The following is a 68230-nucleotide window of genomic DNA, read 5'->3' as shown; positions in this document are numbered from 1 at the left end:
TACTGTGGATAAATATGTTGATATTGATTAGAAAGATTAGTCAGATACCGTACTTTGTGGATAAATATATTAATATTGTTTCGAAAGATCGGTCAGATATCGTACTCTGTGAATAAATATAATGATATTGATTAGAAAGGTTAGTCAGATATCGTACTCTGTGTATAAATATATTGATATTGTTTCGAAATATCAGTCAGATATCGTAATCCAAGAATAAATTTATTGTATGGAGTAAAAAAATCAGTCAGGTGTCATATTTGAAGGATAAATTTATTGGTATTGATTATGAAGTTCAATCAGATGTCGTACTTCATGGATAAATATTGACATCGGCATAAGACGATTCCATTGAATATCTCACTCCACTGTTAAATGCACAAGTATGCATGAAAACGTTTAATACATTACCTCATCTCATATGGTATTCATACCTACCTGCATGCTTAAATAATCTGGTATGGGTGAGAATGATCAGTCAGATATCTTACTTCATGGAGTAATATAATTACATAAGACGATTCCATTGAATAACTTACTACATGGTTTGAAATATTCCTTTGCACTGCTAGTGCACATAGATTTTTTCATGGTATAAATATATTGGCATTGGGCGATTTCCTTCAATTTTTCACTTTATGGTTTAATATATCGGTTTGGATGATAAATATTCATCTTATCTAATTATATTAATACACGTTTAAGCATATCACCTTGAAGACATTCAATGCACTATTCGGGGGATAACCCAAAAGATCTCCCTGATAACTGAATATATTTGTTTGCATACTTAGCATTGTAAATCAGTGGTTTGTTTACTTGCAAAAATGGACTGGCAATGGCACTATACATCTGTGGGTTGTTTGGATACCATATTGGGAGGGCATTATCACTGAACCCATCGGTTTGATACCCAACAATAATAGTCTGACAACGGTATTGCAAATCAGTATGTTGTTTTATTTACGCAATGGACAGACTTTCTACTTTCTTTTTATGATGGGCTCTATGAATCTGTATTTTTGCTACCATAATGGACTAGCAATGACACTGTACATCAGTATTTTTTTCCTATCATAATATACTAGCACTGGCACAGAAAAATGGTAGTTTGTTTGCTTACCAAAATAGGCTGGCGATGACACTGTACATCAAGGGGTTTGTTTGCTTACCAAAATTGGCTGGCGATGACACTGTACATCAAGGGGTTTGTTTGCTTACCAAAATTGGCTGGCGATGACACTGTACATCAAGGGGTTTGTTTGCTTACCAAAATAGGCTGGCGATGACACTGTACATCAAGGGGTTTGTTTGCTTACCAAAATAGGCTGGCGATGACAGTGTACATCAAGGGGTTTGTTTGCTTACCAAAATAGGCTGGCGATGACAGTGTACATCAAGGGGTTTGTTTGCTTACCAAAATAGGCTGGCGATGACACTGTACATCAAGGGGTTTGTTTGCTTACCAAAATAGGCTGGCGATGACACTGTACATCAAGGGCTTTGATTGCTTATCAAAATAGGCTGGCGATGACACTGTACATCAAGGGGTTTGTTTGCTGACCAAAATAGGCTGGCGATGACACTGTACATCAAGGGGTTTGTTTGCTTACCAAAATAGGCTGGTGATGACACTGTACATCAAGGGGTTTGTTTGTTTATCAAAATAGGCTGGCGATGACACTGTACATCAAGGGGTTTGTTTGCTTACCAAAATAGGCTGGCGATGACACTGTACATCAAGGGGTTTGTTTGCTTACCAAAGTAGGCCGCTATGTACACTGTAAATCTGCAGTGGTTTGTTGTTCTTGGTATAATGATCTAGCATTGGCACTGCCACTGTAAATTAGTGGTTTGTTTTACCACCATAGTTTACTTGCATTGCCAATGCACACGTACTTTGTTTTGATGCATTAATGCCATACCACAAAAAGGTTGCCAAGTGCCATAAACAGTTTGTTTCAGTGTCATAATGGGTTGCCAATGTCAACACATTGGCACTGTGCATGAATGTGTGTTAATCCTACTATATTAGCCAGTAATGGCACTGTACTTTAGTGGTTTGTTCCCTAACCATAATACGCGGGAATTGGCACCGCTTGTCACAATCCACTGATTTTTAGTGCCAACAATATCCAATTGTGATATCAAAACAATTTAATCGCTACCATGATAGTATGCCAATGGTACTCTAAGTCAGTGGTTTGTTTGGAAAATATACTGTACTGGTGACGGTAATATCAATTAGTGGTTTGCTATTCGACCAAAATGAGCTGGTAATGGCACTGTATATCAGTAATTTGTTTACTTACCATATAGACTGACATTCAGCATTGTACTGTCGTGGAATGTTATTCTGAATAGTCACAAAATATCACTGTACATTAGAATGGGCGTTGGTTTTGAAAATGAAATTCCGTGGTTCTTTTCCCTTTTATAATGAACTTGCCTTTGCACTGTACATTATCTTTGTTTACCTGGAATAATTCACTGGTATTGCCACTGTCATATTGTTTACAATGCTACTGTAATGGGACAAATGATTCAGTTCAAATGACAAAATCAGCTTGTTTCCCTATGGTGGGTTGTTATCAACACTGCATATCCGTGGTGTGTTTCCCCCTCATAATAGGCTGCAATTGGCGCTGTAAAGCAGTAGTTGGTTTCCCCATCATAATGCGCAGGAAATGGCTCTATACGTACGTGATTTCTTTTGCTACCATATGTTGACTTTAATTGGCATTGTACATCAGTGTATTTTCCTACTATAATATACTTGCACTGTAACTTAGTAGTTTTCGTTACTACTATAATGGACAGTATTGGCACAGTGTATTAGTAGCTCGGTTCACTTCCATGATCAACTGGTATTTGCACAATAAATCAGTGAATTGTTTGGCTATCTCAGTCCCTGGAACGATCCATGGCAATGTATGGTATTGGCAATGTATCTCCTTGGTTGTTTTCCCTGTCATATTATTCTGGAAATGGCACAGTGCGTCTGTGTATTTTACCTACCATATTGGTCTGGTATTGGAAATGTATCTCCGTGGTTGCTTTCCCTGTTATAATATTCTGGAAATGGCACAGAGCGTCTGGGTTGTTTACCTACCATATTGGTCTAGTATTGGAAATGTTTCCCCGTTGTTGCTTTCCCTGTCATATTATTCTGGCAATGGCACAGTGCGTCTGTGTATTTTACCTACCATATTGGTCTGGTATTGGAAATGTATCTCCGTGGTTGCTTTCCCTGTTATAATATTCTGGCAATGGCACAGTGCGTCTGGGTTTTTTACCTACCATATTGGTCTGGTATTGGAAATGTATCTCCGTGGTTGCTTTCCCTGTTATAATATTCTGGCAATGGCACAGAGCGTCTGTGTTTTTTACCTACCATATTGGTCTGGTATTGGAAATGTATCTCCGTGGTTGCTTTCCCTGTTATAATATTCTGGCAATGGCACAGTGCGTCTGTGTATTTTACCTACCATATTGGTCTGGTATTGGAAATGTATCTCGGTGGTTGCTTTCCCTGTTATAATATTCTGGCAATGGCACAGAGCGTCTGTGTTTTTTACCTACCATATTGGTCTGGTATTGGAAATGTATCTCCGTGGTTGCTTTCCCTGTTATAATATTCTGGCAATGGCACAGTGCGTCTGTGTATTTTACCTACCATATTGGTCTGGTATTGGAAATGTATCTCCGTGGTTGCTTTCCCTGTTATAATATTCTGACAATGGCACAGAGCGTCTGTGTTTTTTACCTACCATATTGGTCTGGTATTGGCAATGTATCTCCGTGGTTGCTTTCCCTGTTATAATATTCTGGCAATGGCACAGTGCGTCTGTGTATTTTACCTACCATATTGGTCTGGTATTGGAAATGTATCTCCGTGGTTGCTTTCCCTGTTATAATATTCTGGCAATGGCACAGTGCGTCTGGGTTTTTTACCTACCATATTGGTCTAGTATTGGAAATGTTTCCCCGTTGTTGCTTTCCCTGTCACATTATTCTGGCAACACCACAGAGCGTCTGGGTTTTTTACCTACCATATTGGTCTGGTATTGGAAATGTATCTCCGTGGTTGCTTTCCCTGTTATAATATTCTGGAAATGGCACAGTGCGTCTGTGTTTTTTACCTACCATATTGGTCTGGTATGGCAATGTATCTCCGTGGTTGCTTTCCCTGTTATAATATTCTGGCAATGGCACAGTGCGTCTGGGTTTTTTACCTACCATATTGGTCTGGTATTGGAAATGTATCTCCGTGGTTGCTTTCCCTGTTATAATATTCTGGCAATGGCACAGAGCGTCTGTGTTTTTTACCTACCATATTGGTCTGGTATTGGAAATGTATCTCCGTGGTTGCTTTCCCTGTTATAATATTCTGGCAATGGCACAGTGCGTCTGTGTATTTTACCTACCATATTGGTCTGGTATTGGAAATGTATCTCGGTGGTTGCTTTCCCTGTTATAATATTCTGGCAATGGCACAGAGCGTCTGTGTTTTTTACCTACCATATTGGTCTGGTATTGGAAATGTATCTCCGTGGTTGCTTTCCCTGTTATAATATTCTGGCAATGGCACAGTGCGTCTGTGTATTTTACCTACCATATTGGTCTGGTATTGGAAATGTATCTCCGTGGTTGCTTTCCCTGTTATAATATTCTGACAATGGCACAGAGCGTCTGTGTTTTTTACCTACCATATTGGTCTGGTATTGGCAATGTATCTCCGTGGTTGCTTTCCCTGTTATAATATTCTGGCAATGGCACAGTGCGTCTGAGTATTTTACCTACCATATTGGTCTGGTATTGGAAATGTATCTCCGTGGTTGCTTTCCCTGTTATAATATTCTGGCAATGGCACAGTGTGTCTGGGTTTTTTACCTACCATATTGGTCTAGTATTGGAAATGTTTCCCCGTTGTTGCTTTCCCTGTCACATTATTCTGGCAACACCACAGAGCGTCTGGGTTTTTTACCTACCATATTGGTCTGGTATTGGAAATGTATCTCCGTGGTTGCTTTCCCTGTTATAATATTCTGGAAATGGCACAGTGCGTCTGTGTTTTTTACCTACCATATTGGTCTGGTATGGCAATGTATCTCCGTGGTTGCTTTCCCTGTCATATTATTTTGGCAATGCCACAGAGCGTCTGGGTTTTTTACCTACCATATTGGTCTGGTATTGGAAATGTATCTCCGTGGTTGCTTTCCCTGTCATATTATTCTGGCAATGGCACAGAGCGTCTGGGTTTTTTACCTACCATATTGGTCTGGTATTGGAAATGTATCTCCGTGGTTGCTTTCCCTGTTATAATATTCTGGAAATGGCACAGTGCGTCTGGGTTTTTTACCTACCATATCGGTCTGGTATTGGAAATGTATCTCCGTGGTTGCTTTCCCTGTCATAATATTCTGGCAACACCACAGTGCGTCTGTGTTTTTTACCTACCATATTGGTCGGATATTGGCAATGTATCTCAGTGGTTGCTTTCCCTGTCATATTATTCTGGCAATGGCACAGTGCGTCTGGGGTTTTTACCTACCATATTGGTCGGGTATGGCAATGTATCTCCGTGGTTGCTTTCCCTGTCATAATATTCTGGCAATGGCACAGTGCGTCTGTGTTTTTTACCTACCATATTGGTCGGATATTGGCAATGTATCTCAGTGGTTGCTTTCCCTGTCATATTATTCTGGCAATGGCACAGTGCGTCTGGGGTTTTTACCTACCATATTGGTCTGGTATTGGAAATGTTTCCCCGTTGTTGCTTTCCCTGTTATAATATTCTGGCAACACCACAGTGCGTCTGTGTTTTTTACCTACCATATTGGTCGGATATTGGCAATGTATCTCAGTGGTTGCTTTCCCTGTCATATTATTCTGGCAATGGCACAGTGCGTCTGGGGTTTTTACCTACCATATTGGTCGGGTATTGGCAATGTATCTCCGTGGTTGCTTTCCCTGTCATAATATTCTGGCAATGACACAGTGCGTCTGGGTTGTTTACCTACCATATTGGTCTAGTATTGGAAATGTTTCCCCGTTGTTGCTTTCCCTGTCATATTATTCTGGCAATGGCACAGTGCGTCTGTGTATTTTACCTACCATATTGGTCTGGTATTGGAAATGTATCTCCGTGGTTGCTTTCCCTGTTATAATATTCTGGCAATGGCACAGAGCGTCTGTGTTTTTTACCTACCATATTGGTCTGGTATTGGAAATGTATCTCCGTGGTTGCTTTCCCTGTTATAATATTCTGGCAATGGCACAGAGCGTCTGTGTTTTTTACCTACCATATTGGTCTGGTATTGGCAATGTATCTCCGTGGTTGCTTTCCCTGTCATAATATTCTGGCAATGGCACAGTGCGTCTGGGTTTTTTACCTACCATATTGGTCTAGTACTGGAAATGTTTCCCCGTTGTTGCTTTCCCTGTCACATTATTCTGGCAACACCACAGAGCGTCTGGGTTTTTTACCTACCATATTGGTCTGGTATTGGAAATGTATCTCCGTGGTTGCTTTCCCTGTTATAATATTCTGGAAATGGCACAGTGCGTCTGTGTTTTTTACCTACCATATTGGTCTGGTATGGCAATGTATCTCCGTGGTTGCTTTCCCTGTCATATTATTCTGGCAATGGCACAGAGCGTCTGGGTTTTTTACCTACCATATTGGTCTGGTATTGGAAATGTATCTCCGTGGTTGCTTTCCCTGTCATATTATTCTGGCAATGGCACAGAGCGTCTGGGTTTTTTACCTACCATATTGGTCTGGTATTGGAAATGTATCTCCGTGGTTGCTTTCCCTGTTATAATATTCTGGAAATGGCACAGTGCGTCTGGGTTTTTTACCTACCATATTGGTCTGGTATTGGAAATGTATCTCCGTGGTTGCTTTCCCTGTTATAATATTCTGGAAATGGCACAGTGCGTCTGGGTTTTTTACCTACCATATTGGTCTAGTATTGGAAATGTTTCCCCGTTGTTGCTTTCCCTGTCATAATATTCTGGCAACACCACAGTGCGTCTGTGTTTTTTACCTACCATATTGGTCGGATATTGGCAATGTATCTCAGTGGTTGCTTTCCCTGTCATATTATTCTGGCAATGGCACAGTGCGTCTGGGTTTTTTACCTACCATATTGGTCGGGTATTGGCAATGTATCTCCGTGGTTGCTTTCCCTGTCATAATATTCTGGCAATGGCACAGTGCGTCTGGGTTTTTTACCTACCATATTGGTCTGGTATTGGAAATGTATCTCCGTGGTTGCTTTCCCTGTCATAATATTCTGGCAATGGCACAGTGCGTCTGTGTTTTTTACCTACCATATTGGTCGGGTATTGGCAATGTATCTCCGTGGTTGCTTTCCCTGTCATAATATTCTGGCAATGGCACAGTGCGTCTGTGTTTTTTTTCCTACCATATTGGTCTGCCAATGGCAACGTATCTCCGTGATTGTTTCTCCTGTCAAAACTAAATAGTAGTTTAAATTCGTGGTTTATTTTACCACCTCAAAGGCATTGGTACTATACATGATTGGTTTATTTCTCTCCCAAGTCAGTGGTATGTTTTACCAATCTTGATTAGCTATCAAGTTTGTACATTGTAGCATAAGACTGACAAATCTCACGTTTTTTTCACAATTTTATAGGGACCGGTATCTAATCAGTATGTGGTATTGATTTGATTTTTCTGATTATGTCTATTATATTCAAGTTGCTAGTATGGAAGTTGTGTGGGCTTGAAGTACTACTCAACAGTGGGCGTCTCAAACACTCTGTGTTACACACGGGAGAAGTTCATAACACAGAAAAGGATAAAGTTTAAACCTCAAAATGAATCTGAAAATATTGTTTTGGTTTGAAAGTGAAAGAAACGTAATTTGCCAGTATGTATCGTACACATTGATAAGTTCTTAATAAAAAGAAAAAAAACGAAAAAGATTAGTTTAACCCCAAAATGTGTCTGAACAAATTGGTGCTGGTTTTAAACGTGAAAGAAATGTTTTTTCTATCGTATTCCCCGGAATAATGGTAACAAGATTGCCCAATGAGAGCACGTAAAAGGGTGTTAGTTTTATGCACTAAAAAGTGATATGTGGCTGTGGTGATAGCAACGGCGCTTCCACTGTGTGTAACAAATGGCTGCGCGTGCGCTGTGCTTTTAAACATTCATCATTATGTAGAGCCGGACGCATTCATCATCTATATACGCATTGAAATTCAAACTCAAAATGATTCAGCGGTTTGAGTCGGCGCATGCGCATAGCGTTTTCCCTGCAGGTGCATGATATCTTGATGACGATACCTCCACGCAGGGAGTAGGAATGGCGCCTTGCTCGCAGCGCACCAAGTTATATTTTTCATCTTCACATCTCTGATTGGTTGCTTTTGTGAATACATGTATGTTTTGAATAATTCTCTCCATTTGTTACTTTCACACCGCGTTAAATAAAGCCATTGTCCTACTAACAAGACAGTCTAAACGATACGCTGCTTCCCGCATATTATAATTACATTTTTAGCCCATTAAAACCTATTTTGATATGAATACTTTATCTTGCTCAGCCCCATCCTATATAAACTGGACAATGGCTTATTCTGTCATACATATCCTATTTGCCTGACGTCCACTGACCCGACATCATGAGCCATACAACTTTTCAGGGCGATGTCCACGGCACCAAACTCTACATCACTCCAGAAGTTTTACGAAATGTACTTTACGGTAGATGGTGCGATATTTTTGGAGTTCCTACGGCACGTGTCACTGAGCGTTTACCGTCTTCTAAAAGTTCTGGTCTGTTAACACGGGGTAAGTTGACGTAATAGAACTATTTCATGATCCGATGTGTCGCACTTATTTCTTTTCACATCACTGTCCTGTTATGTATTTCCTGGCTGTGAATTGTAACATGGAGCGAAACAAAATACTTACCAAAATATAATAATTATTTGCTAAAACTTTACCATCGTATTACTTCGCCCACATCCGTAGCGAAATATCATTTCCACATACACAAGGAACTACATGTTGCTCAAAACAGACCACTTCCATTTAAAACGTCATCGATTACGATCTACACAGTTCTGCAATGCATTGTTTTCAAGTCGTATTTTATCACGTTAAAAGCTTACGATTACGTGTACTATGCTTGCACTGATTGGATAGACGTGTCCTCACAATAGACTACTCATATACATCGTGCACGATGGATCCAAGCGTCGGTCTCATCTCCGTTCATTTCGTCCTGGTATTTTAGTTGTTTTTTCCGATTACATTCTTAACAAACATAGTTTCGGTAATATTTATATCAATAATCATATATTAGAATAAAGCATGATTTGATTTTAAACGATGTTTTTTTTTTCAATGTGAACAAAATATTCGGACGTGACGGATCATATTTATGTCACTGAATATCCGAAAAAATTTTCGACTGTTTTGGGGAAAGTGTAAAACCGCATATGGGAATTCCGATTTTTTGAGTTATACAATTTTCCCACTTTCGTTAAAAAAGGATTTGTTATATAATCTAATTTACTGTACAGCAAAAAAATCCAAAATATATCTGTACTGAAAATTGCACAATTTCGAAAAGTATTACTCTTTTACAAACAAAAATAATGAAACTTATCTCCGGAAGACAGCAAGTTTTCATTGAACACGTAGCAATGAATTGTATTCTCCAGACATGGACTCGTGGCAGTCCATATAATGTACCGGTGAACGTACGTCAACGATTAAATCACGCGTTGCCATGGTAAAGACGATCTGGCATATGAATATCAATAATCCCAAAAGTATTCTCAATCTGACGTTATCAATTTGTTGAAACGTGGACAACTTTTAAAATAAAATATTAATTAATTTCAGATAAAGTTGAAATCTAGTTATTGCAATATCGCAAATGAAGACGGTTATCATTCGCGTAAATACGGTACTATATAAAGTCAGCCAACACCGTCGTTTGAGCGACTCGTATGGTTCTTGTGCTAAATGTTATTCATGTTGTTGTAGTGCATGCATGTTACGCTGAAATGGACAAGGGGTTGTACATGGCCTAATGGAGGCTTTTGACATTGACACAGTGCATTCATTTATCACGGAACAAAACTTATCTGTTTCCACAATCGACTCCATCTATTGAACGATGAGTTGTAAACCCAGCAGTGGGCTGAAACTGCCATGCAGAGAGCCCTGCTCATTTGTAAAGAAACTCGTTAAATATAAGGCGCTCTATCTCTAACAAAGCGCAAATGTTATCAGAACTTAGCGGAAAATAAGTTTAAGCGAATAAAAACGTGTTGATCAATATGCCTGCAATCTCCTTGATTGTAAGATATAGACAGTATAGAGAAATCCATTATGCAGATAGATGGATCGAGTACATACGGTTTGTATAAACGGACAATTCATTGCATCTTAGCATGTGGCTGTTGAGCATGGAGTACAAGAGAGTCGTTGTTTGTGCAAATAGCGGGATGTGTGTATGAGAACTAGGCAACGGGCGCTCTTAATGATCAGCCGCCCGGCTCACAGGGGATTCATTTAGCTCGGATGAGATCATATCTACGAAGCGTGGATATTAAACATATTCAATTCAAATTAATAAATTATTAAATCATTTGATAAGTATCTAGTATCTAATAAATTATTCAAACCTTTAACTATTTACGGCTCATTTGATTGCGATTTAAATAAAGCTAAGTAACTTTCCTGTGAGCTTAATTACAGTATCCGCGTTATACGGCTCTGCATCACTGACTGTTATACATGTTACTAGTGTATGCATCGTTGTCTGTCGTACATGTTAGTCAGCACTGCGTCCCAGACTGTCGTACATGTTAGCCAGCACTGCGTCCCAGACTGTCGTACATGTTAGCCAGCACTGTGTCCCAGACTGTCGTACATGTTAGTCAGCACTTCGTCCCAGATTATCGTGCATGTTAGCCTGCACTGCGTCCCAGACTGTCGTACATGTTAGTCAGCACTGCGTCCCAGACTGTCGTACATGTTAGTCAGCACTGCGTCCCAGACTGTCGTACATGTTAGTCAGCACTGCGTCCCAGACTGTCGTACATGTTAGCCAGCACTGTGTCCCAGACTGTCGTACATGTTAGTCAGCACTTCGTCCCAGATTATCGTGCATGTTAGCCTGCACTGCGTCCCAGACTGTCGTACATGTTAGTCAGCACTGCGTCCCAGACTGTCGTACATGTTAGTCAGCACTGCGTCCCAGACTGTCGTACATGTTAGTCAGCACTGCGTCCCAGACTGTCGTACACGTTAGCTAGCACTGTGTACCAGACTGTCGTACATGTTAGCTAGCACTGCGTACCAGACTGTCGTACATGTTAGCTAGCACTGCGTACCAGACTGTCGTACATGTTAGCCAGCACTGTGTCCTAGAATGTCGTACATGTTAGCCAGCACTGCGTACCAGACTATCGTACATGTTAGCCAGCACTGCGTACCAGACTATCGTACATGTTAGCTAGCACTGCGTCCCAGACTGTCGTACATGTTAGCTAGCACTGCGTACCAGACTGTCGTACATGTTAGCCAACACTGCGTACCAGACTGTCGTACATGTTAGCCAACACTGCGTCCCAGACTGACGTACATGTTAGCCAACACTGCGTCCCAGACTGTCGTACATGTTAGCCAGCGCTGCGTACCAGACTGTCGTACATGTTAGCCAACACTGCGTCCCAGACTGACGTACATGTTAGCCAACACTGCGTACCAGACTGTCGTACATGTTAGCCAACACTGCGTCCCAGACTGACGTACATGTTAGCCAACACTGCGTCCCAGACTGACGTACATGTTAGCCAACACTGCGTCCCAGACTGACGTACATGTTAGCCAACACTGCGTCCCAGACTGACGTACATGTTAGCCAGCGCTGCGTCAGAGAAAGTCATACAAGTTAGCAACACTGAATCACAGTCTTAGCCAGCCTTGACATCACTGATTCCTACACAAGTTAACCAGCGCAGCATCAGTGAGAGTTTATCTCTTCCTGTATGCATAAATTTCAAATTTAGCCTAGTCGAGACACCCCGGGGCCGCTCTATGTAATATGGAACTATGGCAAAACGTGGAAAAAGTTTTTCAAGTAAACATGGGAGGGAGAGTTCTTTCACGCTGCATATTGTGACATTGTCTATGCTTCTCTGTACACTCCTTGCTTGATAGCTAGATAGGCGGTTCAAAGTGGACGGGAGCTGAACTAACAACGCATCATTGACTTTCTGATTCGACTTCTTAGTATAAAAAACACATGACGGGACGTAAGGATGCGAAGAATGGAAAATACCTGACCGGAAAGATTGTGTCATGCACTTGAAGTAGGACCCTTCGAAGTGTGACAGAATTGAATGAAAGACTGTTTCACGGCTGACTGCATATTAAAGCGATGCAAAGCGCCCATGTGTACGACGAGCACGGGTGAGCCAGGCACAGATCAGTGCACGACTCGATAATAGGCACTATGTCCAAAAGCAATGAATATAAACCTTATCTAAGACAATGCGAATGCATAGGGAACCATGCCAGTGATTTCCAAGCAAGGAGTGTGTGTATACATACGATAATGATCAAATTAGGTTCACAATTTTAGTTAACCATTTACTTATCTAAACCTGTTTTACTCGCACTTATGTTTAACAAAATAAAACAAACACCATTTAAGGTGATTGAAATAATGTTTATTAATAATAATAAAAATAAAAGAAAAAATACAAAACTTCAATGTTTTTATGACTATACCGTCGTAACAATTAATAATTAACTGATTTCTTCCCAATTTTTGGCGACCTCGTTGTTTTTACTGTTCAATGCCGCGTCTACTTGCATTGGTCGATACATCTCGGGCGACGAGGCACTTCCGTTCGAATGACTCGTGCTAACAGTTTTTAAAGTGTGTCGAAGTAACCGGCGTTGACAGTGACCATGTGCCAATCCCCCACACTATAGGTTCAAATGAGTTATAGGCCATTAATTACGGGCTTGACACAAAATACAATTATTTTTATTTAACACTTAATATAGAGATAGGTTAGTGCACCAGTCAAAGACAATACATTCGTCGAACTAAGCACAGAGCTTGTTCCCAGCGCTACTGTTCACCATACGAACTCACTGATGGCATAATTACGGTTCCGTTTGTTGCACGCCATATATCAAGGGATTGGGTCTACATTTGGCAACGCATACAAATTTCGGGTCATTGATGACGAGCCAGTAGCAAATTTTCTCACGCAATTGATGGTGATGGTGTAATCACATTGTTATCCTTATTTTCCCCATCTGTTGGTACTGAACAATTTGCACGCTATTCCACTTTCACTAACAAATAGATAGTTTTACTGAATAAACTTTTTCTTAAAAATCGAAATCATGCTGGACCTATAGAATAGAAGAAAAAAATGCGTTATTAAATAAATGTATGGGGAGAGTGTACTGATGTAATACAAGGTAACCAGACACGTCCATTGTGCTTTCCATGACATGGTGTACAATATTCTACAATGCTATCTGACATACTATATCAATTTAGACAATATTAACCCACTTACCAGCACTCATTACCCAAGTCACGGTGGAACACTACACATAGTTACATATGACTCGTGATTACCTAAGTCACTGTGGAACATTACACATAGTTACATAGGACCCGTGATTACCTAAGTCACGGTGGAACACTACACATAGTTACATAGGACCCGTGATTACCTAAGTCATGGTGGAACACTACACATAGTTACATAGGACCCGTGATTACCTAAGTCACGGTGGAACACTACAAATAGTTACATAGGACCCGTGATTACCTAAGTCACGGTGGAACACTACACATAGTTACATATGACTCGTGATTACCTAAGTCACTGTGGAACATTACACATAGTTACATAGGACCCGTGATTACCTAAGTCACGGTGGAACACTACACATAGTTACATAGGACCCGTGATTACCTAAATCACGGTGGAACACTACACATAGTTACATAGGACCCGTGATTACCTAAGTCATGGTGGAACACTACACATAGTTACATAGGACCCGTGATTACCTAAATCACGGTGGAACACTACACATAGTTACATAGGACCCGTGATTACCTAAGTCACGGTGAAACACTACACATAGTTACATAGGACCCGTGATTACCTAAGTCACGGTGGAACACTACACATAGTTACATAGGACACGTGATTACCTAAGTCACGGTGGAACACTACACATAGTTACATAGGACCCGTGATTACCTAAGTCACGGTGGAACACTACACATAGTTACATAGGACCCGTGATTACCTAAGTCACGGTGGAACACTACACATAGTTACATATGACCCGTGATTACCTAAGTCACGGTGGAACACTACACATAGTTACATATGACCCGTGATTACCTAAGTCACGGTGGAACACTACACATAGTTACATATGACCCGTGATTACCTAAGTCACGGTGGAATACTATACATAGTTACATATGACCCGTGATTACATAAGTCACGGTGGAACACTACACATAGTTACATATGACCCGTGATTACCTAAGTCATGGTGGAACACTACACATAATTACATATGACCCGTGATTACCTAAGTCACGGTGGAACACTACACATAGTTACATATGACCCGTGATTACCTAAGTCACGGTGGAACACTACAAATTGTTACATAGGACCCGTGATTACCTATGTCACGGTGGAACACTACACATAGTTACATAGGACCCGTGATTACCTAAGTCATGGTGGAACACTACACATAGTTACATAGGACCCGTGATTACGTAAGTCATGGTGGAACACTACAAATTGTTACATAGGACCCGTGATTACCTAAGTCACGGTGGAACACTACACATAGTTACATAGGACCCGTGATTACCTAAGTCATGGTGGAACACTACACATAGTTACATAGGACCCGTGATTACCTAAGTCATGGTGGAACACTACACATAGTTACATAGGACCCGTGATTACCTAAGTCACGGTGGAACACTACAAATAGTTACATAGGACCCGTGATTACCTAAGTCATGGTGGAACACTACACATAGTTACATAGGACCCGTGATTACCTAAGTCATGGTGGAACACTACACATAGTTACATAGGACCCGTGATTACCTAAGTCATGGTGGAACACTACAAATTGTTACATAGGACCCGTGATTACCTAAGTCACGGTGGAACACTACACATAGTTACATAGGACCCGTGATTACCTAAGTCATGGTGGAACACTACACATAGTTACATAGGACCCGTGATTACCTAAGTCATGGTGGAACACTACACATAGTTACATAGGACCCGTGATTACCTAAGTCACGGTGGAACACTACACATAGTTACATAGGACCCGTGATTACCTAAGTCACGGTGGAACACTACAAATAGTTACATAGGACTCGTGATTACCTAAGTCACGGTGGAACACTACACATAGTTACATAGGACCCGTGATTACCTAAGTCATGGTGGAACACTACACATAGTTACATAGGACCCGTGATTACCTAAGTCACGGTGGAACACTACACATAGTTACATAGGACCCGTGATTACCTAAGTCACGGTGGAACACTACACATAGTTACATAGGACCCGTGATTACCTAAGTCACGGTGGAACACTACACATAGTTACATAGGACCCGTGATTACCTAAGTCACGGTGGAACACTACAAATAGTTACATAGGACCCGTGATTACCTAAGTCACGGTGGAACACTACAAATAGTTACATAGGACCCGTGATTACCTAAGTCACGGTGGAACATTACACATAGTTACATAGGACCCGTGATTACCTAAGTCGCTGTGGAACATTACACATAGTTACATAGGACCCGTGATTACCTAAGTCACGGTGGAACACTACACATAGTTACATAGGACCCGTGATTACCTAAGTCACGGTGGAACACTACACATAGTTACATATGACCCGTGATTACATAAGTCACGGTGGAACACTACACATAGTTACATATGACCCGTGATTACCTAAGTCACGGTGGAACACTACACATAGTTACATAGGACCCGTGATTACCTAAGTCACGGTGGAACACTACAAATAGTTACATAGGACCCGTGATTACCTAAGTCACGGTGGAACACTACACATAGTTACATAGGACCCGTGATTACCTAAGTCACGGTGAAACACTACACATAGTTACATAGGAACCGTGATTACCTAAGTCACGGTGAAACACCGCACATATTGAAGTATGTCTAGTTCTTGAAGGCAAAAAAAAATACATTTTGATGAAGTGTAACAATCTTTTGAAACTTTTTACCGAATTCACAAAATAAACTCGATATTTTACCTCAGTGGCAATATCTACAATGTGAATGTAACCCATTGTATTCCTCACTATTAGATGGATATTTCTAATCAAATGGTAGAAATAATACATTGTGAGATCACCAATATCCCCAGGCGTGTTTTCCCTCTATCGCTGCACCTGCACTATCCTAACCAATGCGAAAACATAACTCTCGCTACTTGCTTTGTGTTGAATATTCATGAAGCTCAGCTTTGGAAACTCTGAAATAGTTTGACGATTTGATTTACCTAAAGATGAACGATATCATTGTACAAATCATATGCGCTCCCAAATGTTATTCAGTAAATTGAAACGACGTGTATAGAGACAGACACTCATCAGTAAACTGGATTTATCATGGAGATATCGGGAGACTTGTGAGTTGCAATGTGTTTGTTGTTTGGGGGAATCAACGTTTTTTTCTATTGGTTAGATAAACGGGGATATACAGTCAGGCTTTTAAAGAAAGATTATTTGAGCATTCATTTATCATTAGTCAGTGTGAGTTCGGTGCCCTGTACACACGCCGGGCCTTTTTGATGCATGTACTACCGTGTGTACCGAACGTACTCTGACATTATTCTAAATCAGAAACGTCGAGGGTACATGTAGTCTGGTTGGTACAGTCTATAAGCAAGTATGTTATTTGTTGGCTAACATGTATTTCTTATTACATAAAAGTACTGAAGGAGGGAAAAATCAGACAGTTGGCAACTGTTATTCCTCAGTGTGTTCATTCTGTCTCTATAGTGACGTTAATGGTGCTACACTGTTGCTGGGTAACTAAAAGTGCAAGTTTCATAACGCATATTAATTCCTCTTTTCACAGCACTGTGGAAGCAATGAAGCAACTTCTATCTTAAAAAAATTGTAAATTTTGCAAAACAATTCGATTGCCGCCATCTCTGCAGCCTATGTCATATAGCAATGGAACCCCCTTATTTGGGGGAATGTATAATTATTGTACTGGTATTACAAAAAGCCCTACAGCAAACATTCCCAGAATGAAATTATACATTGTCAGGTACATACATATGTATGTATCATTTGTTTTACAATTTTTTGCAATTAAGGATATAATAATAAAACAAGTAAAAATATAATATAAAAATAAAGTGCAGTATTTTGTCTATTCCGAATTACAGGGGAACGGCAAAGTGGAGTTTGGTCGATTGAGCCAACCACGGCAACCAGACCTACTGTTGTGAGCCAATTAAAATAACGACCTACAGGTTATAGCCCTGTTTAGCAGACACAATTAAAGTTACAAACATAATGAATTCCTATCAGCGTGTATGCAGGGCAGTTCTCTCAGCGTGTATGCAGGGCACTTCTCTCAGCGTGTATGCAGGGCAGTTCTCTCAGCGTGTATGCAGGGCACTTCTCTCAGCGTGTATACAGGGCACTTCTGTCAGCGTGTATACAGGGCACTTCTCTCAGCGTGTATGCAGGGCACTTCTCTCAGCGTGTATGCAGGGCACTTCTGTCTGCGTGTGTGCAGGGCACTTCTCTCAGCGTGTATGCAGGGCACTTCTGTCAGCGTGTATGCAGGACACTTCTGTCTGCGTGTATGCAGTGCACTTCTGTCAGCCTGTATGCAGGGCACTTCTGTCAAAATGTATGCAGGGCACTTCTATCAGAATATATGCAGGGCACTTCTGTCTGTGTGTATGCAGAGTCCTTCTGTCAGCCAGTATGCAGAGCACTTCTTTCTGCGTGTATGCAGGGCACTTATGTCAGCCTGTATGCAGGGCACTTCTGTCAGAATGTATGCCGGGCATTTTTATCAGAATGTGTGCAGGGCACTTTTATCAGAATGTATGCAGGGCACTTTTATCAGAATGTATGCAAGGCACCTATATCAGAATGTATGCAGGGCACTTCTATCAGAATGTATGCAGGGCACTTTTATCAGCGTGTATGATGCATGGCACTACTTTGTCAGCGTGTATGCAGGGCACTTTTGTCAGCGTGCATGCAGGGCACTTCTGTCAGAATGTATGCAGGGCACTTCTGTAAGCGTGTATGCAGGGCACTTCTGTCAGAATGTATGCGGGGCACTTTTATCAGCGTGTATGCAGGGCACTTCTGTCTGCGTGTATGCAGGGCACTACTTTATCAGCGTGTATGCAGAGCACTTCTGTAAGCGTGTATGCAGGGCACTACTTTATCAGCGTGTATGCAGGGCACTTCTGTAAGCGTGTATGCAGGGCACTTCTGTCAGAATGTATGCTGGGCACTTTTATCAGCGTGTATGCAGGGCACTTCTGTCTGCGTGTATGCAGGGCACTACTTTGTCAGCGTGTATGCAGGGCACTTCTGTCAGAATGTATGCAGGGCACTTTTTTTCAGCGTGTATGCAGGCACTTTTTTCAACGTGTATGCAGGGCACTTTTTTCAGCGTGTATGCAGGGCACTTCTGTCTGCGTGTATGCAAGGCACTTCTTTGTCAGTGTGTATGCAGGGCACTACTTTGTCAGCGTGCACAGAAGGCGTCTCTATAAACGTGTATGCAGTACATCCCTGTCAGTGTGCACGGAGGACATCTCTGTCGGCGAGGGCACCCCACTAAACCGAGATTAATTTACGATGGATTTTATGAATGTTTAACCAGAAATTATTAACACGTGTGCTGGGCGATGCATAGAGTGGAGAAAGATGGACAAGCGCATTGATGAATGCAGGATAAACAATTCTCTACCAAACATCACAATTCAATTATCTGATTCAGTGCGTCCACATGTCACGTGACTTGATGACTTATCCTATGCTGGTGTGTCTACGACCAGCTAGAACGACCCGCACTAACACGCTCGTCCTTGCACATACAAAAAGTGAGAATCAGAGTTTTCACATTGTGTTACGATCTAGTGGTGAGAGAAATGACTGGCACGTACGCTGAATAGCTCTTTCTTTGTTCAAAAAGAGCTTGGTATCGTGATGGGCAAACGGGCGAGCACAAAAGATTGTTCAGCCTTGAAGCCATGGACGCTGGAAAACCAGACTTTTGTCAATCCAATCAGAGTGCCTTAACCTCCACTTCCGGGATCACTTAAATCCGTATCCAAAGGAGGTACTTTTCTACACCGTGGCACAAACCCTCATAAAGAAATAATAATGAAGAAAACAATTGAGCAGCGAGGTCGGAAGCCCATGGTGGACGGTCTCGTCGACACGCATACGACGAGCCTTGGCTGGTCTCTCCTAAACGTCATACTTTCCACTGAATTTAATGTAAAGCATAGAGAGTAAATTGCTATTGTATTCTACTCTCCCCCACAATGTCAAATATAAAAGCCTTTTCCCGCACGGAGTAGCAAATGTCACGTGCATCAATCATGTAAGTGACGCCACGTGGAAGGGTGTGTTAATTTGTATGTATGAGAAATTAGACCGCACATCAAACAAACAAACAAACAAACAAACAAACACACACATAATACAATAATAACGTTATTAGATGGTCCATGTATTGTGACTAAGCAGTTGCTTGTAATAAACCGTCCTCGGAATCGCATCACGGAATCATTGTTTTTTTTTTAACAATATGAATTTGCCTTTATTGCCGTTGTCATTCATAGCAGGTATATGTGTTGTCGAGAGTTGCAGTCCCAATAACATGTGTTTGCATATGTGTATATTTAGAAAGTCGGACAAACAATTGAACCATATTAAGAACAATTCATTATCTGGAAAAATACAAACAAGGGTGTATAGTAATAAATGAAAAGTATAATTTGGTTTTAAAAAATAGTTCCACGTTGTCCATGTAATTCACTATTATTGAAGGTTTCAATAGTCGGATTCTTTAGTCGGTTATTACAAGTGTATAGTGGAAAGTTTGTTTGCAAATTATCATTCTCCCAACTTGTGTTTTACAGTTAGCCATGTAAGTTGACACTCAAAAAAGTTGTTTCTATGCAATATTATTGTCTTGCCTATTAACAAAGCATCTGGAATTGTTAACTGTATTTTGTTCTCTTTGTGACAGTGTATCAAACAAGGGTGTTAACTACATAACTAACCCTACTCAAGTATTTCACATTTCTAGCATCATTCTGTGAGAAAATGAAAATATCTGCAGTTTTTTTTCTGAATAAACAGGATGCTTGTATGGCGTGAAAATGGAAAATCATATCGTTAAAAAAACTCTGTTTGCTAATTATGATTGAAACTCGCCCAACAACTGGAAAACCGAAACGCAGAAAATACCTATTTTAATGTACACCTTAGAGTTTTGAAATTTCCAAATATTTTTTTTTAAAATAGTGTGAAACGTCAAATCAAATCAACAAAAAAACGATTGGAGCTAATTATGTTTGAAACTCCCTTACCGACTGAACAACCAAAACGCAGAAAATACTAATTTTTAAATATAACTTAGAGTTTTAATATTTTCAAATGTAGTTTTTTAATGTTCCACACTGTACAGACAACACTATATAACATAAAACAGACCATCACGCACAGTTTGGGCTCATCGAACATTCATTTATGCCTTGAAGTATATATTTGTTGTGAGATTTGTTTACTTAACTTGAAGCCATGTTCCCTTTTTTTAGAATGAAACTTACTAGTATGTTCAGTTACATGGTTACCACAGAATTGCATATCGTCATAAGGCTGAAAAAAAATATCTATGTTTCTCGTTTCCGCGCGCATTATTTTGAACTATGCGCCTCGGACGTTTTTTTCTATCTTAAGCATTCCAAAATGCGCTTGTACTCGCACTTGTCTCAAATCTCCCCCATTTTAGCTCAGTATTCAAAAAAAAAAAAAATCGTCTCGCCGCCTCAATTTGAAATTTACATGAAACGAGAAACAGATAATTTTTTTCCTGGCCTAAACCATATAATTTTGTGGTATATGTTGGTTACTTTATGACACTTATTTCGCGATACATCGTCGTAAAGTATCCCCACTTTGCGATACTTGATGGTCATCACATGTTATCGTCGTAAAATACAAGGCGAGACAGCGTGAAGTACAACTATTTTGCGATAAATTGTCGTAAACTATGTGCACTTTGTAATACCATATGGTTAATACAAGACATTGTCGTAAATTACATATATTTTTTTCCATTTTTTTCTATTTTTATTCTCACTTTAATTGTTTGTTTGTCTTTATTCACATCTGTATTGCATTTTATTCAAAATCCTAATAGGGATACGAACGCAATACAGATAATTATTATTATTATACTTCATAAATTACCCCTTTGCGATACATTATGGTTACTAGTAATACAATACATCGCCGTAACAACGCCGTGCTGTGATATCTGATGGTTACTACTACGAGTCACATGGCTGGGAAAGTACTATATTTGTTACCGTAACGATACCCCATCCACATCTTTACATCTGGTGCCTTCCCACCACTGTCCCAGAATCGGCTTTGTCGTCATCAACTCACACAGTGTTGAAGTGTCCTTCGGCGTTCACGATGAATTGAGACGCCTAATCAGTGTTCATCAAGTCAACAAAAAGGTCACTATTTGTCACGAACAAGCAATACGTTGTCAGGTTGAAGGACGGCGGGCGTGGCACTAAACAAAAGAACATCTGACTATACATATACTATATAGTGACGTATATTCAAAGAAATGTGTGTGGTAATGAAATACTAATCACGTGATACTAATCAAATGTTACATCCGCTTGTACACATTCGTTTATAACAACATCTCGCTTCATGGTTTGTTTATTATCACGAGAAGTAGGGAATTTGTGACAGCTCCAGGCGTGCTTCCGTCGTAGAGCGCCGCCAGCAGTCTATTAACACTATTAAAGCCAGTACTTAATTTAATAATGCCGGTTTGTATATATCAAATAAATCACTTCTTTAACCCACTTTCCGGTTACTTTTTGACATACAGGGATTCCTGTAGGGGTATCTACGCCAGAGCAAGTTGTATTATCGCAGTCATCAGTGCCAGGTGCGCATGTCGGGGTGTTCTCGTCGACGTGGATAAAAGAAGGCACAGAAATGGGACCTTACACCGGGAAAATAATAAAACAAAGAGATGTGAATCCAGATAAAGATAATCCGCTAATGTGGGAGGTAAGAGACTGTGTATTAGCAAACACTTTTTTTTCCAATTTTTCAGCGTTTCGTCGTTTTTTTTTCGGCAAGGAAAGCAAACACTTGGCACAGTTGTTAATATATGTAAGGGTACGAGCGGTATACAAACTATTGATGCAGACATTTTTAGAAAGGTTATTCCTATTATTATTTTAAAGTACGAAGAACCAGTTTTAAAAATATGAACCTCTGTTTTTGAATTTTCAATTCAAATAGAGAAAGGTTTAACACTTCGGGGAAAATCACCAAGCCCTTGTTTTAATTAAAAAAAATGTCCACTCTATTGGAAGAAACTTTTCGTGCAGTAAAGTATCCCGAATGTGTGTTTATTGAGTGTCGTCGATAACAATGAGTACACAGAAAGATCGAATTGTTTACTGCATAAAATGATGGACACATGAGAGATATAAGAAAAAGGAAACAAAAACCACCGAACGAGGGCGCTCGCCTTAACAAAAATCACGATTATTTCAGAATAGCGAAATAGCAAATAATGTAGGCGAATAACATCGTTTTCAAATTAGTAGCTGGGAAATAATAAACCTTGGTGAGATTCAACATATCTGATCGATATTAATTCTGATATCACCACTAAATTACGAGAATAGTGAAGTTCTCAACAATATCGCCGAGAACTTGAATGTATATCGATTTTTATCAACTGCGAAAAATATGTTTTTCTTCTATAATGATGACGAATAAGCCTGAAGTAACACGAAAGGCAATAACTTAAAAAGGACACGTGTTTTACAGGTATTTAATAGTAACGGTGACCTGAAACACTTGGTGGATGCTAGCTGTATCCCAGAAGAACACAGAAGTTGGATGAGTTATGTCAACTGTGCCAGAAATGAGGAGGAACAGAACTTAGAGGTTTATCAGCTTGGTGATGATATATATTACAGAGTAACCAAGGTAAGTTGCTATGGTGATAGTAAACGTCCGCCTATTGGTGTTATATTGTTATTGTTTATGTCCATGGAAATGAATATATGGATTCTGCAAATGTTCTCAATTTAATTAGACAGATCATCATCATCATCCGTGACGTTATACATCGTGTTTGTAGACAACAAGTGGGCATACATCATTACTTTATGTTGGCAAACAAGATTTACTTTTTGTAACATTTCTGGTGTTGTCAGTAGTAAAACATGCCAGTAGTAAACATGGTGGCGTTCGCAATTTGATTGGTATTGCCCAGTGTACTTTATGAACGTCTTGAGACGGGGGCGTCGATGTAAAATAATAGTTCAAGTAATTGCCATGATTCGAAAGCAAATGTGTGCGTGGTATAATGTGCGTAAAATACACCGAGTTGAAATACTAATAATAATGACTTTTGTCATTAGTCAATTCCGCCAGATCAGGAGTTATTGGTGTATTATGGAAGCAGTTACAGCATGTTTATGGGCATACCAAACCGACACAATGCGGACACAATGCAGAAGAGACCCACAACAGGTAATTAGCTGCTTTATCACAGCCAACGTGGCTCAAGCATGTCTTCCACCCGACAATACTTGTCTTCCATGAATGGTGCAGATCAAAATATCCAAATTTATAATTATTTGTTCATATTACCTTGAAGGGCGGTAGACGTCGCGCCGCGCATGTGCGATATTTGTTTTGATAAACATTGATTTTCCCAGAATCAAATGCGCTTTTCTAATGAAATCACGAGTACGAGTTTTGCCCTGCGCGCCACTTGCATTAATTACCCCCGATGTCTCCTTCAATACCTTCCAATCACCCCCCAAAAAACTAATTAAAGCTTGGTCACCTCTCAATGTGTACTAGTTGGTGTGCACAACAGTCAAAGTCGCCATCTTTGTTTATGTGAGACCCATATCTCGCGCATGCGCGGCGCGACGAAAACCGCCCTTTAAACCTCAACCACTGTAAATTAAACTTGTTTCGCTTTTGTTTTATTTAGGCGACGTTTCGTGTAATATGGAGCTAGCTACTATGTCACCAAGCAGACTTCGCTGCGTTGTTTGTAGACGAGGTTTCAATTCCAGAAGTAACCTCCGTTCACATATGAGAATTCATACCCTGGAGAAACCATTCGTATGCATGTACTGCCGTCGAAGTTTTAGTCAATCGTCGACTTTGAGAAATCACGTGAGACTTCATACAGGTGAATCATCTATCTTCTTACAAATCATGGACATTTCCACGATAATATGAGGGTTGAACTTGCTCCACGCTATATTAAGATTGTCAATTCAGTTACTTGCAAATGTTTTCACAATACTGAAATCGTCTTACATCATTCTTCTTTTCATTTTCAGGAGAGAAGCCGTATAAATGCCAAGTTTGCCAAAGTGCGTATTCCCAGCTGGCTGGACTGAGGGCGCACCAAAAGAGCGCCCGCCATCGCCCATTGGCGGAGATCACAAGTGTTGCAAGTTCTGTCAAACATGAATAGGAAAAGTTATAGCCATAATTTTAGTGACGGACATAACAATACACCACACAAAGTGTTTGTAATACAATTATTTAGTCTTTTAAAGGCGATATTAAAAATAAACTGACTTATTCAATAAATAATAAATATATTCATACAGACAAGAAGTATTTTGACCAAAATATCAACTGGCAAATAGTTAAATATATTTCAATTACTTTTGAAACAAAGAAAGTTTGTAATCATTTATTGAGCTACATGAATTACATGTGCACGTAGAGGGCGCTATGACACAAATAAGATACTTTGTATAAAGTAGCTCACTGAGCTTATCTCCACACACATTTTAAAATTGGATTTATTGAGAAAAATACACACAGTAGACTAGTATATCTCAGATTAATACATATAATACATTTTATGAATTTTATATACAATAGTCCAGAGATATCTAAGTATAGTATTTACAATAGTCCAGAGATATCTAAGTATAGTATATACAAAATAGTACAGAGATATCTAAGTATAGTATATACAATAGTACAGAGATATCTGAGTATAGTATATACAATAGTACAGAGATATCTGAGTATAGTATATACAATAGTCAAGAGATATCTAAGTATAGTATATGGAATAGTCAAAAGATATTTAAGTATAGTATATAGAATAGTCAAAAGATATCTAAGTATAGTATATACAATAGTTCAGAGATATCTAAGTATAGTATATACAATAGTACAGAGATATCTGAGTATAGTATATACAATAGTTCAGAGATATCTGAGTATGGTATATACAATAGTTCAGAGATATCTAAGCATAGTATATACAATAGTACAGAGATATCTGAGTATAGTATATACAATAGTTCAGAGATATCTAAGCATAGTATATACAATAGTCCAGAGATATCTGAGTATAGTATATACAATAGTCAAGAGATATCTGAGTATAGTATATACACTAGTCAAGAGATATCTAAGTATAGTATATAGAATAGTTCCGAGATATCTAAGTATAGTATATACAATAGTACAGAGATATCTGAGTATAGTATATACAATAGTTCAGAGATATCTAAGCATAGTATATACAATAGTCCAGAGATATCTAAGTATAGTATATAGAATAGTCCAGAGATATCTAAGCAAAGTATATAGAACAGTCAAGAGATATCTAAGTATAGTATATACAATAGTACAGAGATATCTAAGCATAGTATATAGAATAGTACAGAGATATTTAAGTATAGTATACACAATAGTACAAAGATATCTAAGTATAGTATATACAATAATACAGAGATATCTAAGTATAGTATATACAGTAGTACATAGATATCTAAGTATATTATATACAATAGTACAGAGATATCTAAGTATAGTATATACAATAGTACAGAGATATCTAAGTATAGTATATACAATAGTACAGAGATATCTAAGTATAGTATATACAATAGTACAGAGATATCTAAGTATAGTATATACAATAGTACAGAGATATCTAAGTATAGCATATACAATAGTCAAGAGATATCTAAGCATAGTATTGTATATGCAATAGTACGAAGATATCTAAGCATAGTATATACTATAGTACAAATATATATAAGCATAGTATATACAATAGTACAAGATATCTAAGTATAGTATATACAATAGTACATAGATATATAAGTATAGTATATACAGAAGTACAGAGATATCTAAGTATAGTATATACAATAGTACAAAGATATATAAGCATAGTATATACAATAGTACACAGATATATAAGCATAGTATATACTATAGTACAGAAGATATATAAGCATAGTATATACAATAGTACAAGATATCTAAGCATAGTATATAGAATAGTCAAGAGATATCTAAGTATAGTATATACAATAGTACAGAGATATCTAAGCATAGTATATACTACTATAGTACAAAGATATATAAGCATAGTATATACAATAGTACAAGATATCTAAGTATAGTATATACAATAGTACAGAGATATCTAAGTATAGTATATACAATAGTACAGAGATATCTAAGCATAGTATTGTATATGCAATAGTACGAAGATATCTAAGCATAGTATATACTATAGTACAAAGATATATAAGCATAATATATACAATAGTACAAGATATCTAAGTATAGTATATACAATAGTACAGAGATATCTAAGCATAGTATATACAATAGTACAGATATATCTAAGCATAGTATATACTATAGTACAAAGATATATAAGCATAATATATACAATAGTACAAGATATCTAAGTATAGTATATACAATAGTACATAGATATCTAAGTATAGTATATACAAAAGTACAGAGATATCTAAGTATGGTATATACAATAGTCCAGAGATATTTTAGTATGATATATACAATAGTCCAAAAATATCTAAGCATAGGTATATATACAATAGTTCAGAAATATCTAAGTATAGTATATACAATAGTCCAGAGATATCTAAGCATAGTATATACAATAGTACAGAGATATTTAAGCATATTAAATACAAATAGTACAGAGATATCTAAGCACAGTATATACAATAGTACAGAGATATCTAAGCATAGTATATACAATAGTACAAGATATCTAAGTATAGTATATACAATAGTACAGAGATATCTAAGTATAGTATATACAATAGTACAGAGATATCTAAGTATAGTATATACAATAGTCAACAAATACTTAAAATAGTAATTAATATACCATAGTATATTAAAGGAATAGTCCATATAGCGATAGTACAATAATTCTGAGTAGCATAGCGTAGTGCACAGAGATAGTTTAGAGTGCTATGATAAAAACACTTTACTAATTTCGTAAAGTATCACTATAACACACTAGAAAACATAAAGTTCATAAAACAACGATTTTTGTACTATAGTTTATTTTTACTCTCGTCTTCTGGGAACACAAACTGTTGAATACAGAATGCAATAAAGAGTGGTATTTTTATATGTTATCTAATATATGTGTCGATTATTGATTTTCACTTCACGATAGCGAGATATAGTGTCTAAGATGTGTTTGTTTCTAATATCTCGATTAAGTCAAAAAATATAAACAAGGCACAATTTGACGAACCTCGAAAAAAAATTGTAAACAAAGAACCTGCTTTTTCATTGGTCTCGCTCTTAGCTGTCAGGGCTGGATAGCCAATCAGCCACAATTCAAGCAGCTTTCTGATTTGTCTGACTTTTAGGTGTTAGGGTTGAGTTGCCAATCAGACACAATACAAGCTGCTTTCTGGTTTGTCTGACTTTTAGGTGTTAGGGTTGAGTAGCCAATGAACCACAATGCAAGCTGCTTTCTGATTGGTCTGGCTCTTAGGTGTTAGGGTTGAGTTGCCAATCAGCCACAATGCAAGCTGATTTCTGATTGGTCTGGCACTTATTAGGTGTTAGGGTTGGGTAGCTAATCAGCCACAATGCAAGCTACTTTCTGATTGCTCTGGCTCTTAGGTGGTAGGATTGAGTAGCAAATAACCACAATGCAAGCTGCTTTCTGATTGGTCTGGCTCTTAGGTGTTAGGGTTGAGTTGCCAATCAGCCACAATTCAAGCTGCTTTCTGATTTGTCTAACGTTTAGGTGTTAGGGTTGGGTAGCCAATCAGCCATAATGCAAGCTGCTTTCTGATTGGTCTGGCTCTTAGGTGTTATGGTTGAGTACCCAATCAGCAACAATGCAAGCTGATTTCTGATTGGTCTGGCTCTTAGGTGTCATGGTTGAGTTGCCAATCAGCCACAATGCAAAATGCTTTCTGATTGGTCTGGCACTTATGTGTTATGGTTGGGTAGCCATTGAAACACAATGCAAGCTGCTTTCTGATTGGTCTGGCTCTTAGCTGTCAGGGCTGGGTAGCCAATCAGCCACAATTCAAGCAGCTTTCTGATTGGTCTGGCTCTTAGGTGTTAGGGTTGAGTTGCCAATCAGCCACAATTCAAGCTGCTTTCTGATTTGTCTAACGTTTAGGTGTTAGGGTTGGGTAGCCAATCAGCCACAATGCAAACTACTTTCTGATTGGTCTGCAACTTAGGTGTTAGGGATGGGTAGCCAATCAGCCGCAATGCAAGCTACTTTCTGATTTGTCTGGCTCTTAGGTGTTAGGGTTGGGGAGCCAATCAGCCACAATGCAAACTGCTTTCCGATTGGTCTGGCTCTTAGGTGTTAGGGTTGAGTTGCCAATCAGCCATAATGCAAGCTGCTTTCTGATTGGTCTGGCTCTTAGGTGTTATGGTTGGGTAGCCAATCAGCCGCAATACAAGCTACTTTCTGATTGGTTTGGCTATTAGGTGTTAGGGTTGAATAGCCAATGAACCACAATGCAAGCTGCTTTCTGATTGGTCTGGCTTTTAGATGTTAGGGTTGAATCCCCAATCAACCACAATGCAAGCTGCTTTCTGATTGGTCCGGCTTTTACGTGTTAGGGTTGCATACCCAATTAGCCACAATGCAAGCTGATTTCTGATTGGTCTGGCTCTTAGGTGTTATGGTTGAGTACCCAATCAGCCACAATGCAAGCTACTTTCTGATTGGTTTGGCTCTTAGGTGTTAGGGTTGAATAGCCAATGAACCACAATGTAAGCTGCTTTCTGATTGGTCTGGCTTTTAGATGTTAAGGTTGAATACACAATCAACCACAACGCAAGCTCCTTTCTTATTGGTCTGGCTTTTAGGTGTTAGGGTTGAGTACCCAATCAGCAACAATGCAAGCTGATTTCTGATTGGTCTGGCACTTATGTGTTATGGTTGGGTAGCCATTGAAACACAATGCAAGCTGCTTTCTGATTGGTCTGGCTCTTAGCTGTCAGGGCTGGGTAGCCAATCAGCCACAATTCAAGCAGCTTTCTGATTTGTCTGACTTTTAGGTGTTAGGCTTGAGTTGCCAATCAGCCACAATGCAAGATGCTTTCTGATTGGTCTGGCTCTTAGGTGTTATGGTTGGGTAGCCATTGAACCACAATACAAGCTGCTTTCTGATTGATCTAGCTCTTAGGTGTCAGGACTTGGTAGCCAATCAGACACAATACAAGCTGCTTTCTGATTTGTCTGACTTTTAGGTGTTAGGGTTGAGTAGCCAATGAACCACAATGCAAGCTGCTTTCTGATTGGTCAGGCTCTTAGGTGTTAGGGTTGGGTAGCTAATCAGCCACAATGCAAGCTACTTTCTGATTGGTCTGGCTCTTAGGTGTTAGGGTTGAGTAGCCAATGAACCACAATGCAAGCTGATTTCTAATTGGTCTGGCTCTTAGGTGTTAGGGTTGTGTAGCTAATCAGCCACAAAGCAATCAGCCACAATGCAAGCTGCTTTCTGATTGGTCTGGCTCTTGAGTGTTAGATTTGTGTTGCTAATCAGCCACAATGCAAGCTGCTTTCTGATTGGTCTGGCTCTTAGGTGTTAGGGTTGAGTTGCCAATCATCCACAATACAAGCTGCTTTCTGATTGGTCTGGCTTTTAGGTGTTAGGGTTGGGTAGCCAATGAACCACAATGCAACCTGATTTCTGATTGGTCTGGCTCTTAGGTGTTAGGGTTGAGTAGCCAATGAATCACAATGCAAGCTGCTTTTTGAATGGTCTCGCTCTTAGGTGTTAGGGTTGGGTAGCCAATCAGCCACAATGCTTGCTGCTTTCTGATTGGTCTGGCTCTTGGGTGTTAGGGTTGAGTAGCCAATCAGCCACAATGCAAGCTGCTTTCTTACTGGTCTGGCTCCTAGGTGTTAGGGTTGAGTTGCCAATCAGGAACAATGCAAGCTGTTTTCTGATTGGTCTGGCTCTTAGGTGTTAGGGTTGAGTTGCCAATCAGCCACAATGCAAGCTGCTTTCTGATTGGTCTGGCTCTTAGGTGTTAGGGTTGGGTAGCCAATCAGCCACAATGCAAGCTACTTTCTGATTGGTCTCGCTCTTAGGTGTTAGGTTTGGGTAGCCAATCAGCCACAATGCTTGCTGCTTTCTGATTGGTCTGGCTCTTGGGTGTTAGGGTTGAGTAGCCAATCAGCCACAATGCAAGCTGCTTTCTTACTGGTCTGGCTCTTAGATGTTAGGGTTGAGTTGCCAATCAGCGACAATGCAAGCTGCTTTCTGATTGGTCTGTCTCTTGGGTGTTAGGTTTGTGTTTCTAATCAGCCATAATGCAAGCTGCTTTCTGATTGGTCTGGCTCTTAGGTGTTAGGGTTGGGTAGCCAATCAGCCACAATGCAAGTTACTTTCTGATTGGTCTGTCTCTTAGGTGTTAGGGTTGAGTTGCCAATCAGCCACAATGCAAGCTGCTTTCTGATTGGTCGGGCTCTTAGGTGTTAGGGTTTGGTAGCCAATGAACCACAATGCAAGCTGATTTCTGATTAGTCTGGCTCTTAGGTGTTATGGCTGAGTGGCCAGTCAGGCACAATACAGGCTGATTTGTAAAATTCACTGGGGAAACCGTCTGAACCAGGTGTTTTTCCATTGACCATACTTTTTAAAGTATTGGCACATTCTTGTATTGTAAGCTTTCCCTCTAACGAATTTCTTTCCGCCGTTGATAATTTTGGTATATTTGTTTTTAGAAATGAACAATTTTGATCAGAAATATCCCCGACCGTTTGATTGGCAGATTTATACAAGTTTTTGTAAAGTTGTTTCATTTCTTTCAAAATTTTTCCTTGATCTAAAATTTCAGAACCATCTTCTTTAACCAGTTTTCCAATCGTTTTATTTACATACTGTCTTTTTTCCAGTGTACAAAAATATGTAGACGGTTTCTCCCTATAAAGAGAGTCATTTACCTTTGACCTTATCATAGCGCCATTCAACACTTGAGAGCGCATTTGTTCCAGTTCGGGCTGTTTATTTTCCAGTTCTGTCAGTTGTTCCTTTTCAATGTTTTTATTAATTTGTTGTATTTTAAGGTCAATTTCCTGTTCCAATAAATATTGTTTTTTATTATTTTCTCGTTTCTTATGACTGGAATACATTATAGTTTTGCCTCTGATATTTAGTTTTAAAACCTCGAAAAATAACTGGCTGGAAATAGAAAACTCCTCCGTATCTGGAACTTCTGCGCTTTCATCAATTGGACTGTTCACCATATAATCATTTACCGTTTCCTCTATAGTTTTTTTGACAATATTAAACTATTCTTTATCCTTAAGAAGGTCTACATTAAATTTCCAGAAACACTTTCCTCGTTTTTCCCCATTCTGGTTAATAGTAACCGAAATTAAACTATGATCAATCTTGTAGCCTGGTTTTATATCTGCATTTGTAATATTAGATGCAATGTCGGATGTGGTAAGAAAATAATCTAGTCTACTTTGTTTAGGCGGATTCTTTTTTCTCCATGTAAAAGCTCTATCATTTGGGTGCAGTTCTCTCCAAATATCCAAAAGAAAATATTCGTCTGCTATTTTATCAACTTTTTCTTTTGCTAATTGTCATTGTCAAAAAAGTCGGGTGTGTCATCATTGGGTGCATACCGATTTACTAGGCATATACGCTTTTCTCGAATGGTCAAATCAATAATGATGTAACGACCACGTGGATCTGTTATTGTTTTATTCACATTATATTCAAAATTTAGCCTGAATAAAACTGCCACGCCTACACTGTTACTGGAGTATGCAGTAAAGAAAGACATTCCCGACCACTCACATTGCCATCTGTTTACTACTCCTTCTGAGCAATGGGTTTCTTGCAAACAATAAATATCACAGTTCTTATCACATAACCAATTAAATACATCTTTTCTTTTTTTAGTATCCATGAGACCTCGTACATTCATGCTATATATTTTATAACTAGTCATAATATATTTCCAGTTTGGGAATTACCTAATGATATACCGTATTGTAATACTGAATGATCTTAACTACTACTATTTTGACAATAGCACGTCCTTTTCTTTGGATTGGTCTGGCTCTTAGGTGTTAGGGTTGAGTTGCCAAGCAGCCACAATGCAAGCTGCTTTCTGATTGGTCTTGCTCTTAGGTGTTAGGGTTGAGTTGCCAATCAGCCACAATGCAAGCTGCTTTCTGATTGGTCTGGCTCTTAGGTGTTAGGGTTGAGTACCCAATCGACCACAATGCAAGCTGCTTTCTGATTGGTCTGGCTCTTAGGCGTTAGGGTTGAGCAGCCAATCAGGCATACTTTTACATGCAGTGTATTTTACTTTTGTCAGATACTGTCTTGTGTCCCATACATAATCTGCTCATCTAATATTTACGTCATGCAAGATTATTTCCAGCCAATCGCTTATGCGATAATAACGCGTTTTTAACTTGAGTGCTCATAGTTTCCTGGCCATAAGCACCTCAATTTCGCTTTTCAGCCATTTTCCACCGAAATCGAAAGTGTGGTTCGAGTGAAATAACGATTGTTAGGACTAGTTATTTATTGATGCCAGATAGCAAAAAGAGACTGAATAGACTACATGTATTTACATGTCTTGATATAGACAACGTGGATATATATTCATCGATTGGACCAGGACGTAAATAAATATTTTCTATTCATTCTGGCATTTCGTCGTCATTTTTTGTTCCTCAGCGCATACTATTATTGTCCACGTTTTTATTGCTTTAACGTATATGAAAATATTCTCTTGCCCATACCTGAGAAATGAAAGGTACAGACACATGTCACCGGCTTGTTATTTGCTCTACAGAAATCTAAGAGAGAAGAAGTCCAGCATAATACAGTCAAACCATATCAGGTCAATCAATGGTATTGATAAGATGCCAGAAAAAAATCCACATTTTAGAAAAGGAATTTTTACTTAGCAATTGATATGTGTAAGGATTGTGCAGAAGAGTAGTGTGAAGCTAATTCGGGGTGAAATGTTTGAAGGGATATTTTTCTACAATTGTTAGTAACCTTCGAATAACTACAGTTTCATATTACTACTTAAAACGATTATTGTCAAAATAAACAATCCCCCACATCAGCAACACACACACGAAATCTCACACGTCAGCAAAAATTCTATACATCGGCAATTAACGCAAAACATCACTTAACAGCAATTTACCTTAAAAATCCAACACATCAAAATACCATCTAAGAAATCCCACACATGATAATTCACATAAGAAATTCAAAAGTCCGCCTAAGAAATCCTTTACATCAAAAAATTACCTAAGAAATCTTGCAGGCTGCTGATTTATACAATAATAATGAAGGAGAGAGTATACTTGTTGTTCCTTTTATATGTTCAGTTATTAACATCCACTGCCCATTACGCAAATTGTTTGTACACAATTTGGTATATATTTGTCAATTTGAAGTGAGCAATATTATACATGTATTAATAAAAGAGATCCACGATCTAATATCATACAAAACAACTGTTTGTCCTTGTGGTTTGGTGTGGTTGTTTGTCTAGTAAACTTGTTTTGACATTTTTCGCCGACATGACTGGAACATCAGGGCGGGCTTGACATGCTCGCAGCAGATGCCTACCCTGCACGTGCACCTGGCCTGACTCCCTTATGGGGGTTTATGATGTTCCGATTCCATCGATTTTGTCAGTATATTTTTCTTGACTACTGATTGTTTAAGAAAGACTAATTGGTACTTCTATAATTACTAAAGACGTCAGGTTTACGAGACGAACAACTCACTAAAATGCGAGTGTAGATTCGGTTAGCATGGATATATTGCTATCAACTATTGATATAAACTTGGGATGCATATGTGCATTATTTAGTCAATAAAACATCTGTATAGCCATTTAAACTAACATTCTAGCATAAGTATTTAACCAGATATGTGTACATTTACCATTCAGTTACCATATTGGTCGCCATCTTGAATTTGAAGGTGACCGCAATGATTTTTTTTGAGCATACCAAAACAATATTGTTTCTCATAAGACATAGAAGCAAAATAATATAATGAACATAGTTTGTAGGATGGGTACAATGTGACCCAAGATCCAGGCAAGCTATGGGAATCAGACCTTCGCTTATTATGTGTATGCGTATATATTGCAGAGTGATCATAAGTTTCAAATGGTATGAGAGATTTTGAACTGAAAAGTTATATTTACAAAAGAATTATAATGTTAAAATTTTACATCGTTTTCTGATTTATAAACTATTCAAACATGTGTTGGTAGATGTAATGAGTTTGTACATAAATATGATAACACTGAACTTGGGTGCGGGTCACTAATAAATTCAGAAAACTAGCTTTCAATACTTATTATGAGTGACTTAAGTTGAAAAATACTGCGAGAAAAATGCTCCTCGGCTTGATAGATTTTATCGGCAAACTGAAATACGCGGTGCAAAATATATTTAGAATAGAAAACATCGTGTAGACCTGTGTGAATTGTAGATCTGTATGAATTGTAGATCTGTATGAATTGTAGATCTGTGTGAATTGTAGATCTGTGTGAATTGTAGATCTGTGTGAATTGTAGAACTGACAACAGTAGTCTAAACATTCCTTTCTAAACACATGAACATATTATTGACACTCAATAATCACGAACATCTCAGTAATTGAAAACCAAAATCGGCAAATACAAAATAACAAAAATACACATTCAGCTAAACACACTCGGCAAAAGTAAGACAATTCTGAATGCTAATTTTAATGAAAGGATAAACATAATAGCTTACACAGAGGTACTAATAATCAAAAAGTGTATATACAGTTCTTATACAATGTATACAATCTGCCAGTTCTTAAACTAATATTCAGAAAATAGAGTATAGCATAAATTGAATACAACATAAATAGATCGTATAAAAGTGATCCAAGTGAGTCAAAAACAGCTGACATGTACCTCACACAACACAGTCAAATCAGTAAGAGAAATATATAGATGTACTTAAAGGAGTGATCACATTCTGCTCCAAATGTGGCACCCGCCGTATATCATAATCCAATAGTTTTTGTGAGAAATCCAGGATCTATAATACAAGTAATAATAATAATATACAAGTAATAATAATGCCAAGTAACTTTTTCCGTAATTGCAAAATAATACCACATGTGATTCTATACAGCTGCTAACATTGTATAATTTGTGTCATTGGCAATTTCTGTCGTAAGTTGTTCATTTCTGATATTTTTAATGATTTTTTAAAAATAATTTCAAGAACGTCTTCTTGCTGTTTTCAGCCAAATATGATACAGTATCACACCCAATTATTGCATAGAATGGATTTAAAGCTTTATATAATTACATCGTGCACAGAAATATATTTATAAGATTTAGATGTACCTCTCTTTATTCAAAGATGAATTCACATATTCTTAGAATAATATCTGGATCAAGAACTATATTAACTGCAGTGCAGTGGGCACGGTACAAAATTATCCTTGTGTATACTTCTTCGTGTTGAACCTTGTGAATATCCAATTTCAAGTGGACAATTCGTCATCAAATATCTACGAGTATACAAATTTTTGATTGCATGTTTAGCATATTTGAAACCTGTCATATAGAACTTTACAGCTTCTTGGAAAACTGCTCCGTGACTCTCGGTTACGCAATTATATCGTGAAAACAACAACTTTTTATTTGGAGTAAAAAAACTACTGAATATACGTTTGTTTATTGTTTCAGTTACATTCTCCAGTATTCTAAAAATAAAATTGATGAGAAAGAAGGTGGGATATCTATATAATATGTTTTAGTTAATAAACCATCATGTGAAGAATTTTTATATTTTTAAACATATAATGTGTTACAATTTGGGTATGCAACTTTAAATAGATCACCACATGACGGGAAATACCATATATATGATTGACAGCGTACAGTTATTATAACTTTACATATTTAACGACACTTGATTGGTTATGCAAATAATAACTGCAAATTGTTATCTGGATTTTTGATTTTATAAAATGAATGTAAACGTAGAAACTTGTATGTTATTCAAATATCACAGATGTGCACAATGTATGCAAACCATTTATTTTATTCTGCATGTATGTCCGTACCATTCCCAAGTAACATTCGGCAGATGTTAGTGGAATTGTATGCATGTTCACCGGGATGTTCACCCAACTAATGTTTTATTGAAATTTTGAAAGAGTTACTATGGGATAACACAAAGACCTGATTTATGAATTGATAACACAAATACAGTTTCCAGACAAGATAGTCTGTTTTCAATTTTTCAACATAGTCTGGGGATCCACGGCGGGTTCTTCTCTCGTGTAGAAAAACGACGACCACGATATTTTGATTGAGATCTACCCTTGAACATATTCAGGATGTATGTGAGCATCAAAAGTGGTAGCAAAGTTACCAAGCAGGATGTTTGTTCATATTGATCGCGCTTGCAATAAGCATGGATGTACTAAGAATGGATGTACTTAGTACATCCATGCAATAAGTAAAAAAATAAACCAGGACAGAAAGTCACACACTGTCGTATCGTACTGAAACTATTAACTCATTTGCATATACCATCAACAGTGACTTGTCATAAAAAAACTATCGAGACTTTATTCACATATGCGTGCCTTTATTCCGTATATTTTAAAATTGTTTCTTTTAACACATCGAAAATCGAAATTTTAACAACCTAACCAAGTAAGAAAAAACATTCACCCCGAGTGCCAACGAACCTGCAAAGTTGCCAAGCAGGATGTTTGTTCATATTGATCGCGCTTGCAATAAGTAAAAAAATAAACCAGGACAGGAAGTCACACACTGTCGTATCGTACTGAGACTATTAACTCATTTGCATATATCATCAACAGTGACTTGTCATAAAAAAACTATCGGGACTTTATTCACATATGCGTGCCTTTATTCCGTATATTTTAAAATTGTTTCTTTTAACACATCGAAAATCGAAATTTTAACACAACCTAACCAAGACTGCCTGGGTAATCTTGTACTTAGGTTGTCTAATGCTATGATTGTCTTGCAAGACTATGCTTTCTTTAACCCGGTATTAATAAAGAGTTATCGTGAACTACATGTCTGATCATTGGTTGGTTGTTGACTGAAATGGTATTATACTGGCGTCTTCACACTACCCAAATAAGAAGTTTATTACAGCTTACTACATTTATGTGATCCAAGCCATGGCAAATACTAGCTGCAGTCAGCAATATCAGACTGAAGTACAGCATGAAAATTAAGTTAACCTTAACCTTATAGTAGTCTAGTTTTTTTCTGGTGTCTATCATGTGGTGTTTATACCTAGTGTATAGACCCAGTCAAAGGACATCTCAATAGTGTACCTTGAATGATGCAGACATCATCCCGGATGACCTAGGTCACTCATCATTCTTTGACACCACAATCTTGCATATATTTGGGCAAGGTAACGATCAAAGTGAAGACTAACAGATGTTTTGCATTGATTGCTCTCATGGTTTTTCTGCTACCCACTCCATTATTCAGGTAGCTCAGTCAATGTCATCATAGCATAGCATATTTGAGTCAGCCATGTTTGATGCTAGACTACAATATTGTGGCATTGATAGGTAAGCTGCATGTTTTGCAGTATGTGCAACTGCACATCCTTGTGAGAAACACATTCAGCTGGTGGTAGGAATGGTAGTCTAGAAAAAACATGACTTGACCTCCATTTTTATTAGGAATATCGCCATACCTTACTTTCTCTTTAGTAGCTAACAGTAGCCTTTCTATCCTTTTTAAAGCAGCTCATACTCTGTGAAGAAAGCAAGCAAGTGAGCTGGGGGTCTGACTTACTCTCCTTCCCAAACTAAACAGGAGAAGGTTGGCAGCAAAAGGTAACTCCCAAACCTCTGCAAAGCTTTTTGTATCTTTGAGAAGGGAGCCATTGATTGTGAGTAATGTGATCTATGGGGCACCCACATCTCTTGGAATATGGCTTCTACACCGGCCTTCATGATGTTGTCAAAGATGATTTATAGTTTGTACTAAATCATTACATGCTGTCTTACCAACATGATATTTTTATCATGCATATACACTCGTAAAAATAGCAAATCAAGACTTCCATAAAAACAACAACAAATATTGTGATCTGAACACATTGTAGCCGGTCTACATACACACAGGAAAGACATTTGGCATTTGAACACAACAGTGACCAAATCACAGCAATATCCACAAATCATCATTTATTCTGACTCAGTTATTGATTTAAAAACTCATGCATTGATTTACAAAGGTTTTTGATAGCTGGGATGAGGATGTCCTCTTCATAATGTGTAAAATTGATACGAATACAATTTTTGTAACTGCCAGATGCTGAAAATCTAAAATAAAAAAATGGGCATTTATTACTAATAATAAATGTACATAAATATCTGTCCTTTTATAGAAAATGGTACTTAAAACACACTTATTAAATACCAACATTAAGTGTTGACAGCTGAACGTATACAATCAAAATCAGTTGAGCTGCATAAAATGACTGTTCACAACTTTTATTATATTGTTAGTTATAATTGATAAGCGTATTGTATCAACACAATTTCACAATGTCAACCAACTCAGCCGTCTGATACAATAAACACAAATCACATTGTTTAGTCTAAATACACATTTGGTCTGTTTAGTACTGTAAAAGGATTAATTATTCACTGGGTTTTAATTTTGTTTATTTTGCTGACTGGAAAATGCACTAAATTAAAACCAAGTGAATATGTAAAATTGAGCATAGAACACATTATCTGAATGTTAAAACCGTGAATTTAAAACCCACTAAATATGCCTGAAATTGTAAATCAGCGAAATTTAAACCCAGTGAAAATTAGTCATTTTACACTATTAGTTTCAATTCAATAAGTATACTCAAAAAATATATTGAATGTTATCAACAATGGAAGCAAATACATTTTTGGCAGGAGAATATAAGTACTGACAGATTGAAAGTAACATGTGTGCAGATCTAGAGAAGTTGGACACTGTGTTTATGTACTTTGGCATTGTGTACTACATAATCTTTCATTTACGCCAGGTACATTAGCTACTGTAGAAACAGTCCATGTTAGTGGAGATTAATTGAAATATGAAGTGACTTAAACTTACTTGTTACCAACTTGGAATGAGATTTTGTACTTTTTAGAGGCATATGCTTTCAGTTCTGATGCATTAACATCACTTGGAAATTCTAACCACACAAAGTAACCACCCTACAAAAAAAAACTATTATCATACAAAGCATCTAAGTCATACCATAAACAAACAAGTACTACTGGTGTCTGACATGATAACAATTACAGTCTGGTTGCCTGTCGGTTAAATTAAATAAACCACTAACACATCTCCGAGGAATAAGTCAGACATAAGTTCTTGTTTCGAGACTACATTCAATGAAGATGAAACGGCCAATGGCCATAAGTCAGTCATTTTGATTCCATTCACGATAATGACACACGCTTTTGTTGAGTGGTTGCTATGGACATGGTTGCTATCTTTAGAAAGCTTTACCTTGGGTCTGAAGAAATTAATACTGTCTGGCATATCCTTCGCTAGAATCGCTGCAACAGCATCTAGATTTCTCTGAAATAGATATGGTGATAGAATGGATATGCTGGGTTATGCATTATGAAATATTTCTGTAAAATTAATACTGTCTGGCATATCCTTCACTAGAATCGCTGCAACAGCATCTAGATTTCTCTGAAATAGATATGGTGATAGAATGGATATGCTGGGTTATGCATTATGAAATATTTCTGTAAAATTGATTGTGTGAGTTAAGAACTAACAAGCAGTGACACATGGGTGATAGAGTAAGATTAAACATTTGAACACAATATACCAACATTAGAACACAGTATAGCAACTTTAGAACACAATATACCAACTTTAGAACACAATATAGCAACATTAGAACACAGTATAGCAACTTTAGAACACAATATACCAACTTTAGAACACAATATAGCAACATTAGAACACAATATAGCAACTTTAGAACACAATATAGCAACATTAGAACACAGTATAACAACATTAGAACACAGTATAGCAACTTTAGAACACAATATAGCAACTTTAGAACACAGTATAGCAACTTTAGAACACAGTATAGCAACTTTAGAACACAATATAGCAACATTAGAACACAGTATAGCATCTTTAGAACACAGTATAGCAACTTTAGAACACAATATAGCAACATTAGAACACAGTATAGCATCTTTAGAACTCAATATACCAACATTAGAACACAGTATAGCAACTTTAGAACACAATATACCAACATTAGAACACAGTATAGCAACTTTAGAACACAGTATAGCAACTTTAGAACACAATATAGCAACATTAGAACACAGTATAGCATCTTTAGAACTCAATATACCAACATTAGAACACAGTATAGCAACTTTAGAACACAATATACCAACATTAGAATACAGTATAGCAACTTTAGAACACAGTATAGCAACTTTAGAACACAATATAGCAACATTAGAACACAGTATAGCATCTTTAGAACTCAATATACCAACATTAGAACACAGTATAGCAACTTTAGAACACAATATACCAACATTAGAACACAGTATAGCATCTTTAGAACTCAATATACCAACATTAGAACACAGTATAGCAACTTTAGAAGACAATATAGCAACTTTAGAACTCAATATACCAACATTAGAACACAGTATAGCAACTTTAGAACACAATATACCAACATTAGAACACAGTATAGCATCTTTAGAACTCAATATACCAACATTAGAACACAGTATAGCAACTTTAGAACACAATATAGCAACATTAGAACACAGTATAGCATCTTTAGAACTCAATATACCAACATTAGAACACAGTATACCAACATTAGAACACAGTATAGCATCTTTAGAACTCAATATACCAACATTAGAACACAGTATAGCAACTTTAGAACACAATATAGCAACATTAGAACACAGTATAGCAACTTTAGAACACAATATAGCAACATTAGAACACAGTATAGCATCTTTAGAACTCAATATACCAACATTAGAACACAGTATACCAACATTAGAACACAGTATAGCATCTTTAGAACTCAATATACCAACATTAGAACACAGTATAGCAACTTTAGAACACAATATAGCAACATTAGAACACAGTATATCACAATGCCATATAACAATGTTATATCACAATATAGCAAGATTAGAATAACTAATAGCAACATTAGAACAAACAAAAGAATACACTCAATCACACTTATTTAACTTTTTATTTACTCAATTTTTGCTTACTTACTTTTTAGTTAATTCATTATTAACTTTTATTAACATTTTAAACACCAAATTAGAAATGTAAAATTGTTTACATGGTTGTAATAAAGCTGTTATCTATCTATCTATCTATAGCAACATTAGAACAAAATATAGCAACATTAGAACACAGTAAAATGTCAACACAACACCATATACCGTAACTACGTTTGAACACATTATAGCAACATTAGAACACAATATAGCTACATTTGAACACAGTATAGCAACATTTGAACACAGTATAGCAACATTTGAACACAGTATAGCAACATTAAAACACAGTATAACATCAACACAACACCATATAGTAACATTAGAACACAGTATAGCAATATTAGAACACAATATAGCAACATTTGAACACAGTATATCAACTTTAGAACACAATATAGTAACATTAGAACACAGTATAGCAATATTTGAACACAGTATAGCAACATTAGAACACAATATAGCAACATTTGAACACAGTATAGCAACTTTAGAACACAATATAGCAACATTAGAACACAGTATAGCAATATTTGAACATAGTATAGCAACATTAGAACACAATATAGCAACATTTGAACACAGTATAGCATCAAAAACACCATATAACAATGTTAGCAATATTAGAACAACATAAAACACCAGAGCACAATATATCAACATCACAAAACCATGTAGCAAAATTAAAATGCAACATATAGAAATATTCACACACAATATCAGATCATTATATACATTTGTAACAGCAACACAACACTATATAGCATCATCAGCAATATTTAGAGTACAATAACATTATAAGTCAACTTTACTTTGTATTTCTCCTGCAAGTACAATATATGTTGTGACATCATACCAGTTTCCAATACACTTGCTATGATGCCCGAGGTGTAATTATTGAACCCACCACCACCACACATTAAGCCTCTGTGAAACAAAAACATGTTAAATTAAATTTAGATACAGGTCTGTAACCTTACATTTGCCATGCTAATTAAGAGCACACATCTGGAACATATTACAATTTAGTTTCAGAAATCTGTTTGTAGCAACTGATCAAGCAATTATTTGTGGAAATGTGATGAGTGACACAGACTGAAAAAATCTGTGGGTCACCTATAGAATGGCTAATTTATGCAAACTAAGAAATTACTTGTCACTAATAAACCGACTAGAGAAATCTCATCACAAATCAATTGACCAGAGAACTTTCAGGACTAAAGCAACTGATCAGTGAACTCTCATGACTAAAGCAACATGTCGGGTAAATCACATGACTAAAGCAAATGATCGAGGAAATCACATGACTAAAGCAACTTATCAAAAAAATTTCATCACCAAGCAACTGATCAGGGAAATATCATCACTAATTAACTGATCAGGAAAATCTTCAATTAAGCAAATAATCGGGAAATGTTTGTCACTATAAACAATTAATAAGGGAAATCCTATCACTAAGCAACAGATTAAAGAAATCTTATCAATAGGCATCTGATTAGGAAAATGTAACTGACCAGGGATATCTAATCATTAGTAGATAATTCAGGAAAATCTCGTAACTAAGCAACTAATCAGGAAGAATTACATCACTTAACTGAATAAATTCTAAATTTATTGTAAAACCAATATACTCACGAAAATCTGAGAATATTGAGCAATCTTTGTGGAGCTTCAAGCCATCCAATTCTCATTCCTGGTCCCAAAATCTTGGAAAAGGAACAGTTAGACACTACATTGCCTTTATAGTCCACGTCTTGTTTTTTATCGTAAGCAAACAATCGCATTGGTGCTGGTAGAAGATTCTCACCAGGTTTGTCATTAGGTATATATGACAACAAATTATATACATCATCACAGACAACAAAGATATCATGTCTTCTGGCAATTTCAACCAGTTTCTTGCACTTCTCTAATAAAACACATCATTGTCAATTATTTAATCTACTTCTGTATTTGACATGCTCAATTTGACATGCTCAATTTGAAAATTTATGATTCATATTTTTCTTCATATTTTAAAGTTTTGAATATGTTGTATACAGATTTTATCATAAATGTGAAAACTTTGTAACAATTAGAGATTTTATTTTAATTAATGTCAGGTGATACACTTACTATAGGTTTTGAATGGCTACCAGTCAGCCATTTTGAACTTTTCAAACTAAATCTATTTTAATAGAAATACCCGGTACATGTAATATTTCAATAATTAATATTAAATTTTCAGAAACTCCAAGTTGTATCCGTTTAACTCAAATTGTACTGTGATCAAGTATTGAACATCATGTAAAATCAAAATTGAAACAGTCAACATTGTGATAGTTCATAGTTTATGCGGGGGAGTAATAACAATAGGTAAGTGATTTACCTTGCACAATGTGTGAAAGACTTCAAACGTCTGCCACAAAAATCAGATTATTTGATTTTCAGCTTTATTTTCTTTTTTTTATAGTTTAATTTCAGAAAGTAATATTGCATTGAGATAAACTTACTTCTCGAAATTGACTGTAATCAAAGGGGTATAGCACAATATTGAGTTTAAAAATACAAAAAAATGTTTTACATTTGTCAAACCTCAAGAGATGTTTCAATGCCATATGCACATACTGCCACAATGCTATGACCTTTATTTGCCCTGTTTTTATGTTCGATTTCATACGTAACAAAAAATGATCTATTCATAAATGCCATATGCACATACTGCCACAATGCTATGACCTTTATTTGCCCTGTTTTTATGTTCGATTTCATACGTAACAAAAAATGATCTATTCATAAATGTTTGTATATTCACCTCCAGGTAGACATTTCCCCTTTGGATTGTTAAACGTAGGTACAGTATAAAGCATTGTCCAATATGGCTGCTTTTCAGTCACAACGTGTTTCGATTTAAGACGATAATCAGTGAGTAGTTTGTCTAATACTTCCAACTCCAATCCCTCCGAAGTAGTTGGCACTGTACGAAACAATACAATAACATTACAAATTATATAGTTTTTAATAGGTTAATCACACATTCCAATTATACTAAGCGCTAATGTCACATCAACATTTCATTCAGTCAATTGTAGAGTTTGTCTCCAATCTGGCATCCCCCAGCCCAGTCTTTTTCATTACAAAAACATAGAAAACAAATCATTGTCAATGACATATCCTCTGTTGGTATTTGGCTCAATTTAGAGAACAGAATAAAGAGGAATGGCAAGTTTCATAAAAACAAAAGTAAATTTGCATGAATATGAAACACAATATGTCTTGCTGTTGTATCAAAAAAGTCACTCGTAATCACCAATAATCACAGTCACTTCTGTATTTTGAGGTGATTTTTTCACAAAAATGGCTGCCAGTCAGCTCAAGGGTAACATACAAATGACAAATCAATGTTGATATATCATGTAATGTACCAACATTGAAAAAGTCATTGAAGTCATGTCTGAGATACAGTTGAGGAACAAGTGACCTGATGGTCGGTATAACTCCCAACATTGTGGTAGCCAAGTCAAGCCAAATACATCCATAAGACTTCTTCTGGAAAATAGTCAGCTCAAATTGTTACCAAGCAAAGTAATTTTCAAGAAGAAGTCAAAAATAGTAATTTTTACCGAAAATTACAAGAATATTTGCCAAAAATAGAGAACTGAAAATATCGTCACAAAATGAACACATCTAACAGAGGCCCATCCAAAGTACCATACCAAGTATCAAAGCAACTGAGCTTTTAGTTGTCAAGAAGAAGTAGAAAATAGCATTTTTATGACAAAAAATTACAAAAATATTCGCCAATAATAGTGAATTGGAGATATCGTCACGACATGAACATACATAGCAAATATCATAGCACTTAAGGTAGCGAGACTATTATTTGTGTTTAAAATTACGATTTTCACATTTATTTATTAATTGATGAAATGCACTATAAACTTTCACCTGATAAAGTCAACGTAACCTAGAATGTCATGTAAGTTGGTTAAAATGTAGATTTTTTGAAGGGAAGCAAGGCAGCTTCAGTATTGTTTTCCAAAATCAACAACACAGGTTTAATTTGTGTGCCTATAAGTTTCAAAGATTAACTCAAAACAAAGCAATGTTAGGATGTGTTATCAGTAGCTATCTAACACACAAGTTGTGTTCACGTTACACGAAGTACGGGCTAAGATTTAAGCTGATTTAGGCTTATCTAGCATATTTGCATTTCGGCTAGACCCAATTGCGTCCACGCACAGGGAGGGCCAGTCGTTAGCACGGGCTAAGGGCTGCCATTAGTCGGTGACCTTTGGTAAGCCGCTATTTACGAACGAAAAATGGATGACACGCGCGAGGTTCTATTTCTGCTGCTGGCATGTTTCGTTCTAATTTTGAAGCAACGTGCACAGGAACGCGAGAGAAGACGGACCACTTATTTGGATGCACATAAACAGTATACAACGGGCGTAACAGAATACAGCGTTTTATTAATGCATGTCGTAGACAGCGAACCAAATTTATTTTGTCTACGATTGGAGCTGCTGTACGCTCTACTACAGTGACCCGATTAGTGTGGAAGTGAGCGCGGAGTAATGACTGGTGGAATAGTGTCGTTATACGAACATGGGACAATTTTCACACCCAAAGGTCGCCGCAGAGGGCGCTTAGCCCTGGGCTAAGCGTTCGCACATACTTCGTTAGCCCGTGCTAAGGTCTAGACCGCGTCTTAAATTCGGATCAGATTTAACCCGTACTTAGCATTCCTTAGCCCGTGCTAAGCGTTCATGCACGTTTTCTTAGCACGGACTAAGGAATTTGACCTCTTAGCCCGTGCTAAGGAGCTGTGCGTGAACGCAACTACAATTTGAGTGGTTTGTCTCCGCCCCTGTTTATTTCACAGATTAGTCATTTGCATATGAATGTGTCAGACACAAGGTCACACAGCCACTGAAAAAAATCATTGATTTTGGTGTTTTCATATGCCGAATTTATCCAAATATAGCTATCCCATTCCTTTTATTTTTTGGTTTCCAATAGCCTTACACTCTTGGATGCCCCTACACATGTTAAAGCAGACCTTGAAGGGAAAACAAATCGATTGTGCAGATAAACAAGCTTGAAAATCTTTGCTGTGACTTCATCGACGTTTTCTAGGAGTTTATGTTTTTTAACAAAAAATAACGTATACTAATTGTCGTTGGATTAACACCAAATTTTCACAGCTATAAGGTGACAAGGAAAGGAACTTGAATGTGTCCAGACAAACTATTTCATGGATTATTTACCAATGTGTTGTTGTTTGAGTTTGGGGCAATGCGACTAAAACAGAAATTAAAATTCAGGACACTACTTTTCAAAACGCGTTGCTTGAATAAAACTAACCAGACACATTCAATTTACCAGACTATTGAACAACTAGGAAAAGTGAAAAAAAAACTTCTTATCACCAGTATAAATGCGTAATTATTTTTTTTACAAAATTTTTCACTTTTGATTAAGTAACGCACCGTAGAATGCAGATACGGGCATGGCAAACACACCTTTGAAAGCTTGAAGTCTGGCAATTCCAAAAATATATACTTTCCCGGGTCTATTTGTAGTCATTTGGTCACAATTAGAAGATGAAAACAAGTATGCAAATAATAGTCCCGCTACCTTAAGCTGGTAGTTTCCAAGAAGAAGTCGAAAATAACATTTTTTATGAAAACTATTTGTCAAGAATAGAAAATTGAAGATATTGTCATGAAATGCTATAATCTGACAGCATTCACCCAAGGTATCTACATACTAAGTATCAAAGCAATTGAGCTGGTAGTTTTCAAGACATAGGTCTATGCAAGGTATCTACATACTAAGTATCAAAGCAAATGAGCTGGTAGTTTTCAAGACATAGGTCTATGCAAGGTATCTACATACTAAGTATCAAAGCAATTGAGCTGGTAGTTTTCAAGACATAGGTCTATGCAAGGTATCTACATACTAAGTATCAAAGCAATTGAGCTGGTAGTTTTCAAGACATAGGTCTATGCAAGGTATCTACATACTAAGTATCAAAGCAATTGAGCTGGTAGTTTTCAAGACATAGGTCTATGCAAGGTATCTACATACTAATTAGTATCAAAGCAATTGAGCTGGTAGTTTTCAAGACATAGGTCTATGCAAGGTATCTACATACTAAGTATCAAAGCAATTGAGCTGGTAGTTTTCAAGACATAGGTCTATGCAAGGTATCTACATACTAAGTATCAAAGCAAATGAGCTGGTAGTTTTCAAGACATAGGTCTATGCAAGGTATCTACATACTAAGTATCAAAGCAATTGAGCTGGTAGTTTTCAAGACATAGGTCTATGCAAGGTATCTACATACTAAGTATCAAAGCAATTGAGCTGGTAGTTTTCAAGACATAGGTCTATGCAAGGTATCTACATACTAAGTATCAAAGCAATTGAGCTGGTAGTTTTCAAGACATAGGTCTATGCAAGGTATCTACATACTAAGTATCAAAGCAATTGAGCTGGTAGTTTTCAAGACATAGGTCTATGCAAGGTATCTACATACTAAGTATCAAAGCAATTGAGCTGGTAGTTTTCAAGACATAGGTCTATGCAAGGTATCTACATACTAATTAGTATCAAAGCAATTGAGCTGGTAGTTTTCAAGACATAGGTCTATGCAAGGTATCTACATACTAAGTATCAAAGCAATTGAGCTGGTAGTTTTCAAGACATAGGTCTATGCAAGGTATCTACATACTAAGTATCAAAGCAATTGAGCTGGTAGTTTTCAAGACATAGGTCTATGCAAGGTATCTACATACTAAGTATCAAAGCAATTGAGCTGGTAGTTTTCAAGACATAGGTCTATGCAAGGTATCTACATACTAAGTATCAAAGCAATTGAGCTGGTAGTTTTCAAGACATAGGTCTATGCAAGGTATCTACATACTAAGTATCAAAGCAAATGAGCTGGTAGTTTTCAAGACATAGGTCTATGCAAGGTATCTACATACTAAGTATCAAAGCAATTGAGCTGGTAGTTTTCAAGACATAGGTCTATGCAAGGTATCTACATACTAAGTATCAAAGCAAATGAGCTGGTAGTTTTCAAGACATAGGTCTATGCAAGGTATCTACATACTAAGTATCAAAGCAAATGAGCTGGTAGTTTTCAAGACATAGGTCTATGCAAGGTATCTACATACTAAGTATCAAAGCAAATGAGCTGGTAGTTTTCAAGACATAGGTCTATGCAAGGTATCTACATACTAAGTATCAAAGCAATTGAGCTGGTAGTTTTCAAGACATAGGTCTATGCAAGGTATCTACATACTAAGTATCAAAGCAATTGAGCTGGTAGTTTTCAAGACATAGGTCTATGCAAGGTATCTACATACTAAGTATCAAAGCAATTGAGCTGGTAGTTTTCAAGACATAGGTCTATGCAAGGTATCTACATACTAAGTATCAAAGCAAATGAGCTGGTAGTTTTCAAGACATAGGTCTATGCAAGGTATCTACATACTAAGTATCAAAGCAATTGAGCTGGTAGTTTTCAAGACATAGGTCTATGCAAGGTATCTACATACTAAGTATCAAAGCAATTGAGCTGGTAGTTTTCAAGACATAGGTCTATGCAAGGTATCTACATACTAAGTATCAAAGCAAATGAGCTGGTAGTTTTCAAGACATAGGTCTATGCAAGGTATCTACATACTAAGTATCAAAGCAATTGAGCTGGTAGTTTTCAAGACATATAGGTCTATGCAAGGTATCTACATACTAAGTATCAAAGCAAATGAGCTGGTAGTTTTCAAGACATAGGTCTATGCAAGGTATCTACATACTAAGTATCAAAGCAAATGAGCTGGTAGTTTTCAAGACATAGGTCTATGCAAGGTATCTACATACTAAGTATCAAAGCAATTGAGCTGGTAGTTTTCAAGACATATAGGTCTATGCAAGGTATCTACATACTAAGTATCAAAGCAAATGAGCTGGTAGTTTTCAAGACATAGGTCTATGCAAGGTATCTACATACTAAGTATCAAAGCAAATGAGCTGGTAGTTTTCAAGACATAGGTCTATGCAAGGTATCTACATACTAAGTATCAAAGCAATTGAGCTGGTAGTTTTCAAGACATAGGTCTATGCAAGGTATCTACATACTAAGTATCAAAGCAATTGAGCTGGTAGTTTTCAAGACATAGGTCTATGCAAGGTATCTACATACTAAGTATCAAAGCAATTGAGCTGGTAGTTTTCAAGACATAGGTCTATGCAAGGTATCTACATACTAAGTATCAAAGCAATTGAGCTGGTAGTTTTCAAGACATAGGTCTATGCAAGGTATCTACATACTAAGTATCAAAGCAATTGAGCTGGTAGTTTTCAAGACATAGGTCTATGCAAGGTATCTACATACTAAGTATCAAAGCAATTGAGCTGGTAGTTTTCAAGACATAGGTCTATGCAAGGTATCTACATACTAAGTATCAAAGCAATTGAGCTGGTAGTTTTCAAGACATAGGTCTATGCAAGGTATCTACATACTAAGTATCAAAGCAATTGAGCTGGTAGTTTTCAAGACATAGGTCTATGCAAGGTATCTACATACTAAGTATCAAAGCAATTGAGCTGGTAGTTTTCAAGACATAGGTCTATGCAAGGTATCTACATACTAAGTATCAAAGCAATTGAGCTGGTAGTTTTCAAGACATAGGTCTATGCAAGGTATCTACATACTAAGTATCAAAGCAATTGAGCTGGTAGTTTTCAAGACATAGGTCTATGCAAGGTATCTACATACTAAGTATCAAAGCAATTGAGCTGGTAGTTTTCAAGACATAGGTCTATGCAAGGTATCTACATACTAAGTATCAAAGCAATTGAGCTGGTAGTTTTCAAGACATAGGTCTATGCAAGGTATCTACATACTAAGTATCAAAGCAATTGAGCTGGTAGTTTTCAAGACATAGGTCTATGCAAGGTATCTACATACTAAGTATCAAAGCAATTGAGCTGGTAGTTTTCAAGACATAGGTCTATGCAAGGTATCTACATACTAAGTATCAAAGCAAATGAGCTGGTAGTTTTTAAGACATAGGTCTATGCAAGGTATCTACATACTAAGTATCAAAGCAATTGAGCTGGTAGTTTTCAAGACATAGGTCTATGCAAGGTATCTACATACTAAGTATCAAAGCAATTGAGCTGGTAGTTTTCAAGACATAGGTCTATGCAAGGTATCTACATACTAAGTATCAAAGCAAATGAGCTGGTAGTTTTCAAGACATAGGTCTATGCAAGGTATCTACATACTAAGTATCAAAGCAATTGAGCTGGTAGTTTTCAAGACATATAGGTCTATGCAAGGTATCTACATACTAAGTATCAAAGCAAATGAGCTGGTAGTTTTCAAGACATAGGTCTATGCAAGGTATCTACATACTAAGTATCAAAGCAAATGAGCTGGTAGTTTTCAAGACATAGGTCTATGCAAGGTATCTACATACTAAGTATCAAAGCAATTGAGCTGGTAGTTTTCAAGACATAGGTCTATGCAAGGTATCTACATACTAAGTATCAAAGCAATTGAGCTGGTAGTTTTCAAGACATAGGTCTATGCAAGGTATCTACATACTAAGTATCAAAGCAATTGAGCTGGTAGTTTTCAAGACATAGGTCTATGCAAGGTATCTACATACTAAGTATCAAAGCAATTGAGCTGGTAGTTTTCAAGACATAGGTCTATGCAAGGTATCTACATACTAAGTATCAAAGCAATTGAGCTGGTAGTTTTCAAGACATAGGTCTATGCAAGGTATCTACATACTAAGTATCAAAGCAATTGAGCTGGTAGTTTTCAAGACATAGGTCTATGCAAGGTATCTACATACTAAGTATCAAAGCAATTGAGCTGGTAGTTTTCAAGACATAGGTCTATGCAAGGTATCTACATACTAAGTATCAAAGCAATTGAGCTGGTAGTTTTCAAGACATAGGTCTATGCAAGGTATCTACATACTAAGTATCAAAGCAATTGAGCTGGTAGTTTTCAAGACATAGGTCTATGCAAGGTATCTACATACTAAGTATCAAAGCAATTGAGCTGGTAGTTTTCAAGACATAGGTCTATGCAAGGTATCTACATACTAAGTATCAAAGCAAATGAGCTGGTAGTTTTTAAGACATAGGTCTATGCAAGGTATCTACATACTAAGTATCAAAGCAATTGAGCTGGTAGTTTTCAAGACATAGGTCTATGCAAGGTATCTACATACTAAGTATCAAAGCAATTGAGCTGGTAGTTTTCAAGACATAGGTCTATGCAAGGTATCTACATACTAAGTATCAAAGCAAATGAGCTGGTAGTTTTCAAGACATAGGTCTATGCAAGGTATCTACATACTAAGTATCAAAGCAATTGAGCTGGTAGTTTTCAAGACATAGGTCTATGCAAGGTAAATACATACTAAGTATCAAAGCAATTGAGCTGGTAGTTTTCAAGACATAGGTCTATGCAAGGTATCTACATACTAAGTATCAAAGCAATTGAGCTGGTAGTTTTCAAGACATAGGTCTATGCAAGGTATCTACATACTAAGTATCAAAGCAAATGAGCTGGTAGTTTTTAAGACATAGGTCTATGCAAGGTATCTACATACTAAGTATCAAAGCAATTGAGCTGGTAGTTTTCAAGACATAGGTCTATGCAAGGTATCTACATACTAAGTATCAAAGCAATTGAGCTGGTAGTTTTCAAGACATAGGTCTATGCAAGGTATCTACATACTAAGTATCAAAGCAATTGAGCTGGTAGTTTTCAAGACATAGGTCTATGCAAGGTATCTACATACTAAGTATCAAAGCAATTGAGCTGGTAGTTTTCAAGAAAAATTCGAAAATGAAATTGTTGACAGATGATGTCTGACAGTCATCCATATAAACAGCTTTGTTCCGTCATCCATGACAGTGGAGATAAAAAATAAAAAGTTAAGTTACTTATATTGTGTGTCCAATTCTATTGTATTTTATTCTATTCTAAGTTTCCATAATTCTAAATTAAACACTTATTTACTTAATTTTATTTACTAATTTTTTTTATTTATCAATTCATTTGTATATTATTATCTGTATGTATGTTTTATAGTGAAAAAAAAACTTCATTCATTCATTCAGACATACCTGGAACCACCTGCAATTCAAGATCATCTCTTAACATGTTAATGGCAAGAAAATACGTTGGATCTTCCACAAATACAATATCACCTCTATTAAACAGCAATGTAGTCATGTAGTACAGACCAGAAGTAGCTCCACCTGTCACCAGTATATCATCACTTAAATAATAAATAATATAGAAAGAAGTAAAAGTTTGATCACATTTTATAATAGTATGGAAGAATGTTTGTAATATGCAAGATTCTGACAGTCATAATGTTTTTTATGAAACATTTGAGATTTCAACAAAATTTATTCTTGTTTTGTCTTGATTAAATTTCCTACTGCATGGTTGAGGTGATAATGACAATTTACCTGTCCACTTCATCACCATACTTTTCTGTTAAAAACTTTGTCATTTCCTTTACGAATTTACTGTCACCTTGAGTGCAGCCATATTGAAATAAATGTCCAGTTTCAGAAGACTGTAATGAGAACAATCAGAAATTACGCATCTAGTGCCACCTGTCATCAGAGTAACATAAGTTAAACAAGACATGTTAACTGGACAATGTTCAATTTACTAGATGCTGTACAAATGAAGAGCCAATGTCTTGACTGACTAATGCACTACACATCATTCCATCAGACAGTCAAGATTAGACATTTGCATTGGAATAATACCCAAGGGTTAGAGTATACTTACCAGTCTGTGTTGGGTCGCTTTACTCAGCAGATCAGTGCAGATTTTCAAATCAGTCAATGATGGGGCACCAATTTCCATGGCAACAGAACCTTCCTTTACATCACCCACTAAACCCATTGTGGTACTTATTTCTTCAAAATATGTTCTAAAATATTGTTTCTCTTTCTGGGCCATTGTCATAGTTACTTCAACGTTTTCTACATGAAAGAGGATTAGAAAACTAATCAGCATGAATAAATCTGTATTCAGTTTACTAGTTGCCTACTATGCAGCAAAAATCCTTGAGTTTAGTAGTATGGCCAAAAATCAAGATGGCTGCAAGTTTGTTGCCTTTTATCTAATCCCTAATTAGAATAAATTAAAAATCATGGATAAGAGAATGGATATCCATCAAATAAATAAATGATATCTCAAAAAGTTTGTGGGCTAGATAGATAGGAAATTATCTACTAAAATATTCAGACAACCGTTATATTCCCAATCATTGTGTAAAGTCAAAAAAAATTATCATACAGATGGTCACACAAAAATCTGATTAAAATAAGATCCTAGTTTGGGCTTTTTTTTTTTTGTTAAAATAATATCATTCATATTTTTTTCATATATTCTATTATTTTTTTTTAAATTTATTTGCTGGTATTTTTTTAAGTTTTGGTAATCGCGAAAAAAAAAAGCCCAAACTAGGATCTTATTTTAATCAGATTGGTCACACAAAATGGCAGCAATGAATCTGAATGTTTACTGATTCATCCACAGAGCCAATCACTATTAAAGTTTTTTGTAGAGAATGGCGTACTGTTTTAAAGGGTGGTAGTTGACGCTCCACACATGCGCAAGATATATGGGTCTCATCAGAGGTACATTACTTGGGGTTTGTAACTACGGTGACATGATACCAAGATCCCGTCACAATCTCGCTCTCGCATAAGCGTTCCAACTCAGAAAAATGCGAATGCGCATGCCCGAGGTAACTAGGATACTGGGATGTCCAGGTGGATCGAAATAGCTGCCCACGATATGACGGATTACGAGAACTATATTTTCTGTACATTTTCGATGTATTACATTTTTCACTATGATAGTGACAAGAAAAGTTTATTTTTTTCATTACAAACCTTGAACATTGATATGCGTCATGTCAGAAGGTCGTAGTCTCAGTCTCGCTATCTACGAGAAGAGACTTGAATGGGATCTTGACATGATGTCACCATACAGTACTATGCGAGTTGCAAACCCCAAGTAATGTACCTCTGGTCTCATATAAACAAATATGATGATTTTGACTGTTTAACGAGTATGAACTGAAACGTTACAAGCTTTAATTAGATATTTTTTGCGCCAAGGTCAAACCTCACACTTGTGACTTCCATTAGAAGAGTGCATTGGATTATGGGAAAATCAATGTTTATTAACAAAAATGTTGCACATGTGAAGACTGCCACCCTTTGGTTTGACCATGCTTGGGTGATTATTCAGATGTGTATGTCAGTTGTTTGTCAACTACATGAGAGAGGCATCTTTAATGGTACTGAATGCATCACTGCACTTCAGGGTTCTGCATGCAACACTTTCAAATAGACTTAGAGTTATCTTTGGGAAACTGTACTGTACTGTATACCTGTACACCTTCCACCAAGGTGCAAAGGTGAATCATCACCAACCAACAGCTTGTTGATGTAGCCTAGAAAGTCTATATAATATTGGTTGCACCAGACCTACAGTGAGGACTCATATAATGAATAAGCAGGTGCAGGGGCCCTGGAACTCCAAACTTTCAGACAGACACATAAACTGTAAAGGGGAACAAAAACCCCTTTCTCAGCTTTATCTACTATATCTAGCTTGGAACGTCATTAAGTAATTGCCATATATTTTTACTGAAGAGAAAACACTGAGAAAAACCACCTCCTTCGAAATAACGATACTAGTATATAGAAACTAGTGATTTTTTTTAAATCTTGCCTTTAGTTCGATTTTAGTGCATCTGTTATTAAATTGTGGGGGCACTATTTTGCATATTATTCGTGATCATTGTCACATGCAACGTAATATTACCGTAATTGGTATAGTACAGGTGTGATGGTTCAAATACCAAAATGGCAACAGTAACAGAAAGACTTCCCTGGCGGCGATGATAAAACACGAACACGGAGCCAACAGATGAGGTTTCAACTGGTACTGGTATTATTATACTCTGCAAACATCAAGTACAATAACGTGGTAAAACTCCACTACTCCAATAACTAGATACTTAAACTTCAATACAATTCAACGAGATCTCCGATCTGAACTCAGTGCTGAACAGCTCCCCTATATATACCCCCACTGTCTATAAATAGACCATTACATCAGCATACATAATGAGTCTGGAATTTACTACAAATTTCTAGAATGTTCCATTACCTTCTATTGCCTCCTACAGTGTTCTATTACCTATTCAACCAGTTCCTAAAAATCTAGAATATTCTACCCAGACACAGTACGTTTCTAGAACATTCTCAATGACACGGAAGTGGTAAACAAGTCTAATGCGACAATTGTGCTTAAAATGTGTCAACATTTTGACATAAAATGTAGTATTTATTTTGTATGAATTTGTGAGCTGGCGAATAATCCTGCACTTCTACTCAAACATATAATACATGTTGTCTATACAACTATATATTAGCACTACAATTGAAGTTTCTGAAAATCACATTTATTTTCAAATAAAATTATGTTTTAGTTTGATTTATGCCAAAAATTTACATTTTTGGATTTTTCTCAGGAATTATAATTTTCTTTAAAAAAACAACAAAGTGAATACAGTTCATCAAATTCAAATTTTGATTAGAATTAGAGAAATACTGTACTCAAAATATTTGTATTTATCTTAATTTCTCAGTAATGTTCAATTTTCCTTCTAATTTATTATTTTATCAATTTTTTTCATTTCCTTTTACTTTGCAATTTATGTATTTTTAATTTTAATTGCCTGAATACATCATTCTGATTGGTTGAGAGCATGATTAAATTGATGATATACCACATTTTGCACATGTACCACATGTATATGTAATGAAACTGGTTGAAATCATGTGGTGTACTCACCTCTGCAGGTGCTTAGCCCTTAATCCACACTGCAAACACCCCACGCAATGCACCATAAAGGTCAGACATTTGCAATCACTGGAGGTGGCAGGAAGAAGCCTGAACAGTGAGTGCATTTTTTTTTCAGGGCGTCTTCTCTGGACATTTTTTTTTTTTTTTTAACGCAATACCTTGCATGCAATTTTTCTTTTTCTTTTGCTCTCTGTCTCTAGTTTGCAATTTTTTTAAACAAATCTTCTAGCACCCCATGATTTCAATGGCCAAACAAAACATGTCAAAATGTGAACAATGTTTTTATCGATAACCAAACATCGCTAGCGTGTATTCTGCATGACTATCAAACAAATTTCATGAAATGTCAAAATTTAAACATAAGGCCAAAAAAAAAAAATGTTTTGTTGCCCTCAGCGACCGACCAAAAATATGAAATATCGGGTCGCGTTTTTTTTTCCCATATACCTCGGCTATTTACGATACCCTTAGTTTAAAAAAAAATCCGACCGACCGACCCAATTTTTCAATTTTCCGACTTGAGGGCAACATAAGTTGTTGTTGTTGTTGTTGTTGTTGTTTTTTTGGCCTATTGGCAGCCTAACTCACAGACCCTCAACACTGGGACTGTGCCTGAATGTTGAGAATTACCGTCCCGGGTGATTCAAGAGATAAAGCCTGCCACGAAAAGTTTATAATGACTCCAATACCTAATTTATATCACCATACATCACCTGATATAGATCTCACCAAATCAATGGACGTACTACATACATTGGTCATGAAAAATACCTTCTTGGTTTCGACGAGATAAAACACTGCCACATATACACTCAACGACATCAAGACATGCAGTCAAGTCTTCCACGGCCGATAGAAAACAGTACTGTGGCCCGTGTAAGCTGTAAGTCTCGGAAAATAGTGGTAAGTAGCTGCTAATAACAAGGCCACTTAAGTTGTAATAGTTTAACAAGGTGGATGTGCGACTACAATTTGGGGGGGGTATGATTTATTTTTTTCGACAGGTAGATAAAATGTATAGAAATGAATTGATAGGTTTCATGTCCCCGTTGCTATGTTACATAAGTAAATATGTGTCAGTAACTATCGAATGAGGAAAAATCGGTAAAAAAATAAATAAAGATTAGTTCTTTATTGGCTATAGAGGGTGCTATCAAAGATATAAATTTACAATAAAACTCTCCTCTTATTAATATACAATACTTCAAAATTATGGTAAAATTAATCTACCATTGCCATATATCATACATTATATAAACACATAAAAAATACGATTCCTAAAAGGACTCGGATCAAAAAGGAACCACCGTGTGCATTTTGAAACATAAATGATGAAAGACCCCATTGGGCTCCTCGTGTACTCCGAGTCGTTAGTAAGTTTCAACATTATCTCCATTAACGTCCATTTACCTGTAACGAAATAATACTAGTATTTATTTCTGAATGCACCCCCTCCAATTTTGGCTATCATGAAAGGTTTTGCAGTTGTATATGCTTTGATCCACTTTGATGGGAAGACTTTTTTATTGCGATTGTTGTCGGTTTGATAAATTGGATCGTATTTTTCACAGTTGGAAACGCATACTTTTGCTAACCCACTGTTCGAATAAAATCTAAAATCAGGATCTCATCGCCTTATTGTGATTTCGGTAGAATTTGAGGTCAGTTCCGGTACCATAATTACGGTTGAAGGATCCGATGTCTGTGAAACACAATAAACAGTAATGGTTACTTCCAAGGACATTTTACCAGTTGACGCACAAAAAGTCTGTTGACATGGACGAATCAAGACAAAGTTAGCCGATCCTTCCAAAATCTGCCAATAACATGCCCAGTCAGTGGATAAGTTGCAAAAATATGGCCCTTTATTGTATTGTTAAGGTCAATTAAGTCGCCTTTTTGGTTTTTGCTGACTGACCCACTCAACACATTGTCGTCCCTAAACGTCACATTTGTCGTGCCGCGCCAAGTTCAATCAAAATCCCAAGCAATTGGGATAATACATTGTATTGTACAACACAGATTTGGCTTTTCTAAAATGTCTGGGTAATTGAAATTGCTACCGGGAAAAAAATGTTAACCTCAACAACATCCATTTGAGGTGAGTGAAAAATTTATCAAATCTCGATAAATTGTCGTATTAAGGGGAATATTTTGCGAAATGATTTGCATGAGAATCTCCAATTTTTGACTCGTTTTTTTTTTTTTTTTTTTTTTTTTTTTTTTTTGAATGGTGACGTTCTACGTCAACTTAGCTGTTTATTCAGTCCCAAAGACCTACATGTTTAACCTTAAAATAAAAGGTTTACAAAGATTCAGCTCGTGACCAAGTCACGTGTCATGTTTGAACTTGACAAATATGTGAAAATGATTGACAAAGATTTTGAAGATGTTGTATTTATGCAACTTGATAATAAAGCTTTTAACAAATAATGTGACATAAATTTTAACTTTTTGCAAGAAAGGAGGGCCAAACGATATAACTATGTTAGAAAACTATTTAGTTGAAATGAATGGGAAAAACAATGATTTGGATTTGATGTTCACGGGTAGACTTGCTTTCAGTTCCTTGTTTATTTGTTGTTGTTTTTTCAATAAAATGTTATGAAATGAATAAATAACGAAAGCCGAGTTTCGCGGCAAAGGTAACTTTGCTTTCGCCATTTATACACCCCCACCATAACATTTTATTTTATTGAAAACAACAGCAACAAATAAGCCTAGTTCACGGGCGACTTCAACGACCAAAACAAGAGATTTAGCTGACTGCATAAGAACAAGAACAAGACAGTAAATTATGCCAGCTTGGGTAAAGATTTTGATATTTTAAAACTTGGATAAAAAGTCACGTGATATAATAATTGTTGTTCATACTTGATATAATTGTCGGTCATTCACGATGCATACTAAATGTAGTTGCCAACTTGAAGGAATATAGCCATTGCTCGTGCGTGTCTCAGACAATGTATTAGTTATATGAGGTTAAGTTGTACCGATAACGGTGTTAGCGTTGTTAAAATATTATATTGAATAGCTCTATTTATACATTTTGTTACCTTGCTGTTATTGACAGGACTACTACTGTACTTCCTGTTCGGGGATCGGGAACTTCGTTTCTCGTTCTCCTCTTACAAAAAGTTACAAACCTTATATCTTATAATAAGTCTCTAATTAAGTTGTGACAGAGTAAACAACCAATCGTTGCAGTCGTTGGCACGATCACGTGATTACCAGGGATGTGTCACACGGTTAAATCCCTGCAAAGTCGTCATAAGTAAATACATAAGTAAATTAGTAGAAACAATTACATCGAGAGGGGGTCTCTAAATAAAATATGGTACGGAAGCTGAAGTAAAAAACGCGTAAAAGAGGTATGTAAATGTACGGTAAAACAGCCATTGCGAGCGTCGCTGCGAATTCGCAATGGCAAAAAAACTGACGATTGAGAGTTCGCAATGGCAGAAAAACTGACGATTGAGAGTTCGCAATGCCACAAAAACAGTCGACTGAGAGTTCACAGTAATTAGTAACACATAAAACAAAAGGCTGATTTATATTGTTGAGCGTTGCCACAGTGGAAAATAGAAAACAGTTTTGAAACGTCGTGTGAACCATCAGAGGTATGCCGACAGTCAACCAATGGTAGATGTGGATTCACGCAACTCTGCTGTTACATTGTACCAAACATGAAGCAGGGAGATTTGACACGGCATAATAAAAGTCAAACTCTCTTGCGAGGACGTTTCATTTGGTGAATTATTTGAGGAAAAACGACAGAACTTATAACGGAGCTAATACGTATCCTGTTACGTGTCATATATATTTGCCATTCTCGTATTGTTGAACTACGATGCCACGGCGATGACCGGTAATATATGCACGCATGCTCTATTTGGCGCTGGTGCGTTCGCTACGGTAAACAATAAGCAAACTCTTCACTTTCGGTCGCAACCGCTAAATTGTAACATTACTGACTGGAGACATAAATGCTACTACTGATGCGTAGAAATAGTAAAGATAATATATATTTGAGACGATGTTGCGTGAAAAATACGGTTAGAAAGTTACACATCAAAAGACCAAGTTGAGTTCATCGGGGGGGGGGGGGGTCATCGCCTGCTACGTGAATTCACGTCTATGATTAGCCTGACAAGTTGGCGTAGGTGGCGCCCTGGACTGCTGCGATCCCCAGGGATCGCCAATTGATGTATGCGCACGCTATATACCTCACGAATAGAACCTCACAGATACGACCTCACGAATAGGACTCAGGAAGTGACGTATTGATTGTTCAATGGCGTTGTGGCACATTATAATTTAATGTTGCCGGGCCCATTAGTATCAATATATTTGGTATTTCGTAAATAGAAACTGAGCTCGCGACGTGGACTCGGGTCGCACACAGTCGGGCAGAGCAAGGGAGCAAGGGAGTGTTTGGTTATTGAATGACCCTTGGTTTGCGGTGCTACTATTCGATGACTCGCGATGTAACGGTCGGTACTGTGACTGATTCAAACGCCGTGTGCCGTTATATTCCTGGGCACAGAATGTGTTTTGAGGCCTTCGAGTTCCAGTTCATAATCTTCAACTTACCGGTAGTGATGTTTTCAACAATTAGATTTTTCGGTACTTTGTAGAAGTTGGTCATGGAGAGCGACACGTTTACTATAGAGTCCTGTAGGTCCTAGCGAAGTACTCTGATGACAACAAACAATGATGCTCGCAAGATAATTCTAAAATAAAACAGCGTTTGCTTATAATTATAAATGTGTGGGTTGAATAGAACTGCGGTGCTATCTAAATTTAGCTTTGAAAAACAGATTTCCAAATAATCTGGGTGACAGGAAACTCTCAATCTATTACATAAAATATACATGATTCGTCTTCATAGACTAAAAAAATATTTGACCCATTATTTGAATTGACCATCAGCACTAAGTTTCATGTTTTAATGCTGTAATGGAATTATTTACGTTCAACAAACTTATATAGAACTCACGGTTTCACGTTTTGTCACAGTCCGTGCTATTACAGAGAATGGCATTTTCCAGTACACTAATAACGCTTTATAAATTCTCTCAGAGTGCAAATTTTATTTCAAATGACAGCAGTGTGATGATACCATTCAAGCGAATGTTTTATTTGCAAAATCAATGTCGAAATATGTAAGATGGTATGTTTTAATAGGTGTTCTAAACTCCACTTCTTATTTATATTAGAAAAGGTCTTAAAACTCAGGCTCCATTTTGGGTAAATTGTACTAAAATGGATATTCAAATTTCGACATTTTGATGAAGATGTGTTGTCATAATAAGACATAGTTCTACATTACACTGAAAAGAGGGGTTAAACAGTTTGAAATGAGAACTCCGTAGCGCAGAATGTACCTATACCTCTCCAACACAAGGAGCTTCAACTTGGCAGTGAACCCCTTCCATTCACGGTGAATCGTCATTTAAGGATGTAACCCTGCATATTGTCTGTCTTTCTGTTGTCTAATAAGTATATTAAATGAGATTGGGTAATGCCAAAGAAATATTATTTTCTATTGCTATTTTGACAAATTATTATACTCAGTTTAGGTGATGAATTCCACGTCTTTGTTTCACTCATTTAATGAAATATACATTGCACTTACTACTAAATCAGAAAATACAACAACAGCTACATACAAATTAAAACAATATAGAGTACTGAGGCCTTTCATAGAAATGTAGATGTTATAAGAATTATCATATTTCTACCGTTAAATGCGATTTCAACTTGTTCATTAGTACGGCTGCCAGTGAATGCAATTCATATTCACATAACTGACTTGCAGTTGATTGCCGAATGCACTGTGAATCAAAACACATTTAAAAGATGCGTAAACTAACCACTGAGCTTAATGTTTCATTTCGCCACGGTTTTGAGAATATGGGCTACTGGCAATAAGCCCCTGCAAAATTCGCCGATTGGCTTTAATACTAACCTCGGAGTATGCAATGTTATTTTTCTTTTAAGGGGCAGTTACACGTGATTCTTTGTGAACCCTGTGACAGACTCATCAAGGCGTAAAAGACAAAATATCCGACATGTACATATAATACACATATCCATGTGATACTAGTATATGACCCAACCATCCGACTACACTATACATATCCATGTGATAATAGTATATGACCCAACCATCCGACTACACTATACATATCCATGTGATACTGGTATATGACCCAACCATCCGACTACAACTACACATATCCATGTGATACTAGTATATCACCTCAACCATCTGACTACAACTACACATATTCATGTGATACCAGTATATCACCTCAACCATTCGACTACAACTACACATATTCATGTGATACCAGTATATCACCTCAACCATCCGACTACAACTACACATATCCACGTGATACTAGTATTTCACCTCAACCATCCGACTACAACTACACATATTCATGTGATACCAGTATATCACCTCAACCATCCGACTACAACTACACATATCCACGTGATACTAGTATATCACCTCAACCATCCGACTACGACTACACATATCCATGTGATACTAGTATATCGTCTCAACCTTCCGACTACAACTACATATATCCATGTGATACTAGTATATGATCTCAACCATCCGACTACAACTACACATATCCATGTGATACTAGTATATATATCACCAACCATCCGACTACAACTACATACATCCATGTGATACCAGTATATCATCTCAACCATCCGACTACAACTACACATATCCATGTGATACTAGTATATCATCTCAACCATCCGACTACAACTACACATATCCATGTGATACTAGTATATCACCCAACCATCCAACTACAACTACACATATCAATGTGATACTAGTATATCACCCAACTATCCGACTACAACTACACATATCCATGTGATACTAGTATATCACCCAACTATCCGACTACAACTACACATATCCATGTGATGCTAGTATATGATCTCAACCATCCGACTACAACTACACATATCCATGTGATACTAGTATATCATCTCAACCATCTGACTACACTACACATATCCATGTGATGCTAGTATATGATCTCAACCATCCGACTACAACTACACATATCCATGTGATACTAGTATATCATCTCAACCATCTGACTACACTACACATATCCATGTGATGCTAGTATATGATCTCAACCATCCGACTACAACTACACATATCCATGTGATACTAGTATATAACCTCAACCATCTGACTACAACTACACATATCCATGTGATACTAGTAGATCACCCAACCATCCAACTACAACTACACATATCCATGTGATACTAGTATATAACCTCAACCATCTGACTACAACTACACATATCCATGTGATACTAGTATATCACCCAACCATCCAACTACAACTACACATATCCATGTGATACTAGTATATCACCCAACCATCCAACTACAACTACACATATCCATGTGATACTAGTATATCACCTCAACCATCTGACTACAACTACACATATCCATGTGATACTAGTAGATCACCTCAACCATCTGACTACAACTACACATATCCATGTGATACTAGTATATCACCTCAACCATCTGACTACAACTACACATATCCATGTGATACTAGTATATCACCTCAACCATCTGACTACAACTACACATATCCATGTGATACTAGTAGATCACCTCAACCATCTGACTACAACTACACATATCCATGTGATACTAGTATATCACCTCAACCATCTGACTACAACTACACATATCCATGTGATGCTAGTATATAACCTCAACCATCTGACTACAACTACACATATCCATGTGATACTAGTATATCACCTCAACCATCCAACTACAACTACACATATCCATGTGATACTAGTATATCACCTCAACCATCCAACTACAACTACACATATCCATGTGATACTAGTAGATCACCTCAACCATCTGACTACAACTACACATATCCATGTGATACTAGTATATAACCTCAACCATCTGACTACAACTACACATATCCATGTGATACTAGTATATCACCTCAACCATCTGACTACAACTACACATATCCATGTGATACTAGTATATCACCTCAACCATCTGACTACAACTACACATATCCATGTGATGCTAGTATATAACCTCAACCATCTGACTACAACTACACATATCCATGTGATACTAGTATATAACCTCAACCATCCAACTACAACTACGCATATCCATGTGATACTAGTATATCACCTCAACCATCTGACTACAACTACACATATCCATGTGATACTAGTATATCACCTCAACCATCTGACTACAACTACACATATCCATGTGATACTAGTAGATCACCTCAACCATCTGACTACAACTACATATATCCATGTGATACTAGTATATCACCTCAACCATCTGACTACAACTACACATATCCATGTGATACTAGTATATCACCTCAACCATCTGACTACAACTACACATATCCATGTGATACTAGTATATCACCTCAACCATCCAACTACAACTACACATATCCATGTGATACTAGTATATCACCCAACCATCCAACTACAACTACACATATCCATGTGATACTAGTATATAACCTCAACCATCTGACTACAACTACACATATCCATGTGATACTAGTATATCACCCAACCATCCAACTACAACTACACATATCCATGTGATACTAGTATATCACCCAACCATCCAACTACAACTACACATATCCATGTGATACTAGTATATCACCTCAACCATCTGACTACAACTACACATATCCATGTGATACTAGTAGATCACCTCAACCATCTGACTACAACTACACATATCCATGTGATACTAGTATATCACCCAACCATCCAACTACAACTACACATATCCATGTGATACTAGTATATAACCTCAACCATCTGACTATACTACACATATCCATGTGATACTAGTAGATCACCTCAACCATCTGACTACAACTACACATATCCATGTGATACTAGTATATAACCTCAACCATCTGACTACAACTACACATATCCATGTGATACTAGTATATCACCCAACCATCCAACTACAACTACACATATCCATGTGATACTAGTATATAACCTCAACCATCTGACTACAACTACACATATCCATGTGATACTAGTATATCACCCAACCATCCAACTACAACTACACATATCCATGTGATACTAGTATATCACCCAACCATCCAACTACAACTACACATATCCATGTGATACTAGTATATAACCTCAACCATCTGACTATACTACACATATCCATGTGATACTAGTAGATCACCTCAACCATCTGACTACAACTACACATATCCATGTGATACTAGTATATCACCTCAACCATCTGACTACAACTACACATATCCATGTGATACTAGTATATCACCTCAACCATCTGACTACAACTACACATATCCATGTGATACTAGTATATCACCTCAACCATCCAACTACAACTACACATATCCATGTGATACTAGTATATCACCCAACCATCCAACTACAACTACACATATCCATGTGATACTAGTATATAACCTCAACCATCTGACTACAACTACACATATCCATGTGATACTAGTATATCACCCAACCATCCAACTACAACTACACATATCCATGTGATACTAGTATATCACCCAACCATCCAACTACAACTACACATATCCATGTGATACTAGTATATAACCTCAACCATCTGACTATACTACACATATCCATGTGATACTAGTAGATCACCTCAACCATCTGACTACAACTACACATATCCATGTGATACTAGTATATAACCTCAACCATCTGACTACAACTACACATATCCATGTGATACTAGTATATCACCCAACCATCCAACTACAACTACACATATCCATGTGATACTAGTATATAACCTCAACCATCTGACTACAACTACACATATCCATGTGATACTAGTATATCACCCAACCATCCAACTACAACTACACATATCCATGTGATACTAGTATATCACCCAACCATCCAACTACAACTACACATATCCATGTGATACTAGTATATAACCTCAACCATCTGACTATACTACACATATCCATGTGATACTAGTAGATCACCTCAACCATCTGACTACAACTACACATATCCATGTGATACTAGTATATCACCTCAACCATCTGACTACAACTACACATATCCATGTGATACTAGTATATCACCTCAACTATCTGACTACAACTACACATATCCATGTGATACTAGTATATCATCTCAACCATCTGACTACAACTACACATATCCATGTGATACTAGTATATCACCTCAACCATCTGACTACAACTACACATATCCATGTGATGCTAGTATATAACCTCAACCATCCAACTACAACTACACATATCCATGTGATACTAGTATATAACCTCAACCATCTGACTACAACTACACATATCCATGTGATACTAGTAGATCACCTCAACCATCTGACTACACTACACATATCCATGTGATACTAGTAGATCACCTCAACCATCTGACTACACTACACATATCCATGTGATACTAGTATATCACCTCAACCATCTGACTATACTACACATATCCATGTGATAATAGTATATGATCTCAACCATCCGACTATTTTATAAAGTTTATTCTTTACTCTGGGTTTTAAGTGTTCAGTCAAGAGAGCAAGTAAACATTATTCCTTGCAAAATCCGCTATTCTTATGATGATGCACAGTCCCTCTGATGATACAAGGGTTCTTCAGCTTTTTAAATAAATTTCAAATACGTACACAATTTTTTAAAAACAACAACAACAACAACAACAACAACAACATTCAATTAACAAAAACATCAAAAGCATACCCTATTGGCGTAATTTCAACACATCAATAAAAACGATTGCCCTGTTAGCATTTTGCCCATCTTTATTCTAAACACCGAATATACATGTTCCCGAATGAGGTTTGCACATCCAACATTAGCCGGCCAAAAAATGAAAATATACTTCTATGAAATCCAGAAATATCATTTTGAAAAAAAATATAATTCATCATACCACCATCATGATATAATTCAGTGTTTGGCTGAAATATTCATTACAAATTAACTCACATCAAAATGTATCATACGCCTTAACGATTAGATCAACTAAGTTCTGTATTCAGGAAGGAAATTATACATATTTATGCAGTTAACATGCCAGTC

At 37.0% G+C, this 68230-nt stretch overlaps 2 protein-coding genes across 2 annotated transcripts; one reads left to right on the top strand and one right to left on the bottom strand.

Moving 5' to 3' along the window:
• The first annotated feature begins 8658 nt into the window (after positions 1-8658).
• LOC102809745 (PR domain zinc finger protein 12-like) lies at positions 8659-24909 on the top strand. The gene is made up of 6 exons (XM_006813843.2): positions 8659-8827; positions 22273-22457; positions 23232-23393; positions 23831-23942; positions 24415-24618; positions 24773-24909. Exons 1-6 carry the CDS (start codon positions 8659-8661, stop codon positions 24907-24909), a joined length of 969 nt encoding a protein of 322 aa, XP_006813906.1.
• A 14047-nt stretch (positions 24910-38956) lies between these two features.
• Positions 38957-57914, bottom strand: LOC102805990 (uncharacterized). The gene is made up of 10 exons (XM_085492567.1): positions 57789-57914; positions 53916-54112; positions 53585-53694; positions 53234-53388; positions 44880-45041; positions 43721-43994; positions 42898-43012; positions 40287-40358; positions 39885-39988; positions 38957-39109 (listed from the first exon to the last, which is right to left on the bottom strand). The coding sequence occupies exons 2-10, from the start codon at positions 54093-54095 to the stop codon at positions 38986-38988; spliced, it is 1296 nt and encodes a 431-aa protein (XP_085348693.1). The 5' UTR covers positions 54096-54112; positions 57789-57914; the 3' UTR covers positions 38957-38985.
• Positions 57915-68230: the final 10316 nt, after the last annotated feature.

This window comes from Saccoglossus kowalevskii, chromosome 17 (assembly GCF_978046115.1).
Source record: "Saccoglossus kowalevskii chromosome 17, keSacKowa6.1, whole genome shotgun sequence".
NCBI lineage: Eukaryota > Metazoa > Hemichordata > Enteropneusta > Harrimaniidae > Saccoglossus > Saccoglossus kowalevskii.
Note: the sequence above shows the minus strand (reverse complement) of the source record. Positions and strands in the feature narration are given on the sequence as shown.

Coding starts and splice junctions, on each gene's coding strand:
- LOC102809745 (XM_006813843.2), top strand. CDS start 8,659: ATGAGCCATACAACTTTTCAGGGCGATGTCCACGGCACCAAACTCTAC. Junction 22,458..23,231: donor ATAATCCGCTAATGTGGGAG/GTAAGAGACTGT, acceptor CGTGTTTTACAG/GTATTTAATAGTAACGGTGA. Junction 24,619..24,772: donor TCACGTGAGACTTCATACAG/GTGAATCATCTA, acceptor TTTCATTTTCAG/GAGAGAAGCCGTATAAATGC.
- LOC102805990 (XM_085492567.1), bottom strand. CDS start 54,095: ATGACAATGGCCCAGAAAGAGAAACAATATTTTAGAACATATTTTGAA. Junction 53,695..53,915: donor AAGCGACCCAACACAGACTG/GTAAGTATACTC, acceptor TTCTCATTACAG/TCTTCTGAAACTGGACATTT. Junction 43,013..43,720: donor CTCAATATTCTCAGATTTTC/GTGAGTATATTG, acceptor TTTGTTTCACAG/AGGCTTAATGTGTGGTGGTG.